Source organism: Bidens hawaiensis, unplaced genomic scaffold (assembly GCF_021521415.1).
Source record: "Bidens hawaiensis isolate Kalapana, Puna unplaced genomic scaffold, B.hawaiensis_p1.1 tig00018419_1, whole genome shotgun sequence".
In the NCBI taxonomy this organism is placed as follows: domain Eukaryota; kingdom Viridiplantae; phylum Streptophyta; class Magnoliopsida; order Asterales; family Asteraceae; genus Bidens; species Bidens hawaiensis.
In genome coordinates, this window is record NW_027492780.1 from 336,850 (window position 1) to 408,938 (window position 72,089).

The window sequence follows — 72,089 nt, forward strand, 5'->3', positions numbered from 1 at the left end:
GACCGGGATGTGATCTAGCATACTTTAGTTATTCCTTAATTTCATATTTTTAGATACTGGTTACCGATCATAAATTCAAATCCGAGAGTTTACGAGTTTACTAGTAGGATTCCTTGCCTAGGTAGTTGTTTCCCCTATTTTGAGTTCTAGTTCTATTTGTCCGTGTCTAGTTTAGAGTAAGTATTATTTATTTTATATTATTTTATATTTAATAATAAAAAAGACAAAAATCAATAAAATCAATTTATTTAAATTATTAGTCAGAGTCTAGTTTATGTGTCGCTAGTGTCCTTTGGGTTCGATATCCGGACGTCATTAGGCTTTACTATAGTTGATAGGTACACTTGCTTGTCTAGTGGTCTAGCATTAGGATAGTCTAGATTTATAAATTTAAAACTAGAGTGTCTTGGTTATGTTAAGTTTTTATAGACCGTTTTGCACATCAATGTATATGAATATGATTGATGACTATTAAATAAACTTTATAATTAATCTTATTTAAACGAATTTAAGTTAAAAGTTACAAATAATTTTTATTTATAGTTAAGAATAAGGTATTGATATGATATTGATAACATAATTAAAAGTGTAATAGTTACTAAATAAAGAATTAATTAATAACAACCAAATTTTAAGTAATTGTACTTAATATAACAATAAATTTGGTAATACAATTATTATTGATATAAAATGAACAAATGAAAGTACAATATATTTCAGGGAACGATTATTATTGATATACTCGTTATTATTGATATCTAGATTAGAGTCCGTGTTACACACGATTGAAAATATAAAAACAATATCATAAGAACTTGTAAAAAATATAATTAATTTTTTCAAACCCGGGTCATAGTTCAATATGGTTCCAAATGCTAGTATTTGAACTAACAATATATTTCAAACCCGGGTCATATTTGAAACGAAAGTACGAAATAATTTGTAGTAGTTTTAGAGATTATAATATTAAATTTAAAATTGAAATAGATTGGAAAATAATTTTAAATTTCGGTTTGTTTATAATAACAAAATTATAACTTAGAATTGACTGGTCAAGGTTACTAAACTAAGAAAACGGTAATTATGCTAATTTTAGTTTTTTTGAAAATATAGTCAAAGTCCAACTGTATAATATACTAGTTTTTATCCCCCGTATTACGGGGTTGTTTTACATTATTTGTTTTTAATATTTATTTATTTTTTGATTTTTTATATTTTTTATTGTATGCAAGTTAATAATATACTTATGGTTTGATGATAAATTGTTTTACAAATAAATGAGATGTTATAACCCGGTTTGAAAGCTATATGGGTTTGATGATACCAAAGACACGTTTATTTTTTTTACTACAAATTGATTTTTTTAATTATAAATAATATATATATATATATTTAAATAAAACGTATATTAATTTTTAGTATATCCATACTTTATAGGATTATTATATTAAATAATTGGTGAAATTAGTTTTTAATCTAATGAGATTTTATAACCCGTTTAAGAAATATATGGGTTTGTTGCGACCCATACCCGTGAATTCGGGTCAAATGTATGAGAAGCCTCCATTTAAAAATCAAGCAAATCTGGTGACTCCAAAAAATGGGGGGAGCGACCACATCGCGACACCTACGATTTTTGGGTTTTCGTTTATATATATTATAGATTATTGTAAATTTCATATAAATGTTGAGAATTTGAATTTGACAATTATTTAACTTCTTTTTTTGTAAAACTTCATATAAATAGAAATAAGAATAAATTATTATTATTAAAATTATATTAATGTCCAAATTTACCAAAATTAAAGTCAAATCATATTAATAAAAATAGTAAAATATAGTCAAATGATTAACTTATTAAAATTCTATTTTTGAAAATACGGTCAAAGTCCAATTGTATAACCTATTATTGTAAACTTCATATAAGTGGTCAGAATTCGAATTTCAAAATGGTTTATATACATATATTTTATTATTCACATCTAGGAATAAATATATTAAGGGATTTAGATAAAATTGACACTAAATTCATAATAACTTGAAATATTTTGAAATGGTTATTAAAACTAAAATCTTATTTATTTAATAATAATACGGTTGAAGAAAAACAATGGAGGTTGTAATGGTATAAGGTGATGAGAAAATGATTAACAATGTATCGATAATATAGTATAAATTATTTACTTATTTATGTAAAATATAATATAAATAGAAATGATTTGGCAAAATTTGTAAATTATAATTATAATAATGTCTAAATTAACGGTTATTATAATATAATTCTATAATATAAATAGAAATAATAACAAAACTTGTAAATTATAATTGTAATAATGTCTAAATTAAAAATAATTTGAATGAGATCGTTTTGTAATTTATGGAAATACGGTTATTAACAATATTGTGAAATTTTAAATATATATAAGTTATTTTGGTAAAGTTCATATAAAGGTTGAAAATTTTAGTCAAATCATTATTATGCACCATTAATTATAAATTAAAGGTTAAATAATATGCCAAAAATGTATACAATTAATATAGTAAACTTCTGGACCTCCATTAATCTTAAAATAAACACAATTACATTACAATGTTTAAATGTAAACGGTGGTAGATTGTACAGAAAATAGTAAAGTAGAGTTTACATTAACTTGGATGAAGAAAAACAATGGAGGGTGTAATGGTATAAGGTGATGCGAAAATGATTAACAATGTATCGATTATATAGTATAAATTAACTACTTATTTACGTAAAATATAATATAAATAGAAATGATAAAAACAATTTGTAAATTATAATTATAATAATGTCTAAATTAACAGTTATCATAATATAATTCTATAATATAAATAGAAATGATAACAAAACTTGTAAATTATAATTTTAATAATGTCTAAATTAAACATAATTTGACTGAGATCGTTTTGTAATTTATGAAAATACGGTTGTTAACAATATAGTCAAATTTTAAATGTATATATGTTATTTTGTAAAGTTCATATAAAGGTTGAAAATTTTAGTTAAATCATTATTATGGATCATTAATTATAAAATAAAGGTTCAATCATATAACAAAGATGTATACAATTACCGTAAAGTTAATTTGAATTTGAATTTGGGAAAATAAATTAAAATTATTTTATAATTCGTTAATCAAAGAACTTAATCTTTTATTAAGGAATTAATATAAAAGGAATTACCAAAATATAAAAATGATTTAGTATGAATGGTCAAATAGTAAATCCGAACGGAAATTTATTTAAGTTTTAACAAATAAGGAAAGTATAACTATATAAATTGTAATAATGGGATAATTAGACTAAGTCAAACCATATAAAATAGAATATATATATTTAATTAGCTAGATTGGAAACTTAATTAAGTTGTTCATTCGGTTATTTAAACAAATAAGAAAATTCAAACTCAATAAATTGTATTAATGGGAATATTAAATGTGTATATAATTTCAATTTTAAATAAAAATTGTATTTGGACGGAATATTTGTTACTAAATTAGACGTTGACAAAAACAATACAAAAATGATAATATTAATGTAGGTAATTTAGTGTACACTACAATCTTACAAATAAAGAATATACATGAATATTTAAAAAAAATACATCAATATAAAAAATATATAAATCTTATAAACTAATGATCAATCCATGAAAATAGGTCATATGAGTCGGGACACTAACCTGAAATGATAAATTCGAATATTAATTCGTATTATGGAAGATTTGAATTATAACATATAACCAGAAAATTTGAATGGTCTTACCGGAAAAACGAAATAGTGATAATGACTATGGTATCTCCGATTTTTTTATGAATCTAAAGTGAAATTAGGTTATATCAGTCGAGACATTAACCTGAAATGAAAATGTCGAATATTAATGTTGATATTATGGAAGATTTGAATTATAATTTATAAACGGAAAATTTGAATGTCTTACCGGAAAAACGAAATAGTGATAATTAACATGGTATCTCCGATTTTGATTTAGAAGGTAAAATGAAATTACTTTACTTAAGTAAGGAAAATAACCTGAAATAATTAATAAAGTTTTGTTATAACGTTGATATTAAGGATGATTTGAATTATAATTTATAACTGGAAAATTTAAATCGACTTACCGGAAAAACGAAATAGTGATAATGTCCATGGTATCTTCGATTTTTATTTAGAACCTAAAAGAACAACATGTGTAACAAACACACAGGAAAAATATAAAATTTCAAATAAATATAAAATAATCATTATTATAGATATAACACATCACCGGAAAAACGTAATAACGTCCACATATCAATTACATCATCGTTTTTACTTTACAACCTAAACTGATTATAATACAATCATATAACAATGAAAATCAAGATAAAAGGTTAGGAAAACATTACCGGAAACAAATATAATCTTGTCGAAAAAACATATATCAAAGATCGGAAGTTTATTATAAAATATAACCTTACCGGAAAACGATTAATACAAATCTAGATCTAGACGAAAGGAATATATGATAGGGTGGAAAAATAAGCCGGTTAATAGAGAAAGAAAGAAAAAAAATGTTTAGGGTAAAAAATTGTTAAGGTTTAAATATATGGTATGTGATGATTTGGCAAGAGTATGAAAGGAAATTTGTGACGACATTGAGGTGGCAATGATGTGGAGACCATAGAATGTTGACAAGTGAAAATTGCTCATTGCTTTAATAGTATGTATAGATATGTAAAGGTTATAAAAAGCTCCTTTAATTAAAACTAGGTTGTTACCCAGCACGTTGCGCCAGGCTGTTCTGTGTTTTTGGTAAAACATGGGCGTTGCTTCTACTAGTTGGCGCGAATTCGCTGGATATTAACTACATTTGTTATGGTACCAAAACTAATCCCAAAAAATAGTTCCGCCAAGCTAACGTATTAAAAACAAATTAAAAACGAAACAAAAAGGTGGATGTTGTGGTAGCGAGTCGACACAAAACGTATGTCTAAAATAACTTCGACGTGTGATTGATTCATTGATTTCTTTTATTATTTATTTATGATACACTTATTATTTAAAATTTACAAACTTTATATACCAACTTAAAAAGTTGATTTAGTATTATATAGCAATTAAAAAGTAATTTACTAAAATTATAAAATAATTGGACAATGCCAAAATATAAAATGAAGAAATACCAATTGTCGCAGAAAAAGAAGTATGATAAAACACTTGAAACGAAGCTATGGAAAATAGAAAATATAAAATGAAAGAAAAATCAGTTGCTCTGGAGAATTACAAATCCTAGATGTGGACTAAGTTCCTTGAAACTGAAATTACAAAAATACGTAGACCTTTAAAACAAAGGGTCCTAAAAATCGGATTACAAAAATACGTAGACCTTTAAAATAAAAGGTCCTAAAAATCGACCAACGAAAGGTTCAAACTCAAGACCTATGGATTAAAACACCATAGTTAAACCATCAGACCAACTTCCATTTTGTCTTAAGCTATAGTCTTAAATTAATAAATAAAAAAGTAATATTGGAAATATAAAAAAAAATCATTGGCTGCCATATGGCAACCACCTATTGGACCTTCACTAAAAATACTTTAGCATCAAGTTTCTCTTTATATATAATATAATGCTATTTAACAGGTTAGGATGTAAATTTGAGGGGAACAATTTAACAAATTATAACGAAAAAGAGCAACACATGAGTAAAAAAATTAGGAAAATAATGTTAATTGAAAAAAAAAATAATTGAATAACATGGTGACATCACCACAAACCCACCATCTTCTTCTTTATCTCACATAACATCATCATCACCTATAAAACTCGTTTAGCTAAAGTGGTTATGTTCGGTTGAACCCTACGGGTTCAGACGTAGAAAATAGAAACCAAAGAGGCTTACACAATATCATCACCTATAAAATTCAAAAAACCATCACAACTTTAAATAGTCAACAACTTTAGCACATTGACCTGTTAAATCCAATTGTAACCTTCAAGCTCAGACTACCGTCATAGCTATGTCAAAAATATGAACTGTAAACCAAAATGCCAAAAATTATCTTATGTTAGCAACTAAAAAGAAGAAAAGAAATTGAAGTTAAGAGAATGGCAAAAAAAAAAAAAAAAAAAAAACTAATGGATCAGAGGAACAGGTGAGCTCAGGCCTCAAATAATATATATTTTTCATGTTCCAAAATTAAGATACTAAAATTCAAGCAACAACTTCAGTCAATAATTAATATTTAATACAGACGATTTGACATAATCATAGTCTTCTATAACAAAAATTTAAAATTCAACCTTCACTCACTATCAATTGCTTAATTTTGGAGCCATAGCAAACTTTTACAGAGAGATCGGAATTCACAAATTGCATAATCAATAAGCTTAAGTACAACAATACCTAAATTCTTCATACGTTAATGAACAACACAAAAATTATGTTGTCGCTATCAAATTGGAACACGAAGAATGTGTAGTTGCATAAATCACACACATACGATATTGCCGCCTTTCTTGTCGTCCCTTGAAAAGCCAAGCATTCTTTGTATGCATGTTGGGACAAATTAATTTGAAACTAAATGAAGGTAGGAGAGGAGGTGTACAAAGGAATAAATGAGGTACATGGGATGGGATGAACAGCAAATGTGACAAGGTCAGTGGTGTGAAATGAGAAGATAAGGGTACCAAATAGAAAGCTGAAAGTACAAAAGCTATTGCATGCCGACCTTTGTAATTGTAATATTTATAATGGCCTTGTAGATAGCCATAAAATTCAACAAACCATTATATCCATTTGTTGATTATTATTTTATTATTATTCTTATAATATGTATCTTCTTCCTTGAAAAGTACGCATTTACCATGATCAATTTAATCAAGAAAACTTCAAAAGTTTGAGAAAACAATAAGCAGTAACTCAAATTCTTTTGCATACGTGAAGAGGTAGGTCCCAGCAGAGCCCAGTTAGACCCGCAAGACTAATCTCAAAAAGGGACGTCTGCGCAGTTGAAACCGCAAGACTCACCTTCAACAGGGACGTCTGCGCAAAGGCTAAACTCGCAAGACTCACCTTGAAGAGAGACGTCTGCGCAGAAACCAACTGGATCCGCAGGACCCACCATGCTCAGAGACGTGACGTCCTTACGCGCAGTACGCAAGCTGTTCCCGCAGGAAAAGCCTCTCAATGGTCGACGTACTCCGCCTGTTCCCGCAGTAACGGATACTAGCCATCAGGGAAGGCTACCCGCGCAGCAAGGCTACACGCACAAGGCACTTAACTCTTAAATAATTCAGTAATGTCACCTGAAGGAGTGAGCAAGCCGGGAACACTCCCGCCCAAAGCCGGGAATACTCCCGCCCAAATGAGCCAGTCCGTACGCTACTGGAGGACCTTTTGTACTGTACCTGACGAGGTATGGACAAAAGGTCTGACCAAAGCAGCGACAGCTCACTGTGACAAAGGAATAGTACACAGCCGGCCTGGTCACTATCAGCCGCTGCCTACTCACCAACCCCTGTCACTATTAGCCGCTGCCTACTCACCAACCTGTCGTAGCACGTGCATAGCCTGCAGTTGGTGGAAAAGAATAGTACACAGCCGGCCTGGTCACTATCAGCCGCTGCCTACCCACCAACTACCAGCATGGCATGTGCGTAGCCCACAGTTGGCAGAACAGGAATACTATTCAGCCGGCTGTACCTTCTTGGAAACCTACATTCGGCTATAAATACTCCAACACCTTGGAATGGTATGGACACATTACATTATCTTACATTATCTGATATCTCCATATATTATCTTATCTTCTCTAGCAATCTCTTAATATACACTTATATTCAAGAGCAATCTAGTCTGATTCTCACGCCGGAGGGTGGTCACAAGGAGGTACCCCCCCCTTCTCAGTGACCAGCTCACGGTGTCTGTTTTGCAGGTCATCAGAAGAACCATCTTCGCCGGACCTAACCCCTCGTGGGAAACATCTATTTAACCCCCAGATTATCCGTAATCTGCCCGGGGTCAATTAGTGTTTCTTCATTGGCGCCATCCGTGCATAAAAGCTAGAACTTGAATCTTTTTCAGTTTTTTTTTCAAAACTTCTGGAAAGATGGTTAACGTTACTCCGGTCCCAAGGCCAGGGAGTAACCAAGAAACCCCGGTAACCACAACCCCAGCTACTGGGAGGAACACCGGCGAGTACACAAATTTTACGAACACTACCCCGGTTACTCAAGCCGGGGCAAGTGTAGTAAATTTTACGAACACTACCCCGGTTACCCGAGCCGGGGCAAGTGCAGTAAACAATCCTCCCCTGGGATTCATTGATACCCAGGTGGAAAGACAACATACGAGGCCCCCCCGCCAAACACTCGAACAAGTTAAAGCGTGGGCGGAAAAACGTCAAAGGGAATTCCAAGCTGAGTTGGATGACGCTTACGTTCACTCCAACAGGCTGACGAATTCGGAAGCACTCGACAGCAGCTCAACATGAGCAATGAGTGCGAGTACTTGGACGATGATTCGGAGGAATCCGTCACCGACGTAAACCCTCGCCATAAGGCGAAAGGGAAGCGTAAGGAAACGGACTTCCAACCAAGAAGGAATTTTGGAGAAACCATCAAACCAAAAAACGCGGGTGGAAACCCACGTGACTTCTCTAAAACCTTCAGACCAACCGCTGCAAATGCGGGAACCTCCAAGTTTGCAAGGGACATTGCGGAAGCAATCGCCCCAAGAAGTGCCAAACAGATGTCCAACATCGGCACTTATGATGGTATATCCGACCTAGACGATCATTTGAACAGATTCATAGCGGGGGCAACCGTCAGCAACTGGACGGAACCCACGTGGTGTTATATGTTCCAGATGACGCTGGTTGGAGCAGCCAGAGCGTGGTTCGACCGTCTACCGGTCCTCCACATCTACGATTGGGCAGACTTCCAACAGAAGTTCAGCCAACACTTCAGTCAACAAAGAAAGTACACTGAAGAGCAATGGACAATCCTCAACTGCATCCGAGAGGAAGATGAGTCTTTACTAGACTTCATCACGCGCTTCAATTCAAAGAAGCTAAGTCTGGGCAGTATTAGCGAAGATCTTGTTCGCGCTGCTTTCATCCAGGGCGCGAAAGACCCAGAACTCATCCGCACCTTAACGGGTAAAGATGGCATGCCATCCACATGGGATGCCATCATGACAGCAGCTAAACGCTTCGCGGAAACGGAAAAGCAACTGGGTAGAGATCTTCCCCAAAGCACAAACCTCTACACCCAGAAAACAAGAGAAAATAACGTCCTTACCGCCCGACTAAGCAAAAAGAGGAAGCTAGGTATTTGGAAGTCAAGGGTAAACTTCGACACCTCATCCGGCTCGCACCCTCGGTTAGGCGGAAAGGACAACAGGCAGTCGTCGAACCGGAACCCCCGGTGGACGCCGCTCACCAAAAGCGTCACCAAGATTTTCGACACCGAGAGGCTCCCATGGCCAAAGGCTCCAATAATCCGAGAGCGTCACAACGCTGATCAGAGCAAATTCTGTGACTTCCACAGGACAAAAGGCCACACCACCGACGAATGCATAGACTTGAAGGACATCATCGAGACATTCGTCAGAGATGGAGAACTCGCACACCTCGTGGCGTAAAGGATGCTGAGCAGGCCAACGCGTGTAGAACCCCAGTTGGGAAAAACATGAAATTGCAGCTACAATGTTGGAGACTACATACTGCGTAAACAACGAGATTCCGAACCAAGTGCATATCGGCTCGAAAGGCTCGATGACACTCCCATCCCAAGAACATGGAAGGGAGCTCAATTACACAGGTTGCATGTAGATCAATTCCAAACTTGTAAAGAAAAGGCCCAGAGCCACTTCTAATGGAAATGATTCTCCTTATCACATTGACGCTGATAATCTTACATTTATACTTATGAACTTTCCACAATGATATGCCGGTCTTCACCGCATACATAAGTGGGGAAGTAAGTCGTTGCGTGTGGAAGGCGGCAAAACCCGCATAAACACAAAAAACGGCCAACCTTCACGCAGGTCAGTTATAGGTAAAGTTGGGTCATCCCACTAAATGAAAGTGCCGGTCCTACCCGCACAAATCATGATAGAGGAAACCGAACTAACCTATTGACAACCACGCGTCGAACGGTTAATTTATCCAAAACACTGATATGCCGGTATTCACCGCATAAATAAGTGTGAAAAGAAGTCGTTGCGAGTGGAAGGCGGCAAAACCCGCATAAACACAAAAAGCGGCAAGAATTTCTAAGGAAAAGATGAGGAAAACCTTCACGCAGGTCAGTCATAGGTAAAGTTTGGTCATCCTACTAAATGCAAGTGGCGGTCTTACCCGCACAATCATGATAGAGGAAACTGAACATTAACCTATTGACAACCGCGCGTCGAAAGGTTAACTTATTCAGAACACTTAGAAAATCTCTTAAGGAAAAAATGAGGAAAACCTCCACGCAGGTCAGATATAGGTAAAGTTTAGCCATCCTACTAAGTGAAAGTGACGGTCTTACCCGCACAGTCACTAAAGAGGAAGCAAAACTTTAACCTATTATCTGCCACGTTGAAAGGTTAACTTATCCAAAGTACTTAAGAAATTGCTAAGCTAAACTAAAGTATGCACAAGCGAATCATATATTGTTTATGCGGCAAAACAAGTGCCAAATTAAACTATAATATGCATGAGCAAGTCGTATAACGTTTATAAAACAAGAGTGACGGTCATACCCGCACAAAAGATTTATATTCCATAAAAATTCAACTGTTACAAGAATGGCCGGGTATCTACCCGCCTACAAGAATATAAATCTATACAAAGACATAAATCTATCCTAACAGTGGGAAAGGATTTAAAAGATCAAGCTTCAGGGCCACTCCCTCCAAACCCACTCGTACCCGCACCATCAGTTGGCTGTGGCGGTTCAAGGAAGGTCTTGAGAATGGTTAGCCCATCATTAGCAGCAGCAACTTCGTTCACCTTCTCCACCACCGGGTGCGGGAAGGCGGCATACTGGTTCACTGTTTGGTCATATACAGCTTCAGTATCCACATCATATAAAGGGAAGTTGGAAGGCGGGATGCCCTTCTCAACGAACCCTAGACCAAGCAGGAAGCCAACCTTTTCCCCATCCTCATGAGAAGCGTTGAGGGCTGCGCTCATGGCATCGTCATATGATGTGTCCGTGAAGACCCGATGCACAACCTACAAAACAAAAATACAAGTATCAAAACCTTTTCTAAGTACAAAGAAAAGCGTAAAGATATTATGAAGCTATGCATACCTGCGACAACGCTTCTCGTAGAAGCCATTCCTTGGTAACCAGAGCCTCCTGGAGGGCAGCTTGAGCTTCATTACGGGCGCGTTCGGCTTCGTTCTTTGTAAGGTTGGCAAGCAACACATCTTTGGCTGCAGCCTCTTCGACGCCCTTTAGCTTACGCTCAGTGTGGTCAAGCACCCCCCTCTGGTCCAAGATCTCTTGGAGCTTCTTGGCATCTTCCATGGCCAAGGCATCATGAGCCTGCTGGAGCCTCTCTAATTTGGCTTTAAGCTCCTCATTCTCAGTGCGTAGAGGCTCAACAACAGCTTCAGCCTTGGTGGCCCTCTCAGTTGCGTTCCGTGCAGTTTCCTTAGCCAACCGAAGCTGTTCATTAACAGCTTGGGTAACCTTGGAACGAGCCTCGAGACGGGCCTGAACTTCAACCTCGAGGGCCTTGAAGGCATTCTCCTTCTCCGCTGCAACGGCGGAGAGTCTCCTGTTCTCCTCCCGGATAGCCCGCGCTTGAGCTACTTCTTGGATACGAGCCACCTTTAACTTGTCGTTTTCACGACAAAGCAGCTCGACACGCGGCTGCATCCGGGCAAGGAGAATTCGAAGCTCGTTTGTCAGCCTACCCTCTTGGTAGCTCGACATAGCTTCTCCCAGTGCACCACTGGGGGCGGCGTGGCGCGCCCACTCGACGCAATCCACAGCCGTCCGAAGGGTGGTTCCCCGGCGGATGTTCCACCGCGGAACAAACACCTCATTCGAATCCGACACTGCAAAAACAAAAAGCAGTTAAGAAAAGATGATAAAAAACAAAAATATATATAAAAAGGCCAAAATAACCCTACGCACCTGTAGGGTCGACAGTAGGCCGGTAGCCGCCAAACCCATCACCCGAACCTAACGGATATCCATCCAAGAGGTCAAACAGATGGGAAGGAGGCAGAGATTGGCTTGAAGCCCCGAACATACCTGCTGAACCGGCCGGGGACGAGGTAGTCGCCGGCGCCGGAGGCACGGTCGAAGCCGCTGCGGTAGAGACCATCGGAGGTGAACTCACTGGAGGTGAACTCACAACCGTGGCCGCCGCTGCGGAAGAACCCGCAGAAAATATCGCCGCCGGCTCAGTGAAGGATTCCGTGAAGATCGCAATGACAGCCGGCGGGGATGATGTTACAGTTGGAACAGTTGCCTCAACCGAGTGAGCAACTGAACCAACACTTGAAGCAGGCGCAGTCGCCTGGGTCATCGCCTCGGGTAGGTTGACCAAACCTACCGTCATGGGTCCAGAGGGGCTCCTCCCCGCTCCACCCTGGAATGCAGTTGCATCCACGCCTGCATGAAGACAAGATAGTTAAATATAATGGCGAAAGGATATGCAGTTAAAGTAAATGAAAATTATACTTACGAGTTCTCTTCAGCTTGAAGGTTCTGATAGGCGGGGATGAACCCGATGGAGCCTGCCTCTTCACGCCGCTCACCGTCGTACTAGGCTGCCCGGAGGTGACAGCTGTCTCAACCTTCGGAACAGTGGTCTCGTCACCACCAGGGTTCCCCGCCACCTCTTCACTCTCGGTCTCTGACTATGACCGATTCCCCTGATCGGCAGTAGAGGCAACCTTCGCCTTACCCTTCCCGCCAGCAGCCTTCTTCTTCCGCGTGAAGAAAGGACCATCTGCGGATTCCTCATCAGAAGATGACAAAATTAGAAGAATTCCAGCAGAGGTTTGAGCATTGACAGGGCGAGGGTTAAATAACTCCTTACCTGGCCGCGTGGCGCTCAGAATCGGGTGGCCCGGCGGGTAGACCTCCACAAACCGATCCGTCGTTTGCTCCAAGATGGGCAACTCGTTCTCATCAAGAGCACGGGTACCCATCCGAGCGGGACCACCAGCCTCCCGCGGATGCAGGAGCGATTGTAGGTCGTTTCCCTCTGAAAACAAAAGAAACAGTTAGAAGAAAACTTTAAATCAGCAAAGAAGATGAAGCATACCGTAAGGGATAGAGTTCAAACCGTATTCAAGGATGATGGGAACCTGTGGCGCCTCCGCCCCAGCATCTTTCCACACCCGGCTCATCCCGAGCATCACCATCCCGGACTCCGCAAAGCGGTAAACCGGAGACTGGACCCGGGAAATCTTGGAGAACCATTCCGCCTCCTCATAGTTGAAGGCGTGAAGGTTCGGGAGAGCTCTCCCATTCTTGAACGTCATCGCTATGGGGACGACGCGAGCGGAGATATAGAAGAACTCCCGCTTCCAAGACCGAAGACTGCGCTCGGTAGCGCATATCTTCAAACCCTTGATCCGAGTGACCAAGGTATACCACCCCTGGATGCACCTCCAGGAATAGAAGGTCATCAGGCGATCGACATGGGGCTCCACGCCCAGAATGAGGCACACCCATTCAAAATGGCGAATCTTGGCGATCGCCATTGGGTGTACCTCCGTCAGATGTACACCGTGTCTCTCCAAAACATGGTACACAAACTTCGTCAATGGGAACCTGAGATTCCCATAAACGAAGAATGCGGCATACACCCCTATCTTGCCCTTGGGGGCATCGTACACCGTCTAATGAGGCTTAGGAAACTCAGGCTCGAAAGGCTCGAGCATGAACTTCCTAACAATGTACTGGTACAGGTCGACGGTAAGAGCACACTGGCACTCACCAGCAGTACTCTTATCGTCCTTATCAGAAGTAGACGACGGATTCTCGGCATACACGTCAGACTCCTCGGCGGTAGCCTCAAGATCATGAACGGAAGACATGTTTTGAATGAAAAGAACGATTTCAAGAGAATGCTCGACAGAAAAGTTAGAGTATTCGCCGGAAATCGTTTAGAAGAAGAAGAGAGGTGAAACTGTGAGTTGAGATGCAACCTCTCCTCCCTTTATATACTCATCGCAATGAATGCGATGAATTTAATGCGGAAGAGAGAGGAAAACGCAGGTGCAATGAAACTATGACACGTGGAATATGCAAGCTGGCAACAACTGTTGACAGGACGCGTGCCGTAAACTTCGCCGCCACGCGCCAGAAAACTCGCGCCCACGCGCCTGAAAAAGCGTCTGGAATGACCATATACTGTCACGTCGCCATAACTTCCTGCACGTCCTGAAACTGTCAGAAGAAACCGTCGGACGACGTTTCAACAGTCTGGACTGTTCTTATCCTTTCACCAACTCTTCAAATTTCAAAAAGATTCAAAAAGATTCAAAAAAGATTCAAAAGTAAGCGGGACTATACCCCTACCTTGGCAACCAAGTAACTATAAGACAGGTGCGAGTACAGTGTTAAGGCAAAACCCTTCACATACTTAGCACCTGTAGGGAATTGAAACCAAGAATACCTCGGCAACCAAGTAACTATAAGACGGGTGCGGGTACAGTGTCAAGGCAAAACCCTTCACATACTTAGTACCCGCAGGGAATTGAAGCCAGGAATACCTTGGAAGTAAAGTAACTATAAGACGAGTGCGGGTACAGTGTCAAGGCGAAACCCTTCACATACCTAGCACTCCGCAGGGAATTGAAACCAAGAAGGATCTTCTGGCCCATGCTTGCGGAAACGGGAATAACATCCCCGCATAGCGGGAACGTCGAGAACTAGATTGTTGGAAGCTCCAAGATGGAATTGGTTGTTTTAACATAATTGATCACTATGTTCAAAACTACCAAAACCTCATGGAGAATCTACACAAGTGGAACTCAACGCTCCTGACTTGCGAGGAGGTTACAGACCTACCCGCATCATACCCAAAGATCAAGCAGAAAAGTCGGGAATTTCTGCATGTGACATTAGGACTTCCGCGGGAAGAATCCCCATGGAAAACCTTAAAACTAAACCCTTTTCAAAACCCTTTGCTTAAGTCCAAAAGTTCACCTCACTTATTAACAATTCATGAGAAGAACATTGGACTGGGGGGACTTGAAGAGGTAGGTCCCAGCAGAGCCCAGTTGGACCCGCAAGACTCACCTCAAAGAGGGACGTCTGCGCAGTTGAAACCGCAAGACTCACCTTCAACAGGGACGTCTGCGCAAAGGCTAAACTCGCAAGACTCACCTTGAAGAGAGACGTCTGCGCAGAAACCAACTGGATCCGCAGGACCCACCATGCTCAGAGACGTGACGTCCTTACGCGCAGTACGCAAGCTGTTCCCGCAGGAAAAGCCTCCCAATGGTCGACGTACTCCGCCTGTTCCCGCAGTAACGGATACTAGCCATCAGGGAAGGCTACCCGCGCAGCAAGGCTACACGCACAAGGCACTTAACTCTTAAATAATTCAGTAATGTCACCTGAATGAGTGAGCAAGCCGGGAACACTCCCGCCCAAAGCCGGGAATACTCCCGCCCAAATGAGCCAGTCCGTACGCTACTGGATGACCTTTTGTACTGTACCTGACGAGGTATGGACAAAAGGTCTGACCAAAGCAGCGACGGCTCACTGTGACAAAGGAATAGTACACAGCCGGCCTGGTCACTATCAGCCGCTGCCTACTCACCAACCCCTGTCACTATTAGCCGCTGCCTACTCACCAACCTGTCGTAGCACGTGCATAGCCTGCAGTTGGTGGAAAAGAATAGTACACAGCCGGCCTGGTCACTATCAGCCGCTGCCTACCCACCAACTACCAGCATGGCATGTGCGTAGCCCACAGTTGGCAGAACAGGAATACTATTCAGCCGGCTGTACCTTCTTGGAAACCTACCTTCGGCTATAAATACTCCAACACCTTGGAATGGTATGGACACATTACATTATCTTACATTATCTGATATCTCCATATATTGTCTTATCTTCTCTAGCAATCTCTTAATATACACTTATATTCAAGAGCAATCTAGTCTGATTCTCACGCCGGAGGGTGGTCACAAGGAGGTACCCCCCCTTCTCAGTGACGAGCTCACGGTGTCTGTTTTGCAGGTCATCAGAAGAACCATCTTCGCCGGACCTAACCCCTCGTAGGAAACATCTATTTAACCCCCAGATTATCCGTAATCTGCCCGGGGTCAATTAGTGTTTCTTCAATACGCATACAGGCTGCCAGGGCAGATCAACAAATGCAATACTATAGAGATTATGTAATGATTTGTATACAAATAATACATTGAAAGAAATTAAATTATTATCGAGTCGTGACTTTTTGATTTAATCATACAATTTTAATTTATTTATTTTCGATTCATTTATATATGAGTTGTATTTTACTAATAAGATACAACCCTAAGAACGATTCTATTAACAATCAAAATCACATAGATAACAATTGATCAAGACAGAATACAACGGTTACATAAATCGCAATGGACAAAGAGAAATTAATTTGGTGATGTCACCACAGATCCACCCCTCCTTGTTTTTCCCGGCAGATTTAAAGATCTTCCATATGTTGTAGATTGTAGATTTAGAACCGACGGCAAATCGATTGATTGATTAATGCTTCAATTTGCAACACCGCCATCTCAATGAACAGTGAGCAACTCCAAACCAAATGATTCGGAGTGGATCACACCGAACGGGTTTGAAACATTGATGGTAACGATGACGTTGGTTAGGGTAATACGAAAGAGGGGAGAAGAGACACGGTTTCACGGTTGTGGTGTAAGGGTTGGTACATGTATATATACTAAATCAATCGTCACATTCTCTCTTGATTAAACGACGCGACATATGTTGTAACCGTCATTTTGGTGTTGTTTGTTTTTCTAAAAAAGGTCTCCGCGGCCTCTTTTGTCTGTGTCGCACATGCCACGCGCAGATATTGCCATCTGCAGACTTTTTGTTTTCTCGAAGACACTTCACTAAAAAAACGTTTGTGCAAGCTCTTCTTGGTGCATACTTGGCCCACACACTTCTGAGACCTTCTAAGGTCTGCAGAGGGTTAAAACACTACACCCTACCAACACACAATGTCCTCCACCACCACCACCCACCGTTCACCACTACCACCATCGTCCACACCACCCACCACTACCACTATCACCATCTAGCACCACCACCACTCACTAACATAGTTCGTAACCACCACCAGTTTATTTTAGCAATATACAGACGTTAAAATATAAACAGTCTTCTTCTTACAGACTGTAGAGGTTTGGTCCACCTCTTTTTCTACAGATGTCTGCAGATATGGTCCGCAAACTGCAGACATTTACCTCTTAAGAAACAAAAACGAGTTTGTAACGACAGTTAAACACGGAAAGGAAACCACCACAGTAAACATTCATTTTCTTTATTAGAAACCGTCACGCCGTTAAGTTGCATTGGTTGGCACTTGGCGGTGGTTTTCAAGACACTTAATTTTAGCAATATATAATAATAGATTTCTTTCCTTAATTTGAAACACTGATGACAACCGATAAGTTTTTTTTTCTCACACATACTTTAAATTCAATTTGTTTAATAACTGAAATTAAATTTTTAGAAAATAAATATATGTTTTGGGGAAAAGGTGGAGAAATAAATTTGCATTGAATTCTAAATGTAGTAGATAGAATGGTGCCAAATTACTCATTGGTTTCTTCCTTTTTTGCGAATGTTGAACAAAACCTGAACAATGACCAACCCAACTGACCATAATTGTTGGTTTGTCATTGACCAGCAAGTTCCTCTGCGGTTGACCAGGCCAGCCAACATGGACCAAACTATGTTTTTTTTTTGCCAATGTTAGGAGAGCTTTACTAATAACCGGTTAATCGTTAGTTATTATGGTATATGATTTTAAGGATATATTTTTATGTTTATTGTTATAACATTAAGTGCCGTTTAAAAAATTAGCTTATATATTTCGTTACTCGTGAAGGCTATGTGCCTTTTTATTTTAACTCGGTCGAGGTATTTAAATCATATGGCATTCAATCAACGGGGTGAGGTTATTTAATTTGTTATGCTTATTTTATAATAAAAAAGATGAAATAGTCAATTCTTCTATGTTTAACCTATATCTTTGAAGTCGATTAATAATGCTCATGAAAGTAGGGTTGTGAAACAGTTCAGAACCGTGAGAACCAAACCAGAACCGAAAATGAGTAAAAAACATAACCGGAACCGGAACCTATTATAGTAAACCGGTTCGGTTCCAGAACCGCTAAAGCCGGTTCTCGCTAATCGGTTTTGGCTAAAACCGGTTCAATCATTTATTTATCAAATGAGTTATGCAAACTTTGCAAATTGCAAAACAAGTTTATACAATTGTATGTCTTCTTTCACGATAAAACTATTTTTTTTTACAAAATGTACATTCGTTATATTTTTTATTAAAACCTAAGTGTCAAAGTTAAATAAATCATTAGCAACGATAGATTAATGGAAGATCATATCATTTTATATTAAATTACGTTGATAGCTTAAATCAAGATTAATCATGATTGCTAGTTTTTGAACGTAAAGAAAAAATATGTGAGTTACAAAAATGATTGAATGGATGTTGGTTAATAAGTTACTCTATAAAAAATGAGGGCTGGTAAATTTATTTAAAACGTTTTGAATATTCTGGTTCTTCGGTTCCACGTCTAGAACCGTCGGTTTTACCTGGAACCGAACCGGAAACCGTTTAATGCAAATTCTGAGAACTCTGAGAACCGAGAACCAAACCGGTTTACACATTAGCGGTTCTGAGGCACCGGTTCAGTTCCGGTTCTGACGGTTCCGAACCGTGTTTGCTCACCCCTACATGAAAGTGAGATGATTCATTGTTACATACTTATAATAGAGAGGGTAATAAGTGTCAATAGTACAAAAAGAGGGAGTGGAACTATAACTTTAACTTGAATCAGTTAGCTCAGTCACAATTATTTCATTTTGTAAGCATCAACATATGCATGAACCAATTTTCCCGCATTTTCGTACTTTCTCTTTAAAACCTATCATTTTAGCAAATAGAAATTGCAACAACAATGTCCGGCGATTGTAATATCCTCAAAAGTCGATTGTTTCATTCTGCTTAAACCCTAACAAATCCCCTCATGTACATTCTCTTGTTATTCTCCTCAAATTTCGTCTTCTATATGCATATTAGTATATTTTGTTGTTTAACTTTCATTTATCACTTAGGGTTTACATCACCAATATTGATTTGAATTGTTTCGATGTACTCGGTAATTCGTTAATCGTTTGTAGGATTATAACTAATTCCTAACTTGTGTTGTATATTGAGGATATGTTTGGCAGGAAACTTTTAAGAGCTTCTAGTTTAAGTTTTAAAAAAAAAAGATCCTACTCAATTAAAAGCTTTTTCTTAAAAGCTTTGTTTGTTTCAAGGAGCTTGAAGCTTTTAGGTCATGAGAAAAAACTTAAAGCTTAAAGCTTCTACTAGTAGCGTTTAGAAAGAGCTACAAGCTTTTAGTATTTTAATCTACTTAGATAAACTTCCAAAATAAACACATTTACTATTATTGTTTTTAGTTATGCTCATTTTAGTAATTTTATACGTTTTATTAAAATCTCCAGCTACTTTGCCAAACATCTAAATGTATCTAAAAAGCTACCATCTACAAACTTCAAGCCACCAGCTTTCAGCTACACCTAGCAGTTAGTTTTGCCAAACATACCCTCAATGTTTTGTATTTGGTTCTTTAATATGAATTTCATTTCTAAGTGAAGACCATTAGGGTTTGCATCAAGATATGAATTGTTTTTATGTATTTGTTAGTTTCTTGGATTGGATTTTGCATCACAACTTGTGTAATTAAGTTAATTTTGTTTTGTTAGCCTAATATGTAATTTTATTGAAGATCATGAACTTGAATTGTCCTGTGAGTTCATTTATAATGGCACGATTATAATCAAATTCTAACTTGTGATGTAGAGGTTATGGGAGGAAGTTGTGTTGATGATGATTGGTTGTTGACTGCAGTTAAAACACTTGTTTTAGTTGCAAAGCGGGTTTAACATGTTAGAGCTTAGTTGACCCGTTCTTGATTCGAATCTTTTCCTTGAAATGAGAAAGAAGATGGTACACTTGAATTGTATTATTTAAGTGCTTATTGCTTGCCAAAAAAACCTACTACAGAACTACCGATCAAGGTCAAAATTATGATAAGTAGATACATAATTTAGATGTATTTGTGACCATTTCTCATATGTGTGACTCTCTATCTTTGTGGGTAAATAATCAATCCTAAGAATTAGGAATTCCTCTTCCAACTCACCTCGAAATGGGCGAAGAACAGATAGTCAGATAATGGAAAAAGTTTAACAGATAATAACATATTTGGAAAGAAATAATATGTATCCAAAGTGCCTATGTTGGTGAAAATACTACTTCTAAGCTCAAAACAATTGTCTTGAATATGGTTGCTGCTTAATGTGATTGATACTCCAGGTATCTTAACTATTATTTAAAAATCTTGAATAATTACTAAAATGTTGTTTGATTTTAGATTGTTAATGGTTTGTATAATTGTAGGATTGTTTGAATTTGGTGTTGGTATCAAGTATAATGGAAAAGAGATTGCTAAAAATGTATGAATAGGGCGAGTGAGGGTATCTGTGTTGTTCTTGTTATTCTTCTTTGTTAGAAACCGGTCTTCAAAAGATGAAGACGATGCAATTAGTGATACGATGACCTAGTTTGGGAGCAAAGTTCAAGATTATATGATTGTGGTTTTTACATGTGGGGATGAACTTGAGGAGAATGATCAGACTTTTGAAGAGTTCTTATAAAACTGTCATGAATCTTTAAAGGTCTATTATTGACAATTTGTATGAGACTCTTTGAAAATTTGAATATTAGCAATAAACAACTAGTTCAAGCAACCTTTAGCATTTGTGGGCATAGATATGTTAATTTTTTATATAACATAACAAAAGATCAAACGAAGAAAATGTGACAACCACACCAACTTCTCTTTCTGATCAACGGGGTGTTGACCAAGAACAATGGGAGGCCGTACGTTGATGAGATTTAGTGAAGTGCATGCAGTTTTTTTTAAACTCCAACCAGACCAATGGTCTGAACGGTCGAAACGGTAATCAACCATAACTATAGTCCGATTTACTACCCTCAGAACGTTCTCAAACTAACCTGCCGATTATCACGATTTCCCGCTGAACCAGTTAACCGTTCGGTTCGGTTGAACCGGTAGGCAAAACAAAACTCAAACCAGCCGATTATAACGATTTCCAGCTTAACCAGTGAACCGTTCGGTTTGGTTCAGTTCGGTTGAACCGGTAGGCAAAACAAAACTCAAACCGGCCTATTAAAACGATTTTCGGCTGAACCAGTGAACCTTTCGGTTCGGTTGAACCGGTAGGCAAAACAAAATTCAAATGAAAATCATTAAGAATATAAAATGATGATATGAGTTTCGAACCTATGTGTGCTCCAAAAATTTGAACAAGATGGGACTGACCAACTCCACCAACCTAATTTTTGTGTTGTTTTGATGATCATTATATATTATAGTTCACGAGATATAATTAAAAGATTAGTAAACTTTAAAAGTTATGAATATTCCTTATCATATATTCTCTTTTACTTTTAAACTTAAAGCATTAAAACGTATAATTAAAATGGTTTTAAAAGTTATTATAGTTTTTATTTTTTAATTAATTGTGATGTCATCTAGTTCTCGAATCCGGCCTGACCGGTCCGACTAGTGAACCCGTAAGGCGGCCGGTTCGGTGAATGATCCGGTTATGAAAACATTACAAGGGAAATAAGTTGTTTTTCATTTTTAAGTTTAGGTTATAGAAAATAACTTTCGTAATAAAAACGGCTATGGCTTTTATAAAGATGTCTATCATGCAACTTTACTCTTTTATGTTTGTTTAGAAATCAAAATCTTTGGAGCTTAATTAGTTACACATGTATAAAATCGGTTTTTAATATGGTTACCACTTAAGAATCATGATTATTCAAGTGTAGCAGATATAAAAGTGAGAAAAATAAAGGTTTCATGCGCATGTATGTGGGTGTAACACCCAATTGATAACAATTCTTCTAGCCTTCTTGTACCTTGGACATGACATGAGCTAGGAAAGTGGATGGATGATGCTCACGGGTTGTTTAAAGAATAACCGAAGGTTAGTGTAATGAAAATAAGGGTTACCGGTTAGGAAAATAGGAATTGGGTTTTACCTTAGGAAATGAAATGAATTTAGTTGCAAACAAGGATTTAGATGGAAAAAGCTTGGTGTTCTTCACTTCTACTTTATCAAAACCAAAAACGATCGATGAAGAAGTGAAGGGGATTTGACTTTTTGATGAAAATAGGATGAACATATTGTTGGATTCTCATATGTTGAGGCATGTTGCATGTCTTTTGGTTGGAGGATGGCAATGACCGAATGAGGGAGGGGGAGGTTTTCTGTTAGATAAAGAATGAGATATGGAGGTGGATGTTTTCAGTTAGATGGAGAGTGAGAGAAGGAGAGCCAATGATATTAATGCAACAAATCTTTAGGTATGCGTGCTACACTTAGACATGAAATAAATAAAGGCTTGTGTGTGTGTTTGTGATGAAATCCCATTTTAGTAAAAAACTCTTCTGGAGTTTTTTTTACCAAAATAGGTTGGATGAAAAAAGTATTTACTAGAATGGGTGATTTGGAAACTATTTACCAAAATAAGTTTTTTTTCTCTTTCTTCTTATAAATTTGTCTTTGCTCACTTCTAATATTAATTGAGAAGAATAATTTCTATTATATTTTTTGATTTAAGTACGATATAGAAAAATATATATTGAAAAGTAATAAAATTTAACTTTTATTTATTTATTTTTTTGTAAAAGTAAGTTAAGGTACGTGTTTTATATGATCATAATTTGGTTTTATTTTTTTTATTATTATTATTGTGATTATTTATTATTGTTTGTCACCGTTTTATTTTTTAACTCCATGTATTTTTGTAAAAATATATAATAGGGATGCTTAAAATTTGATTTGAAGATATTATCAAAACAGAACACAATAAATTAAAAGAACGAAATGAAGAAAAAATACTATAAATTATAAAAAAAAACACTAAAAATTAGAACCACGATCTTTAAAGTTTTCTTTGCTTTTTTTTTAATCTTAGTTGCATCCTTATATTTTAATACCGCAAAGATGACTTACGTTTAACATTGAATAGGAAGTTGTGTTAATTTATTCTCGACATTCCGGTATAACTTTTATAGGAAACCAGATTGTATTTAAGCAAGAGTATTGAGTATTACTTTTGGTATCATGAGCTATATGAGTGTGGGCAGTGTACCGATACCATGGCAAACCGAGCACATTCCAACTGAACAACATTGGTACTTAATCGGTGGAACTAGTACCAAATTCGTTTTTATAGATTTCACAATCATTTTTTTTTCTTTGGCATTACAATATAAATTTTGTTGCGACGAAATTGTATTCAAAATAAGTATTTTTTACATTGCAAGCTTTACGAGTGCAATTCCAAATCGGTATCGATGGCCAAGCGAACATCTGACTTGATAAAATAGGTATCGTAATTAGTATTAAGTCCAATTTACATTTCTATCCCCTTAATATACCAAAATAGCTTGAATAAAATCATAAAAGAATGTATAGCAATAAAAAACAATAAAGATAAAAAACTAAAATATAATAATATAAAAATCTTTTCTTTAATCGTTTGGTTAATTAAATAAAATTTATACAGTTTTCATAAAAATATTTGAATAGTATTAAAAAACGAGGTGCAAAACATAATTGGGAGTTTTATTACTTTCAATATATATTTTTGTATATCTTATTATAAATCAAAAAAATTATAATAGTAATTGTACCTATCCATTAAGATAGTGTGTAAGAGAGAGAAAATAACTTATTTTGGTGAATATTAAAATCACCTATTTAGATAAATATTTTTTCCATCCAACCCATTTTGGTAAAAAACTCTTAATAGGTGTTGTGTGTGAGGTTTTGTTTTTGTTAAAAAGGTTAATATTTTGATTAGGTTTATATGTTGTTATATTTTTAAAAACCAATAATGTAATGTGTTATAAATAATTGTTGAGGTGATTTATAATAATGAAGTGTATGATTGTATTACGTTTATAATGCAATATGCGGCTGTAATATGATTGCTTGTTTAATTTATAGTAACAGGAAAGCTTGTGTCACACCATGATTAAAGTGGTGGAACGTGCCGGGGCACTAATAAGATTGTTCAAATGACACGACACTGTTAAAATGACAATATTAAAATAACTCAATCATTTCATTCAACATCAAATAACAACACAACTTATTCATACAAATGAAATAAAGTACACGGAAAATGAATAGTTAAATTAACTAATAACCTAAATGGTCCAAACTAAGATAACGTCTTCAAATCTTCAATCAATCAATTATCAAATTTGTAGCATAAAACATATTTTTTCAACACGTATGTTGGTAAGCAATTCCATAATTTTGTATATATAATATGAGACAAAAATCCACAACTCATATGTGAAACTATAAATAAAAATGACAGTTGAGGTATATTAATCATAAGTAAATGAGGCTCATTCTAATAGGTAAAACTACCAAATTACAAGAGGAGCGTAAGATCATACTTCTTGAGGATAAGGATGAGGTCAACCAACAAAAGCAATAAACATTAAGCAATTAATCATATGAGGCATATAACACACAATCGGGCAATTATTATAAGCAACACATAACCTAGAGTTTGTGGTTTGAGGATATAGGTCTTAAATTGTTTTTATTTGAATAAGTATGCAGCTACCCCCAAAGTATAGAAGAGAAAACGAAGATGAATTTGCTCACTTGGAAAAGGTGATGTTGATGAAGAAAAAAAGCTTAAAGTAAATCCTCAAGTAAGCAAGCCTGACGGTTCGGTTTAACGTGTGTGTCCTAGATTGAAAATCCTTGAGTTAATACTGAGTCTTTGAGGATGAAATATAAATGGTATAATAGTTCATAATAACAATGATTGGGTACGTTTTCGGGATTTTAAGTTATATTTTACAAAATATGGTTAAATAAAGTAAGGATAAAATGAAACGAGATTTATAGGAAACCGGGTCTTTGATGTTTAGTTTTACTCAACTTTTTATAAGTTTTACATAGGGGAGTTGGTTTAGTGCAAGTGTGCACGATCCCGCTAATGTAAGCATTAAGATCCGACTTTTTATGGTTTGTTCAGTTTAGTCGGTTCGGGACTTGATAAAATACCATATACAAATCCAACTTACTATAATATTAAAATATATGAATTAATTCAATAGAAGCAGTTACTTAAACAAGTTTAAGAATTTTTATCATAAAGTCCCAAACTCGGGTTTAAGCTAGTGTTTTGGTGTAAATTGGCCCAATCTTGGTATAAGACCAAGTTTGGTTCTAAAACACCATAATCATAAGAAATATAAATTAATAATACAAAATGAAGCATAAGCTCAGAATTTAGGATGATTTTTGGTGGTTTGAACGGTGACTAGCTCGAGAAAACGAGAAGTTCGATTTTGTACTCGGTATTTATCCAAAACTTGGTTCAAGCCAAGATTTGTTCCAACACTTCCACAATCCTAAGTAATATGAGTAATATGCAGTAAAATAGAACTAAAAAGATGGGCTGAACTTTTTGTGGTTTTGAACGCTGACTAGCTCGTTAAGACGAGTGTTCGATTTTACTCGGTTTTGATTCAAAACTTGGTTCAAGCCTTAAACGAGCTTAAACGAACAAAACCAGCAAACAGTCTGCACTTGTATGCTACGCGAGCAGCTTGGAAAGACTCACATCGCGCCGCGCTACACTAAGGTTCGAGCAGCCAGTTTCAATTTTGGCAATAATGGCCATTGTAGTTCTTTAAGGTTCGTTTTGAGTCGTTTCAAGCGAGATAAAATACGGGTTGGATATATATATATATATATATATATATATATATATATGATTAGGATCATGTGATAAATATTTTGAAATTGAGAACTTTGAGAACCATTTTAGACCATAAATAACACTATTTTTAACAAAAAATAAAAAAAAAAACTTAAAAATAAAAGAGTAAAAAAACCAAAAATTTTTATTTTTCATCCTTGTTTTGTAAAAAAAAATCTTGAAAAAAATATCGGTTTAACAAAATTATACACATATGTATAATACTTATTTTTTTATACACATATGTACAATTTAAGGTAAATGATAATGTACACATGTGTACATTACGTAATTTGATATAATGTAAAATTATACACATGTGTATAATACGAAGTTTTTTTTTATGAAACCGGAATGATATATAAGAATTTTGGTTTATTTAATTTCTAAAATATTTTGTTATTTTTTGTTTTATGATTTTTAAATATTTTTTCAAAGATTTTTTAGTGGTCCAAAATGGTTCTCAAAGTTTTCAATTTTCAAATGATTCTCTTGGAATCCTTACCCTATTTAATTATACCTAAGCGTCATTGGGGCTAAGTTAAATTAATTGGGCTTGGTGTATTGCGCAAATATAACTTGAATTTAGTGTATTGCGTCTAACCCATCGGGTTTATACGAAACAAATGAGCCAAGCTCCACATGGGTTTACGTGTTAAACCCCTTAATAATGTCTAATTTGTTCCATAAGTGATTGCGTGTCTAATGCGATTGATTATCTATATCTCTTGTGATGCGTTATTATTTTCTCAGCCCTATTTTTATAGTCGTCACACCTTTGTTACTAGTTAGGTTTGGTTGTGGGTTTATTTAATTACATCATCAATGTGCAAACTTTTTGTTTACTTGAGACAAAAAACTTGCAAACTCATTGTCTTTATTTTTCAGGTGTTATTTAATAGTGTCACGACTGGAATAAGTCGATTGATTGGATTAAAACCCTAGAAGCTGAAAACTTTGACTTGATCGAGTTAGGCTCTTAGACCTCGCATTACTACGAAGATACTTGTCAAATCTCAATTCGAATTTGTCCTAGGTGGTTTAAATTCATGTATTGTTTCAATTTATCAACTGTAATGGCATTCTACTAATCTACTCCATATAAGCCCTAATCAAATTCCACTGCTTTGTATTGATTTAGATCGTTACCTCTCACCCCTTTGTGCAAGCATGACAATTCAAGGTTTTGGTAAATTAAGTTGTCTTAGTGGCATTTAGGCTTTAACATTCATTAGGACAATCATTCAATTCAGACTTAAACTACCTCTTAACCATTAAGATGTTATGAACAAGAAAGATGTAGTCTTTTAACAACCATTAAAAAACTATCAAACAAACCCTAAGAGCATTCTCATCCAACCCCATATTTTGGGGGTGTTTGGGATTGCTTATTTTCACTAACTTATAACTTATAAACCTATTGAAAAGTAATAAGGTGTTTGGGATTACTTATATTATGAGAGAAAAAGTTCCATAAGTTACACTTTTGTAACTTATTAACTTAATGAAAAATTATAAGGAGACAAAATAAGAAATCCCAAACACCCACTTTATGTGGGGTGTATTTTTATAATTTAGATAGTGATTTAGGGTGTTGTTAGTGAATAGTTTTTTTTATTTTAAAAAATGTAGTGATTTTAATAGTATATTTGAAAAATTACTATTCACACCATATAATTTTTTAATGAGTTAAGTGTCATTTTAGTACCTGTGGTTTGGTCAACTACGCAACTTTAGTACCTATTCTTTATTTTGTGCAAATGGCTACCCAGTTTCAAAAAACTTGCATTTTTAGTACCTTTTTTTCTAACCCCGTCTATTTTTTCCGTTAAGTCATGGATAATTTGAAAACTTCGTTATTTTCTTTCCTTTTAAACACTTATATCTTGTAAACCATAAATCCCCAAATCATAACATCAAAATCCAAATCCTAAATCCCCAAATCCTTTCTCCATATCATCATAGGGTTTGAATTATTACGACATTTGGGGATTTAGGATTTGTTTTTTGATGTTATGATTTGAGGATTTAGGGTTTGCAAGATATAAACGTTTAAAACAAAATAAAAAAAACAAAGAAAATAACGAAGTTACCAAATTATCAATGACTTAACGGAAAAAATAGACGGGGTTAGAAAAAAAATACTAAAAATGCAAGTTTTTTTGAAATTGAGGTAACCATTTACACAAAATAAAGAATATATACTAAAGTTGCGTAGTTGACCAAAGCACATGTACTAAAATGACACTTAACTCTTTTTTAATATATTTTGAAAGCGGTTGTGAATGAAATAAAGAGAAATGTTAATGATAAAGATATAAAAGAAAATATTATTTAATTAAATTGAGATAAAAAATATAGTGATTTTTTGGGTAATTTTGAATTTGAAGATAAGAGTTAGATGTGAGTGCTCTAAGACTTGAACTACATTAAGAGTAGCTAAGACCTGAATTATATTAAGAATGCCAAAGACTTGAGTACAAAAATTCCAACCACTACGTTATGAACCATTTGCTACCCTGATAATAGAAACAATTACTTGATATTACCATAATTTCAAATTTTCAATTCAAAATTCCTAATGAGACAATAGTCTTACTTAAGATTTTTATCAGTCTCTTTCTTTTGATTCTTATATAACCATTAAAATCAAATTTTAGTTTGTTACCTTGAATTGTAAATGTTACAAACATAATTAATATCTGACAAACCAAGTTAATAACAAAGCACGATCTATTCCGTTGAAGTAACCTAACATATTACTGTTAAAGAAAAAGTTGATCTTTATATTTTTTTTGAATTATAAAAGTTTATAGGTAAACCAAAACCACAAGCCGACCAATCTGACCAAACTACACTTTAAATTTACATTACACAAATACGACCAATCTATCGATTTGCATTCCGACATGTTTTTAAGCCAAAGAAACCCCAAAGACTTTATATCGTTGAAACTGTCTTCAATCTTGAGTTTTCTTTTTTCCTTCAAATATCTTCTCATTTCTAGCTTTGAACGATCTCCAACAAACAACCAGCAACATACCATCGAACACCTCCTTCCGTCGGCCTACCAACCCCACAAAATGGCTTGATTCTAGCAAATCTTTGACCAAATAATTGTATATCTACGAAATCTTACACCACAGACTCACAAAGTCCACACAACTACAACAACCGAGCACCCAAATAAAAAATGACCCGTCATAAGTTGGAATCCTAATAATTTCCGCCCTTGGTACATTAATTATCCCAATGATAATAAGAAAAATAATTAATGTAATAATAAGAAAAACATCTCTTTGTTTAGAAAGACAATAAGAAAAATATCTACAAAAGTGAAGTAAATAATAATAATAATAATAATAATAATAATAATAATAATAATAATAATAAATAGGGCAGAAACAACAAAAGCAGACGGTCCTTTACCCTTTTCTTCGCCCGTTGCCCGACATAACCAACCATAAACACCTTTTGCTGCTTCTGCTTGCTTCCTGGAGTCACTCTTCTTTCTGCTACACACCTCCGACTCAACGGTTCGATCTCTCTCTCTCTATAACACAATTCGTTAGTTAGGTTTAATTAATCCTGCATTCATCGATTCAACGTATCGTCAATCTTCTTCAATTTTCAAATTCTGTTGAAATTGAATCGATGATAATCAATGGTATATGCTTCGATGTCTGAACTCTAATGTTTGGCGTCCGATCATAGGGTAGTAGCTTCAATTTTGAGTTATAATTTGGTAATTGCAGCTTTAATTATGTATGTATAGTTTTAATTTAAGAGAAAATGAGACATCTAAATGATCAGATTACTTTTCAAGGGTTTTACAAAATGGTTGATATATATTTATATTTATACAAGTTGTAAGTCTGTCTTTTATCTGTTAGTTGTGCTTAAACTTAGTGTCTGAATTAGATTTTTTTGTGATGATTGTTGTTGCTGATGCGTATCCGCTCCACACACACGTTTATAATGTTAACAAAAATGTATGTGTTTTGAATCTGGTACGGCATGCTTATACCGCTATATAATTGCCACTTTCTGTATTAGCGTTGTTTCTATGCTTCAAAACAATATTTTTTGTTTCCTTGAAGCGATTGATGTTGTTTGTTTATGTAAGACTACGGAGCTTTGTATTTTAGAAAGATTGTTTATCTTTTTAGATTTTCAAACTCTGTTGGGATTGCTCTATGATAAACAATGTTATATGCTTTGATGTCTGAACTCGAATGTTTGGTGTCCGATGAGAGGGTTTTTAGCTTGATTTTGTTTAAATTGTTAAGAATTCTTTTTTTTTTCGGTTGATTTTTGGGGAAATTGATTCTGTTAGATAAATGCTGTGGACTGCAATTGGTGTGCGCACTGTGCAGAAAGTGCTGGCTTGATTTGTAGTGTAGTGTTTGTGGTTTGGCTTGAATTTGAGTTATAATTGCTAATTGCAGGTTTAATTATGCATATGTAGTTGAAATTTAACAGGAAACGAGACATCTGAGGGTTAGGAAATGATTAGATTGCTTTTCTAGGGTTTTTGAAAGAATTTTGAGAGTTGTTTATATGGAATCTTGTAATTCAATTACATTATATTCAAAATGGTTGATTTGTTGATGTTTTCTTGCAGGATATAAATCAGTCTTTTATCTGTTAGTTATGCTTACAAATAGTGTCTAGATAAGATTTTTTGTGATGATAGTTGAAGTTTCTTTAACTTCTTTCTCAGTTGGTATGGATGGTAACTGCGTATCCGCTCCACATGTGTATTTATAATGTTGACAAAAATGTATATGTTTTGAATCTGTTACGACAGGCTTATACCGCTATATAATCGCCACTTTCCGTATTAGCGTTCTATACTACAAAACAACATCTTTTTTTTCTTCAAGCGATTGATGTTGCTTGTTTGCTTCAAACTTCTATATTTACAGCTTGCAGAATTTTCTAGAATGCGTAAAGATACACTTTTTACATAATTGTTGAAGTTAAAGCTGTTGATTCAAATATTCGCAAGTGAGTATGATCATTAAGTTATAGTTTTCATCGACGCCACAAAGTTATAATTCTGCCATTAGGGATTTTTAACTCTAATTTGATTTCCTTCGTTTACTAGTATCACATTTAATACTCTATTTCATTTTCCTACCATTAACGTGCTACTATAATGCGCTGTCAGATACTCTATTTTTTCAATGGCCAATAATTCTCAGTATCCTGGCATACAACCGCCGCCTCGACCGCATGGTGTCGCCATGGGACCACCTCTAAACAGTTATCCACCAGTGGCAATGCAAGTAAGCTTTTTTTTTCGAACTTTTTTTCTGTAATTCTAATCATTTTGAATCTGAAGCAACTGCTCTAATATTGGAAATTATTTAGTTCCGCCCCGCCGGACCGCTACGGCCGCCAACGCCATATATGCCCATTGTATCTCAACAGTTTTTTGCTGTCGGGAGGCCAAATATGGTGTCTCAGTCAATGCAACATTTACCTCCTAGACCTGGACTACCAGGTCCACCACTAACACATGGCATAGTACCGCCACCTCCACCACCGCCGCCTGCGGCCCAAGCTTTTTCAGTGCCTGATGTTCAACCGCAGGCTCAACAAGCGGTTCCAGTACCTAATAACTACGGGCCTGGTCTATCTTTAACGTACAATGTAAGATACTAAGTGGCTTTAAACTGTGTGCAATTTAATCAATTGCATTTTTTATTTATGTTAAATTTGTTTTAGCAGTTACCAACAGCAGCAGCCGCACAAGTACATGTGAATGCAGAAGCAACCAGTCAATACCAGCCAATATCGTCAATAAATTTGCCCGGTTTTCCTCAAGGTGGACCTTCTATTTTGCAGCCTACTGAACAGACATTAGTTGCATCTTCTGGTCAAGTAAGGATCAATGATTTTTTTGTTATTTGTTGTGATGCACATTTGTTGCAAGTTTTACAGTTGATTAATAATTGACCATATATGAAATGGTATATATGACATCACACGTGACATTGGATTATTAGGTAACAACTGACCTACCAAAAGCTGTGGAAAAGGCTGCATCGGATTGGATTGAACATACTTCTCACAAAGGAAAAAGGCATGTTTGTTTACCTTACTCTTGTATCTTCTATTATTGTGTTTTGATGTGTATGCTCTGTATATATTTGTCAAGGATACATGTGTGCACTTTATGTTACACATGTATTCTTACATACATATGTTATGCATATACATGTATATTTGTCTGTGTGTGCATATAGACATGTATGTATTTATTTCTTTGTTTATATAGACATATATGCATGTATGCAATGTGTTTGTTTATGTATGTGCGCATACCTCACTTTTGTTATCTGTTATTTATTTTCTCTTACCGTGTGATGTAGCATGTGAATTTCTAGTACAAATTATATTAAGATGTTATGCTTTAAAAATTTATATGCAGCATTTTTCACAATTAACATACAAAGCATGTGCGTTTTCATTCTTTGTTATTTGTTCTAAATGTCATACCAAAAAATAACAAAATATGCAAGTGGAAACTGGAATGAAGTAAGCATGTGTTAATTTGGATCTATTATAACTAGTTTGAAGTAAAGACCTGGTAATGTAATACCTAAGTTTACCATGATATAATTAAGGTAGTTGTAGCGAGGGCATTAGTACGCTATGGGCCCCACAACATGTAGAATAAGAATGTTTAAGTGATGATTATATTTGTTACAAAATTGAGGACGGAGAAGATGAATAGTATTTTGAGTCTAACTTTAACCTATCATTTTATTTAATTTTCTTTAGAGCATGCTTTACATATCAACTGGTGAATACATGCTATTGATTTTGGTGAAATTAACCGTTTGATTCACCGTATCATTTTATTTAATGCCAATCTAGAGTTCATGTCTGTAATTAGGCATCTAAAACACCAGATTTTTTAATTGATATCATAATAACATATTTCCTTCTGAAGTGCTTTGCGTTTAATAAACGGTACTCTATCATTGTTACAGGTACTATTACAACAAAAAGGCAAAAATATCCAGCTGGGAGAAGCCTCTCGAGTTGATGAGCCTAACTGAGGTGTGTATTTAAAAGTTAATTACTGTCATTAAGTTAAATGTTTTAAGTTTTTAAATCAATGTCCATTAAACAGAGGGCTGATGCATCTACAAACTGGAAGGAATGCCCTGCTCCTGATGGAAGAAAGTGTGTATTCTGAAACATCTATGCTATCTTATGTTTAAATTTCACAAATGCATAATAAGTACTAACTTCTGTATTAACAGGTATTACTATAACAAGGTTACTAAGCAATCAAAGTGGAAAATACCGGATGAACTCAAGGTCTTTTTTTAGCATCAGTTCGCTAATCCTGCATTTGCGTAGCTTTTAAACTCATTCAATTTATGAACAAATATATGCAGTTGGCTCGTGAACAATGGATAACCAAATGTAACACCAATGAACAGCAGTCAACAAAGGATTATGATAATGAAACTGTGGTTCCATCAGTGACTCCTGGTTCAGATAGCCCGTCTTCTCAGCCTCATGAACCAGGTTCGAGCCCTGCCACAGTGGCTAACCTTATTCAACTTGTGCCATCAGGATCTGTGCTGACTTCTGAGTCAAAAGCTTCCATTGAGTGTTCTAAAGTCACAACAAATGCTGCTGAAAATACACCAATGCCTGAAACATTGGAGAATGTTTCAGCAATAACTGCTGTACTTTCAGAAAATGTTAACATTGAGGTAACCCCCCATCCCACCCTCTCTTTCTTTTTTCACAGTTGTTGCATTTAGGCTGTAAGCATATTTTACTTAATCAAATTACTCGAATTATAGGAACCCAATAGAGGCACTGTAACTAATGTTAACACCAATGCTGCTGCTTTAGAAGAAAAAACAGTTGATCATGAAACCGTAGTTTATGAGACTAAACAGGTATTTATCAAATATTTATCAAATCTTATACGTCAATACTATTTTACATTTATTCATTTACATTAATCTTCTAATTATATATATTTATTTGCCATATGATTCAGGAGGCTAAAAATGCATTTAAGGCTCTTTTAGAAGGTTTAAATGTTGCTTCTGATTGGACTTGGGATCAGGTAATTTGCAGACTGTTTTTAACAAGTAGATCTGGCATTCAGATATTTTGACATCTATAGTTTTATCATGCAATGAGTGTAATTATTTGCAAACTTTTATTTTATAAATTGATTTAGCATTTGGATATCTTGACATTTGTAATTCTCTTAATCAGACAATGCAAGTAATTATTAATGACCGAAGATATGGTGCTCTCAGAACAATGGCAGAGCGGAAGCAAGCTTTCAATGAGGTAATTATTAACTGAATGTTTGCCACTTTATTATTTATGTGCGACCATTTATAAAATGCATACATATATATTAAACTGTATATTTGTATTCTTATGTCTTAGTTTCTAGTACAAAAGAAAAAACAGGAAGCCGAACAAAGGCGGGCTAAACAAAAAAAGGCACGAGAAGAGTTCAAGAAAATGCTGGAAGTAAGTTGTAATTTTTATTTTCTTCACACCTAATTTGATGCAACTGCTTCTTTTATCGTATTTGACTTTCTTCACAGGAGTCAAAGGAGCTCACAGTGTCCACTAAATGGAGGTCTGTCTATACTTTGGAAAGTTATTATTTTTTTGTATATATTTGTTTACTTAACTGTTAATAATAATTAATAAGTATATTTGTATAATATTATTGTATATAGCAAAGCTGTTGCTATATTTGAAGATGATGATCGTTTCAAAGCTGTTGAGCGGCTTAAAGACCGTGAGGATATTTATGACGATTATATAACGGAACGTGAGAAAAAGGTCAATTCCTTAAAGATTTATATATTATTGGTTATATAAATGCTCATTGTTTTCTAGAGATCTTTTGAAACTTATGTGGCATTATTATTTTTTTGGTGATTTTGTTATCAGGAGCGGTCCAAGTATTTAGAGGAGCAAAAGAAAAACAAAAAGGAGTACATTGAATTTTTAAAATCCTGCGACTTTCTTACGGTACTTATCTCTAGCACTTTTAAGGAAAAATAGTTAATTTGTTTCACTTATTTTTATTATTTTCAATGTCAGTTTATTTCCTTCTATTTGACAAATTAACATCTATATGCAGGCAAGCAGCCAGTGGCGGAAAGTGCAAGATCGCTTAGAAGCTGATGAACGCTGCCTTCGCCTTGAAAAAATTGATCGCTTAGAAATCTTCCAAGTACTTTCATTCAAGTTTTTTTAGGATTTTAATTATGTGTGTGTGTATACATATATATATATATATATATATATATATATATAGGATCATGATCGTTTTGGAACTTCCAAATATATTAAGAACTCTGAACAACCGAACTTTTTATCTATTTAATATACTTTTTGAGGGTAGTTTTGTCAAATCATTATATGTAAATGGTTATTACACATATATGTAGTCTGGTTATTACACAAATAACAAAAATACCCTCAAAACAGTATTAAATATATAAGATAAATAAATAAATGATTGGTTGTTTGGAGTTCTTGAAGTTCTTAAACATCATGGAGTTCAGAAGAGATCCAAACCCTATTATATGTTTGTGTTGTGTATTAAATTTGCATTATTTGTCAACTGAATAACGTTTTGTCTCAGGAATACATACGTGATTTAGAGAAGGATGAGGAAGAGCAGAGGAAACTGCGGACGGTACCTTAAATATATGAATTAAATTGACAGTTACAATTTGCTTTTACTCTGATAATTTTGTTTATGTTTCATTTATACAGGAAGAATTAAGAAAAACAGAGCGTAAAAATCGGGACGAATTCCGCAAATTAATGGAAGGACATATTGCCTCCGGGATGCTTACTTCAAAAAGTCACTGGCGCGACTATTGCATTAAAGTAAGCAAATATAGTTTTCATCTTGTAATTACCCAATTCTCATATTAGAACATGAAATCACATCTTACTTGTATATATATTGTTTTGCCTTATAGGTTAAAGATTTACCTGCATATTTAGCTGTCTCATCAAACAGTTCTGGCGCCACCCCAAAAGATTTGTTTGAAGATGTTATAGAGGAGCTAGAGAAACAGGTAAACCTTGCCCGATCATATATAGTTTTTTTATTATTTACAATTTTAATCTGTATTATGTTGTATATCGCAGTATACTGAAGACAGGGATCATATAAAAGAAACAGTGAAGATGAAAAAGGTTTCCGTTTTATCTACATGGACACTTGAAGACTTCAAAAATGCAGTTGCTGAAGATCTGAACTCACACCCTGTTTCAGATGTTAATTTAAAGGCAAGCTTTGACGTATATAATTATATATTATTTCAGGCTATATTCTTTCTGTAGAAAAATATAAAACATGTTTTTACTATTTTGCAGCTTGTATTTGATGAGTTACTAGAGAGAGTTCGAGAGAGGGAGGAGAAAGAAGCCAAAAAGCGTAAACGTGTTGCGGATGACTTTTATACATCTTTGACTACTTCTAAGGTTTGACTACATCTTTGACTACTTGTATAAAATATATGTTTTTTATTTAGTCAAGTATCGTCTTGTTGCAGGAGATAACTTCATCTTCCCGGTGGGAGGACGTTAAGCCTCTCTTTGAAAACAGGCTAGAAAACTGGTATTTTCTTTATTTCGTTTCTATACATTAATATTATTTTTGTTGATATATATATTCTGTAGCTTAATCATTGGTTGTTACATAGGTTTTGTGTGGATGAAAGCTTCTTTAAGGATATGTTTGACAAACACATAGCAGAACTAAAGAAAGCAAGAGATGAGCGGAAACACAGGGAAGATAAGGTACAAAATAAGTACAATATCAAATATTTGTTGTATTATTATTGTTATTATTTTCTTATTGTGAGAGTAATATACAGGCTAAAGATAGAGATAGGAGAACAGAAAAATCAAGAAGGGACAAAGATGGTAAAGGTAAAAGTGATAAGCGACGAAGGGACGAGGGTAGGGATTCTCACAGACATAGTACCGAACACAAAAGGACAAAACAGGTATTATTATTATATATAACAAAAGAACACTTTGGTGCCGCAAGTCCCCGATTGGGCCACTTGACGGCACCTTAGTGGTCGAAGACACTGGCTTTTTTTTGTTTTTGTTTTTAGTTTCGGCAGCGTAACGAACATAACGTAAATCGATCGAATGCCAATTTTGTTTTTCTTTTTTGTTTTAGTTCCGGTACCATACCAAATGTGAAGGAAACCGACTGAATTCACTTAAACACACTGCATTTTGTTTTAGTTATGGTACCTTAACGAACGTAACAAAAACCAATCGAATGCCAAATTTGTTTTTGTATTTATTTTGTTTTCGTTCGATACCGTAACAAACGTAATTGAGTCCGACCGAATTTGCGTAGACTCACCGTCTCAACACCCATGATTGACAACGTTCAGGTTTTACCGACTCCCGAGTTTTAGTTCCGATATTATAACGTATGTAACCGAAACCGACTGAATTCGTGTCGACTTACTGCCTCAATGTTCGGGGACCGACAACTCTTGGGTTTTACCACCTCCCGGGTTTTACCGACCTGTCCCGGGTGAAACACTAGTTTATTATAATTTTGTTTTAACTTTGTGGTTTTTAGTTTGTTTAACATAATGAAGTTATTTGTTGTGTTATAGGGTGAGCAACAGTCATCTGCCTCGGGTGAACATGAGAGCCGACATAAGAGACACAAACGAGACCATAGGCGTGATGATCAGAGGGTAGCTGAAGATGGTGAAGTTTGGTAGTTATGTAACTGTTTTTTGTTGTGTAGATAGATTTAGATTCTTACAGTTGTTGCCTTTTTGTACATGCTCATACACAAGTTGCTTTATGTGGCAAGTGTTTGAAAAGGTTAAGTTAGTCATACACAACTGCAGTTAGGAGTGGGCAGAAAATCACACCGGTTTGGACATGGTCGACCCCAGCCTCAGCTGGTGTGTTTGAACCGGTAGTTGAACTTGGTGTTCCGGTGATTAAACTAATACCGGTTTTTTTATAAAAGATTATGGATTTGTTTTGATGACTGGTGAAATTATGACATTTTTTTAAGTGCTTTTAAACATCATATTTTGTTTCTTTTGAGTAACTTCGTGGGTTTCTTTTTTCGACCTTTTCACTAGACTCTACATTTAGAAGTGTAAAAAAACCATTTTCAAAACCGTACAGGTTTTAATTCAATCCGTAAGGCTGTGTTGTGGAGGGGCTTTACCACCTGTCATCGTCACGTAGTAAACGGGAATTTAAAGCCGCCCTTCATAGAGCTCCATTGTGGTTTACCTCCCCCACCCACCCCCATTATATGTGTGAGGGAGAGTACAAAGCAGCTATGGTCTCCTCTATACCACCAACCAAAGCCACCCTGGCATAGTGTTGGGGGGCAGCAAAACCCTCTAGGCCACCCACAACGGTGAGTCTTAGGTCTTCTATAATGTTAGAAAATGTAATAATGGTGTTCTTGAAGCATAGAATATATTTGATATTTCAAGTTAGTTTTTAGGGTGAGTTTCAGGTAATTAAAGCCTCAATACACTGACTACGACAGTCTTTCACTAGCCAACATCGGGTACCCAAGTCGACATGAAGCATGGTCTCACAACCGGAGATGCAACCGGAATTACAGAACCTATCTCAAAAGTGACTCGGTGTCATCTTACTCATAAGTTGATACATACAGTAAGCCCAAAGAAAGATGCGCAAAACGAGAACAATATTTTTCAAATATAACAAAGTGAAGATAAAAGTTAGATGAAGCTGCTGCATGTAAGGAAATTATTACTCTTGCAATTCATATCCAGTTACAAAATTAAAAGATAGAAAATCTTGACACATTGTTTTTTTGTTTTTATCATCACACACTGATTACCATATGATTAATCTGTCGAAAGTCGGATTCTGATTGCAGCAAGTATCATCAATCCTGGTTAAAGAAAAATGGGAGCATTAGTACAACTGCAACGAGTGGTAGCACTTCTTGACGTGACCCAAAACATTAAACAACAATAATCTGGTCCTGGTTTGTCATTTCACTTTTAACCCGTTTGATAAACAGGTCATGTTTGGATTGCCTTGTTTAACCCATTTTTATTAAATTATAAGACTTAACATGAATCAAATAACCTTGGAAACATGTGTCTCTGCAGCATTAAACTTCTGAGAGCACTCCGAGTATGCAGACCCGATACCGACTCCTGCACCAAAAGCAACTGATGCCCAGCGTGTCACAGGCGAACCTGCAAAAAAGAAACGCCAAATCAATTTCTTTTATTTGCCATTTTTATTTCTAACTGGAAAGTATTTAAAGCCTTGAAACGTAAAAAAGAGTCGAACCCCAAAAATAAGATTAAAGAACATATTAAATAAAAAATCAAAGAAACAAGTATGCACACATTCTACAAGTACACGATACAAATGCAATCTCCTGTAAAATTATACTTATACATTAACCCAATTACCCAAATGTAATCCTTAGTTTTAGGGGTGTGCATGAAATCGTAAGTGCTGACAATGTTTCTTCTTGATTCTGTCTCAGTTCATTTCCGTTAAAAGATGAAAAATAAATTTTGCAAAGAAAACTTGAAGTCCTCAAATTAAATTCAAAGCAATAACCACCCTAATAATGTAGCTATAGAAATAATAACCAGCCTAGCCTAGCCTAACCTAACCTAACCTAATCTAACGTGTACTATGAGTAATTGAACAATGAATGAAATTAGGGTTAGAGAACTGACGGAAGAAGAGGAGGCCAGCAAGAACACCGGTGGCGGAGGAGTAGACGAATCGACGAACACCCAGATCAAGATACGCATCCCACTTGGCATTCACATCGTAATCAGCACCAATCTCTTTCGTCGTCGTTTCAGCCATTCTTCGATGGATTTCAATTTTCTGGTCTTTCCCCTTTGTTTTTCTTTTCTTTGTAAACCTAATTTCAGTTTCAAATTCTAATGGGCTTGGAAAATAACTCTAAACTTCACTTTTCATAAAATCGTAACCAACTTTAAAAGTTGTTCCAATCAGGTTAGTGAGACAAACTTTTGTTCCAGTCAGGTCATTGAACTTTCATTTTTGTTTCAATCATTTTTGCTGCTATTTTAGTAAGGTTCTTGTTGCTGATTGAAGATTTGAAGAAAGATGAAAAAAGCAGACAACTGTTCCATTGAAAAGTGACGTCAGCAGCTCTGTTCTTTATTTTTCTTCCAGATCTACAATCTATTGGTGTTTTCTCTTCCTTATTTCAATTAAAGCTTTAATCTTTATTTATAAATCTTGCTCTAATCATATCAGACACATCAGATCTGAACAACCTGTTTTCAGATCTTATTATTTTGAAAACATTTTTTTACAAAGAAACTGATTTTGATTCTTTCAAAAAATGTCTGGATATGAGGAACAAGAAGTGTCTACTAACAAGATTCCAAGATCGTATGGATAGGAAAACTTTACCAAGTGGAAAGTACTCTTTGAAGCAGCCGTATGCTATAATGATATGGATATGTGGAATTCAATCAAGAATGGACCACGGGACAACAATGAAGGTGCAAATGCAAATGCAACTGTTGCTGTGCGTGAAAGATTGAGAAAGATAGATGACAAGGCCTTAGCTATGATTAAGCTAGGACTGTCTTGGGATATTTTAACCAAGGTGGCACATCATACAACTGCCAAGGCAATGTATGATGCCATCCTTGAGTGTATGAGGGGAATACTATGCTGAAGAACATAAAGAAGCAAAGATTGAAGCAACAATTGGAAAGGTTCAAGTATAGGAGGGAGAAAGATTGAAATTAATTCGAACGATTTCTAGCTATTGTGAATGAGTTGAGGACAACTTATTATGTCATGACTGATTTTGACCTGAATACTAAGCTGCTCAACTCAATGCCTAAGGAGTGGTACACTGCCTGCAAATTCATCCTTCAGAAGCCAAATTTCAATGACTTGAAGGTGGATGATGTAGTATGTTTCCTTCAGGCTGCAGAGATAGAAATGATTGAAAATGAAATGATGAAAGAAGAGAAGCCATGTTTTCAAGGAACCAATGCTCTCATTGAACCTATGGGGAATTGTCAACTAAAAACCAACAACAGATTCCCATAATTGAAGAACCAAATGAGCATGGTGTTGATACACCTAATGTAGGTCCCCCCGGGGCGTCGCTGATCGATACGAGATCCGCACGAGGTCTAGGAGTGCGGAATCCTCCTAGACTCGTTTATTGGTGTAAAGATGAAGAACACAAACACGTACACGAACAAATACACGAACAAATACAAGAACGGGATAATCAAATCTGCAGATTCTTATATAATAATCAAAACACTTACATACCACACATGAAAACAAATGACACGGCCGACCCGAGGTGAGCTCTACCTCGGGCCGTCCCACACGGCTCACTCTCTCGGTTTCTCTCTAGCTAATTAAACTTATCACACAATACTCTGATTTCTGGATCCTTAACCCTAAACACGACACACATATATATATATAAACTTCACGGGCTTGGGCTTGTAGGCGAAGTTGTTACAACTTCGCCTATGGCGAAGTTGATATAACTTCGCCTATGGCAGAAGTTGTGCTAACTTCTCCTATAGCGAAGTTGTTATAACTTCGCCTATGGCGAAGTTGTTCTAACTTCGCCTGTGGCGTTCCGCTGGTCAGAATTGCATAGCGACGGTCACAAAATGCACCAACAGACTCCCCTTTGACCGTTGCTCTCAATTCTAACAAACACGAAAGATCATCTGTTACAAAAACATGCACCAACAGACTCCCTCTAAACTGATGATCTTCTGTTTGCCCTTCAACCAGCCGTGTCTGAAACTGTCATGTAGCTTCACAAATCTACCAATCACCCAGCGTCTTCCATATCAGATCTCCCCTTCAGTGTAAGCTTCACCGACTATAACGATTGAGGTCTTTGAAATGCATGCATCCTCGTGCCAATAGATCATCTCAACCAATCACGTGAGTCCATCTGACTTCACCAACACGTGAAGTTGGGCTTCCTCCACAACTTCACCAACTCGTCGGCATACGATAAGGTTTAATCTTCAACTACTCAACATCAAGTGATCAATTTCATCACAAAACCACCTTGACAGAATCTAACACATAACCATTAATTAATCCGAAGCATCTTCAATAACCAGGGATAACGATCAAGAACATATACACTTTAGTTCCTGATTAAATCCAACTTGTTCCAGAATTTTCACTCTAATAAATAAGCATCACGTTTCAGGATCCAATTCTCGAACGCCTTGAAAATAACATAAATAATATGCTCTTACCGCAATCCAGTAATGACAAAAACCTTCAGTTCAATTTGACTTTCTTCAGTTGGTCAACCTCGAACAACAACAATTTCATTGCCCACAAACACCCAAATATGTGTCAATATCCAGTTTCAAACAATATCCCATTCACAACTTCAACTCCATATCCAGAGTTGACACGTATTTGTTCACACGTAAGACCAAGAGATAACAAGATCACTCGTTGACGGAACAACATCTTTGGTCTCACAATAATCGTGTACACCTGGCCATACAGACGAAAACACCAAAATACTCTTTTTTTTTTTTTTTAACTTCGCCGAGAAGTCAACTTCGCCTAAAGTCAACTTCGCCTGTTCATAACTTCGCCTGGCTATAACTTCGCCTGTCCATAACTTCGCCAGACCTTATATCTTCGCTGAAACCCTACGAACAGTGACGGCAACTTCGCCTGATGAACAATAACTTCGCCTGCGGCGCTGTTCGGCCAGAAACGCACAGAAACGTGCCAGAAACACCAAAACGCAGATCTCGAACCATAGCATAAGAGCCAAAGGCTCTGATACCACATGTAGGTCCCCCCCGGGGCGTCACTGATCGATACGAGATCCGCACGAGGTCTAGGAGTGGGGAATCCTCCTAGACTCGTTTATTGGTGTAAAGATGAAGAACACAAACACGTACACGAACAAATACAAGAATAAATACAAGAACGGGATAATCAAATCTGCAGATTCTTATATAATAATCAAAACACTTACATACCACACATGAAAACAAATGACACGGCCGACCCGAGGTGAGCTCTACCTCGGGCCGTCCCACACGGCTCACTCTCTCGGTTTCTCTCTAGCTAATTAAACTTATCACACAATACTCTGATTTCTGGATCCTTAACCCTAAACACGACACACATATATATATATAAACTTCACGGGCTTGGGCCTGTAGGCGAAGTTGTTACAACTTCGCCTATGGCGAAGTTGATATAACTTCGCCTATGGCAGAAGTTGTGCTAACTTCTCCTATGGCGAAGTTGTTATAACTTCGCCTATGGCGAAGTTGTTCTAACTTCGCCTGTGGCGTTCCGCTGGTCAGAATTGCATAGCGACGGTCACAAAATGCACCAACACCTAAGGCTTTTGTTGGTGGTAGTTCAAGCAACTCACAAAACCAACAGAGGTTTAATGTCCAACTCTTGGAAGAACATGATTCAGCCTCAATGGCTAGTGGGCATGGACCCTATGCTGGTGGTAATGGAAGTCATGGATCAGATTATCATGGTTTGCTCTCAATGTTCACTGATTCTTATAATGCTTTTGTTGCAAAGAACATGGTTCATACAAGCATTGTGCAAGATGATCTAGAGCAGATAGATGCTGACGATTTGGAAGACATTGATTTGAAATGGCAAGCAGCCATGTTGGCTCTTAGAAGCAAAAGGCTATATATAGGGGTGAGCAAGATAAGGGTCGGACCCTTGAAACCCGGTTACCCGAATCTTAAAACCCTTAATTAGACCTGAATAAATAATATGGGTAGGGTAATGGGTATTTAAATTTCACCTTAAAGGGTAAAAGAGTTTGAAGGGTCCGACCCTTTTTCAAACCCTTGACCCGTTTACTAGATAGATATACATCAGATTTTGCGATTAATCTAAAATTTATGAGTTTGTATTTCATATATGATTCATCAGAAATTTCCCAACTACTAAAAAAAATAAAATTAAAGGGTCACGCTACTGAATGAAAACATATATATAGAAATCACTTAATTGTTCTCTACATGTAATTTGTGAATGTGAATATTGTTTGCATCAATTCAAATGGTTGATAAACTTTCGAAGTTAGACTTTACTATGTTATTAAATGAAAATATAATTGTTCTACGATTCATATATTAAAGTCATATATGAGATATGCAACTAATAAATGCAAAAAAATGAGATGTGATTAATGTATTAAAGGGTAAAGGGTTGAACCCTTAAAACCCTTATTTATACCCGACCATTTTATTGTTTAGAGGGTAGGGTCTAGGGTCCACGTTTCTTCCTAAAAGGGTAAAGGGTCCGGGTAGTGTAGTAGGAAAAAGGGTCGGGTCTTACCTTTTGAACAGTCCTAGCTATATAACAGGACTGGTAGATCTCTTCTATCAGGACCTAATGAAAGAATTGGTTTTGATAAGTCTAAAGCCATTTGCTATAACTGCCAACAACCTGGTCAATTTGCCAGAGAATGCAACATGCCAAAAAACTTTCAGATGAACCAATACCAGAATCAACCAAGAAATCAGCAGCATCAATATCAACAGTTTCAACAGACTTCAAGGAACAACAACTTCAATAACAACAACTCCAACAATTATAACCCCAAATTCAACAACTTCCAACAGCCTCTAATGAACAATAATCAACAAGGTGTGCCACAGAATCAAGGCTTTCAAAGGAACAACAATCAAAATCTTCAAACTGTTCCAAACAATTCAGTTCCAACCAACCAAAATCAACCCAGAAATCAAGGAAATGTGGCTGTAACTTCACAGCATGAGGGTAATTTTGATTGGATTAATCATGAAGAAGACATTGAAGAGGACATCAAGAGGGCAAATGTGACATTTAAGGCATTGATTGAGAAAGAAGTTGGATCATCATCTCAGGTACACTCTACTCCTACTGTTGACTTAAATGAAATTATCAATGAATTAAAAACAAAAGTAGGCAAGCTGGAAAGTGAGTGTTTTAGGAAACAAAGTATCATAAATGGATATGAGTCTAGTGAGCTGATCAATGAAGAAAAGATTAAAAGCTTGGAAGATGATTGCATGATCAGTTACAGAAATCAAACCAGATACATCACTGAGATAGATGGATTAAAGAAAATGTTAGTTGAAGAAAAAATGCAGAATACAAAACTGCAAGTTGAAAATGAATTCTTGAAGAATTTAATCTCCACTGGAAATATTTGTGGAATTCATAATCAAGTGAAAAAAGAAGACAAATACAAAGCAGTTCCACCTCCATTCAACAACAATTTTATGCCCAAAGTTGACAAAGAAAAGAGAGATACCTATCTGCAACAATTCAAAGAACTGTTTGATGATAAAAGAGAATTTGTTGATTTGTACAAAAATGTTGAGGTAAATGAAGAAGGTGAATTTGTTGTGAAAGAAGAATTGAAAGAAGAGAAATCAATTGGAGTACAAGTCTCTGAGGATGACTTTGATTCTAATGATCTCAATCAAGATGATTTGAGTGATTTGAGTGATCAGATCACAGATGAACAGATCAAAGAAGCTGAAAGAGGAAGAAGATACAAGAAACCAGAATCTATTGACAAACTTCCTTTGTATCCACCTGTCACACCTAGAATAAAGAAACAGAATGGGAAAATAAGAAGAGAGCATGTTTCTTATGACAGTTATGAAAAGAAAAAGGTAAGCTACAATGCAGTAAGGCCTCCAAGCAAGATTGTGTTGGAAAGGATAAAGCAAAACAACAAGAAGAAGGTACCTGAAACTGTTGAAATTGAGAACTTTATCCCTGTTTATCCAGTTTTTTGTAGTCATGAAGTGCTTGATATTGGAGGAGTGGAAACATTGGAAGAATATGAAAATAGGCAGTTTAGATACAAAGAAAGCAGTGATGAGGAACCTATGATTATGGAGAAAATTATCTTTGTTAAAAGCTAAGTTGAAAGTCAAGACATCAAAATTGAAGAATTTGTACCCTTCTCTATTGATTTGATAGTTTGAAGACTCAAAAGACTCTTGGAGTCAAGTCACCTAAACCAAGTGAAAGATTCAAGAAACCAAAAGAACATGAGATATTCAAAGGAAAGGTTTGGTGCAAAAAGTGTGATGAATATAGTCACCACACAGATTCATGTAATGAAAGATTCAAATTCAAACCCTTTCATGTCCCAGATGAAACAAAGTATGGCCAAGACTTTGTTCAGTACAAGCAAAAGTATGAAGCATACCTGGGAAAAGGAAAGGTATGTGAAAATGAAACCACAAAGAAAGATGAGTTGAAATCAGCTGAAGAGACAAGAAGTGAAAAGAAAACTGAAGTTAAATCAAAGAAACAAGTGACTAAATCAGTAATAAGAACTATGTCTCCTAAGAAGCATGAGAAAACTGTCAAGAAGAACTTTCAACCTTTGAGAATCAGCCCCAAACAAGATACACAATCAATCAAGTCTGATAATTCTCAAGGTTCACCTACCAGCAGAAAGACAAGAAACAAAGGTGTCTTTTCAAGAAAGAAATCAACAGAAATGACAGGTGATGAGAAGTTCTTGTTAAAACATGGACATGAACCAGAAGGATTTCTTTGGAAACCCAAGGATGAGACTAAAGTAGAAAGTATTGCTGATGTAAAAGAAGAATCAGAAAAGAAAGATTATGTAATTCAAGAACATGATAATGCATCAGAAGAATCACAAATCACAACCTCATTTGTAAAAACTCCAAGAGAGTGTAGATATGAAACAGATAACTCAGACAACCTTGAGTTGACTCATGAAGATCCTGAACCAACAACACTCACTTCTAGTGCAGCCACTGAAATTGAAACTGATGAGTTGCAAGTTGAAATGACTTGCACTTCATCACCTAACTAATCAAATCTTTTCTTTTGTGCAGGAACAGTCCACTCCACTGAATGACATATGGTACATGGATAGTGGATGTTCTAGGCACATGACTTGTGATAGGAGGTCACTGGTTAATTATGAAGAAAAGTTTGAAGGTCCTGTGGCATTTGGAAGTGATGAAAATGGAGGAAAGATAGTTGGGAAAGGAATTTTAACAAAGGGAAAAGTTTCATTTAATAATGTGTTTCATGTTGAAGGTTTACAATACAATATGCTAAGCATATCACAAATGTGTGATAAGGGATACATAGTTGGTTTTGATGACTCACACTGTTTCATCTTAAAACCTGAATTGGTAATCCCACCTGAAATGATTATGATGATGGCACCTAGAAATGGCAATCTATATGAGCTCAACATGAAGGAAGCTGTTTCAAGGGGTGGTACATGTGTAGGTCCCCTGGACGGATCACACGAGATATCCCGATATACACAGGTGCGGAATCCCTGTGTAGATCGTTACGGACGTAGAACACAAGCACACAAACACACGAATACGATACGAACAAACACACGTTATATTAATAACTCAACACGTTATACTTACAGACTCTCGACCTCACGTCACTTGACTCACTGAATTACACGTAAATTAACCACACTAAAACGATCAGCCGTACCCTATATAAATACACGACAACTTCGCCTCAGGCGAAGTTGTCCATAACTTCGCTCGTTCAACAAGTTCGCCTAGGCGAACTTGTCAACAACTTCGCTTTAAACAAACAAATACATAAACAATATTACAGACTCGATTACAGACACTAGACATATGAACTACTGACATTTATGCATCAACAGACTCCCCCTTGGCAGTAGCTTCATATCTTGATGTTTCAGCTCTTGTCTCGTAATCCTGTATCTTCACGCGTGCACTCCTTCTCTAACACACACCGACACAACTCGTTGATACTTTCTTGCTTCATCCTTCCAAGCTGGAATATAAAAGATCTTTTTCTCGTTGAGCATCTTCAGATCAGCTTGCGATAAGTTTACAAGATGCATCGGATCGTAAACTCTAAGGATCTCTTGTTCATCCTCATCTTCCATCACTGCCTCAGCTGTCTCACAATCAACGAACCACCACTTTTGGTCTTTGAGCACATCCTTGGGCATAAGTTTCATCGGTACTTCTTTAAGGCACCGGATTGGTTTATACTTCATAACCATCCAAGGCTTTCCATCAGCTCTCAAACCTCTATCCTTGTCTTCAACAAGTTTCCCTTTCTGTGGTTTCAGCAGCTCAAACTTCTTTTCCTTTATGCTCTCTTTCCATACAATTTTCCCTATGACTCTAGCCATATTATCGTCACTTCGATTGATCAACCCCAATCTGGCTAAGTCTTTAACCTCGCACTCAGGCAGTGTGTTTAACGATCTCAACATTCTTCTGAGGTACTGAACTCCATCATATCGTTTAATCACGAAGAGCCGCAACTGCTCATCATAAATCCAGCATATAATCCCTTTCTTTGCTTCAGCATAGCCCTTAATGTTGTAACTCTTTTTGAACATTGTAGGGACACCCGGTTTCTTTGTTTTGACGAACCATTGAGCGTATCCTTCCTTCCACCTCGGCTGCTCTTCCCATTCAGTATCTTCAACTTCCGTCTGATCACCCATATCGGCCTTCTCAACCTCTGGAATGTCATGTTCGACGTTTTCCTCTACTATCTCTCCTTCCTCAATCTCATTCTCAATCTCAATCTGCTCACCGATCTTCTCAATCACATCACTCGGCAGCACATCTTCATCAAACAACACATCGTCGCTGAACATATCATCGTCAAGTTCTTTCAACGCATCAATCAAGTCATCATCCACCAACACCACATCATCACCACCAGAACCACCAGCTGCGTCGGCAGACTCCCCCTCAGCTGTGGAAGTACCAAGAGCTTGAGAAGTTCTTGGCAGCTCACCACCTGCATCTTTCGATGCATTGGGATCATCGTCTCTGTCGTTTCTCTTCTTCGTCCTGAGCTCGTCGCCCTTACAGCTCATCTCCCCCTGAGATGCCAAGAACTCCTTCAAGGCATCTATAATTTTCCCATGCTCAACCAGGAGGGATAACTTCGCCTAAACCCTAACTTCGCCTGAATCTGAAACGGCGACAGTAAGGTTAATGCAAACATCGAAAATCTGATGTTTCGGCTAGTTTAGACGATTAAGGACCCTTAAACCAAGCTTTTTAAGGACATGTTGACGATCAGTATGGTTATTAACACGTAACAGCAAGTTTTGAAACTCGGTAGTTAAAGGTCGATCGACCGAGGACACGAAACAGGTCGAAACGACCTCAGATTAACATCTATGAACATCGAATATCAGATATAGGAACCCAAACAACCTTTAAATCGGTTTGAAATCGAAGAAAGATAACAAAGGTGATTGACAGATAAGATCGCCGGAAAATCAGTTAAGTTCGCCGGAAAAGATTGGATAAGTTCGCTGATAATGAACACTGTTGACCCTTAAAATCCTTTATATAAGGGCGGAGTTATACAGGCGAAGTTACGGATAACTTCGCCTAGGCGAAGTTATCCACAACTTCGCCTGTTCAACAACATCGCCTAAAATTTCAAAATTTAACCCTTAAAATTTTAACAGTTATCAATTAAGTTATAAATTTTCCTTGAAGAAATAAATGACATGATCAATTGTAAGTAACCAGTTAAAAATCATAAAACTATCTAAGTACAAAAACTTAAAAAATTTAAAGTATAAGGGATTAAATTTCAGTCTAGTTATGGGCTACCACGTTTTAGAAAAGATCCGAACAGAAATCATACTAATTACGTGACTGTCACATAGATCCGTGTTTAGCTGTATTATGACATAAGGAAACAGGTTGTAAGCAGGTAATATACTTAAGATGGTTTTCATCGTTTCTGTGATACGAGTTAGGTTCAATTATGCCTCAAAATTTAAGTGGGCAACAACTTAGAAATATTGATGCCTCCTATCTCTCCTCAAAGCGTATTTGGCTTTCCCCAAGTCACCCCGAATTGACTTCGACCCATAGTGTCTGATTAAGTTGTAAGTATTTTTGATCTGCTTCCCGTTCTTCTCTCTTACTCAATGATTATGAAGTCTTGATTTTGTCATCACTAATATGTTTCAATAACTCCAAATATAATTTTTTTTTTTTGAATAAACATAGACTTCAAAGTAGAAATTAACTGCAAGTCCCGAATCTGGATCACTGCAGTATCTTGAGACGCTATCTTCACGGGAATCAGAACACACATGGGCTCGTGTATGACTGAGTAATCGCTTTTCTGCCTATCATTCGGAAAGATATATATGAAGACATGCAAAACTCTTAAGGAGTTTCCACGTAAAATCAAGTAGATTTAGTTTGTATCACGTCTACTTTTACGCACCATAAAAAGTTACCATGACATACAATGACTGTCCTAAAGCCTTTTAAGCCTAATAACTTCACTAGTTAAGCACACAGAATTAGTATATCTATCATTTTCCAAGGTTGGATCAATTTTCTGTTAAACATAGCTAACGAACTTCTTACGAAGTAACAGACTTGAAAAATAATTTCATTTCCCTTTCTTTCAAAATTTTAACATTAATCGCCCCGACCAAAACAAGGTCTTCCGGTAAACGGCTATCCCGAAGATCCAATGGATCAGCTGGACTGACCACATACTATTATGTGTCCTTCTAACTAAGTATGGTCGACTAATTTTAAGCGAAAGAATGAAAAACTCATCATAAACCGCCCCGGTCACTATCAGTAATCTGGTTAATGGCTATCCTCAAACTCTACAAGTAGAAAATGAGGACCAAAACATATCCGAAGACAAGTCCTTCAAACTGATGTAACCGACATATTTTTTAAGCGATTAGTGACGTTTTTTTTTTTTTTAAATATCACAAGAAAAGCATGGTTACTCGGGATTGATCATCCCATTCAGTTCAATAAGGTTTTGAAATCTGGATTTGTCAAACGCTTTAGTATATAAATCAGCGAAATTATCAAGCGTATCCACCTTTTCAAGCATTATCAGTTTCTTCTCAGCACAATCCCGTATCAAATGATAACGTATGTCAATGTGTTTAGTTTTACTATGTTTCACGAGATTGTTAGTTACTGAGATAGCAGCTGTGTTATCAATGCAAATAGGAGTAAGTAGGAAATTCAGACCATAGTCGCGCAACTGTTGTTGAATCCAAAGAACCTGAGAGCAGCAGTTGGATGCTGCCATGTATTCTGCCTCACAGGTTGAAATTGCGACTGAAGTCTGCTTCTTGCATTGCCACGACACCAATCTGCCACCAAGAAACTGACATCCTCCTGTTGTTGACTTCCGACTCTGATTGCACCCTCCATAATCAGAATCTGTGTAAACGACTAGCTCCAAGTCTCCTCCTTTCGGGTACCACAACCCCAGCTTCGGCTTGCCCTTGAGATACCACAGTATCCTCTTTGCACCTTTCAAATGAGATTCTTTTGGATTTGCCTGAAAACGTGCACAAAGACAAACAACAAACATTATATCAGGCCTAGATGCAGTTAAGTACATTAAAGAACCTATTATTGCCCGATATTGAGTTGGGTCCACATCTGCATCACCGTCTACTTCAGCACCCAATTTGTGATTGACGCAGATTGGAGTATCATATGGAGAACTGTCCTCCATCTTGAATCGCTTGAGCAAATCATGAACATACTTCGTCTGATGAATGAACATCCCGTCCTTCTTCTGATCAACCTGCAATCCTAGAAAGAAAGTTAGTTCACCCATAGCACTCATTTCAAACCTTTTCTTCATGACGGCTTCAAACTCCTGACACATGGAGACTTTTGACGCAGCAAATATAATGTCATCCACGTAGACTTGTACCAGCAGGAAGTCGCTTCCATCTCTTTTGAAGAACAACGTGCTATCAATTTTCCCTCTTTCAAAACCATTCTCGAGCAAGTAATCCGATAAAGTTGAATACCAGGCACGAGGTGCCTGATGTAATCCATACAACGCCTTGCTCAACCTGTACACGTGATCTGGAAAGTCTGGGTCAGGAAAACCCGGAGGTTGCTCAACATACACAACCTCATCAACTTTCCCATTCAAAAACGTACTCTTCACATCTAGATGAAACACCTTCATCTTTTCATAAGCAGCAAACGCTAAAAACAATCTTATGGCTTCCAACCTGGCGACAGGAGCGAACACTTCGTTATAATCAATCCCCTCTTGTTGATTAAAACCTTTAACGACTAGCCTCGCCTTGTTTCTTATAATAATCCCCTTATCATCTCTCTTGCACTTAAACACCCATTTTGTGCCTATCGCATGCACATTCTTTGGTTTTTCAACCAAAGTCCAAACTTCCATCTTCTCGAATTGAGCCAACTCTTCTTGCATGGCTTCGACCCACGAGCTGTCCTTTAAAGCCATTTGATAATTCTTCGGTTCAATCTGGCTTATAAAGCAGGTGTACAGGCATTCATTGATTATTCCTGTCTCCTTAATGCTTGTATAAACATAGGTGTGTTCATTCAAGCTACTTCTCGTTTGTACACCTGAGGACACATCACCAATCACATTATCCAAAGGGTGATCTTTATGAATTCTCGTAGTCGGAACAGAACCGACATGCAAATTATCTTCCAAATTAGAAGAGATCTCGTCAATGGTTGTTTCTGGCTGAGAGTGAAAAGGATTGATAAATTCTTCTTCAGTTGAGGCAGCAGGGGTACCGATAGTGTTTGAGGAGGAAGGTTGACATTTATCAATCAGCTGTCTTTGCAATAGATTTTCTTCCTCACCGAGTATCATCTTCATCGCAACTCTTTCTTCTTCTTCAGAAATTTCCAAATCTGGTATGTTAAAAGACTTAAAAAGCTTAACATAGTCGAAAAGCTCAGCAGGTCCATTGCTTGGTTTTGGCGGTTGGTAACTTGTGATGTCGGTGTTACACACCACCTCCACCTTGCAGGTCGAAGTATTGAAGACACGTCTGTTAGGAGTACCAACAACATAACCGACTAAGATTCCTTCATCGGCTACTTCGCCAAATTTAGAATTTGTCTTCAAGATCGAACAAGGGGACCCGAATGGTTCAAGACCACTCAAGTTGGGCTTCCTTCCATGCATAAGCTCGTAACACGTTTTACCAAGTCTCTTAACGGTTAACACTCTATTCAGAACATAGCAGGCTGTAGCAACTGCTTCAGCCCAGAACATCACAGGAAGCTTCGAATCTGCCAGCACAGTTCTGGCTCCTTCAATTAAAGTTCGGTTCTTCCTTTCAGCCACTCCATTCTGTTGCGGAGTATACGGAGCACTGTATTGATGTTCAATTCCTTTCTGAAAACAGAAGATCTCCATTTCAAAATTCTTGAACTCCGTTCCATTGTCACTCTTGATGAACTTCACTGTTTTACCCATGACGTTCTCGACTTTGGTAATCAAATTCTTCACCATTTGAGCCGTCTCATCTTTCGATTTCAGAAAATATACCCACGAATATCGCGAGTAGTCATCAGTGATCACCAAGCAGTAAGAAGTACCTCCTAGACTTTTTACATTCACTGGACCGAAGAGATCCATGTGAAGCAGTTCTAGAGTACTGGCAATAGAGTTGACCTTCTTGGTGAGATGGGATTTCTTGTGTTGCTTTCCCTTCTTGCATGCAATACATTTGTCTTCAAAGTTAAAACTTTTCAAGGGAACGCCCATCACAAGCCCATTCCTGACAATGTGGTTCATCTTCCGAAGATGAATGTGCCCCGTCCTCCTGTGCCACAGTTCGGATTCCGATTCGCTTGCTTTCGTCATTAAACATGATTCTTCCGTGGGCATTTCAGTAGACCTCATATCCATCACATAAGTATTTGTATCACGTGGAGCTTTCATCACTATCCACTCGTCTGGTATCTGAAAACCAGGCTTCAACACGACCGCCTCATTCTTCGTGAAATAAACAGTGTACTCCTTATCACAAATCTGCGACACACTCAGCAGATTGTGCTTCAACTCTTCTACAAAGTTCACATTCTCAAGAGTCATTTTTCCATTGGACACCGTTCCTCTTCCAGTAATTCTTCCTCCACTTTCACCGGCAAAGCTAACTCTCGCTCCTTGAACAGGTTTTAAGTCGTGCAACAAGTATTTGTTACCCGTCATGTGCCGGGAACAGCCGCTATCTACAATCCAAAGACTGTGGGCAGCCCTGTTCAACTGTTCCTGCACAATAAAGCAAAGGATTAGAATCTAGGGACCCAAGACCAATTGGTCTTGGATCTATACATCCCGTACTTCTGCTTTCCAAAGTTAGCATCTGGATAATTCCTGTCAGTCCTATTAGGAAATCTCTTTGGAAATTGAGTGTGAGGCCTTCCAAACCTATGTGTATTGACAGTATTATATCTTGCGGTTTGGTTATTAGCATTGTTAAACTGAGGTTTGTTTCTGTGAAAACCTGAATTAGTTACATTTCGGAACTTTGAAGGGTTTTCATTTTTAGCAGTATTAAAATTACCATTAGGCTTACGCTCAGTTTTAATAGGCCTCACACCTCTGAATTTCGGCGTCAGAGGGCAATCTGCAACAAGATGTCCTAACTTATTGTTGGAATTACGTGTGCCCGAGACACATACTTATACTAATGTGGCTAACTGTGTTTGATCCAAGTCGGGTCATACCCAATAACAAGCTAGACGACACCAAATGTATTCTTTAATGATTTGATCATTTAAACGAATACCGAACACTACGTGTTTAGAAAATTGGTTTTCTAAACAAACACACTTGAGGATTTAAATAAATTATCTGGATGATTTGTTTATATAAATTAATTATTTAATTGGTTAAATAATTACATAAATGTATGTGCATTTTATAAAATGAGTTTTATAAAATAATTGGAGATGTTTTAAATGGTTAAAACAAAACAAAAAAAAAAAAAAAAAAAAAAAAAAAAAAAAAAATAATAATAATATCAAAACCGGCCACCCCATGTGGGTGGAAGGTTTGTCCTTTTATGCCTTGTCTCCATGTGATGACAACTTTATCCATCTCCAATAAGATTACATGCATTTTGGGGTCTTGAGTGTGTGCATTATTATTCAAATTTTGAATCAAGAAAACCTATCTATCTCTCTCTCAAACTCACGGCTCAAGGTGGGCAATTTTTGGGGTCTTTGGGAGCTCATATAGTGTTCAATAAATCCTAGCAATCACTTGGTGTTGTCTCAAATAGCTTGGGGTATCACACTCTTGAGGTCTTCTTCTTTGGAGGCTTGCCATTCATCCACCATCATCTTCAACAACTTGCTTGTTCTTCTAAAGGTAGAAGAAGGTACAATTTACATTTTGTGAGCATCTTGTTCTTGTGATTTTGATCCTTGTTCATTGGGTTTTAGTTTTAACATAATGGTATGTTTATAACAAGTTTTAAAATCTAAGCTTCCGTTGCGTTTTCTAGTTAAATTTGGTTAACTTGAACTTTGATAATCTTGTATAAAACCCAACAATGGCATCAAGAGCCGGTTACAAGGACTTATGCTCCTTGCATGTTCATAGATTTCGGTTTTTTTCATGGGTGAAAAAAGGGGTCCGAAATTTTTGGTGGATTTTACCCCTCATGGTTTTGTAAGATCTTGACATGCATGCAAAGATCTTAGGAAACCATTATTAACATTTGGATGTTGAAAAAAAAATAAAAATAAAAAAATAAGATTTGGCCGTAGCCTCTTGGGGGGGGGGGGGCCGATTCTTTTGGAGTTTTTGGGCATTGGTTGCTTAGGTTGCATGCTTAGAACATTTGGTATGTTTGGATGTGTCATAACCGAAACCTAGACCTTGGATGTGTTGATTGTTGTTTGTGTATGTTGATTATGTTTATTATTCAATATGGTTGTAATAATTCATAATCTTAGGCTTGTGTAATTTATTTATTCATAAGTTGGTTTGTAATAAATAGATTAGTTGCATTTTCTTTTTTTTAGAAAAATATGTATTAGGATACATTTTGTAAAAATTGAAGATGCAAGAATTGGTGGATTTGGGCCTTGGACCGAAATTTTGGGCTTGTTGGGCCTCACCGGCCCATCATGGGATTCAAGCCCATTAGGCCCATAAATTTCACTCTTGGGCCCAAGAAGACTTTTGGAAGTTTGGAGCCCATTAACAAGCCCAACAAGAACACAACAACTTGGAAAGGATACTTGAAGCATTTGGATGCAAGGTCAAGTGGGAGTCAACATTCCATCCTTGTGTCATGTTTTGTCCCTTAGGTGTGACTTATGACCTATACTTGTTTCGGCTAACAAGTATGGTCAAACTTAGCGGTTCTCGGTTATGACTATATTTTGCATGTGTTTGCTTGGTTGTTTGTTTTACTTATTGTAATGTGTGGTTGATAGATATTAGGATATCCAAACCGTCACATAGGAACGACAACAAGCATAAAACGGGTTCTAATATATATTTGGTAATATCGCGTCAATTAGTTTAATTAAATGGGTTTATTAAAACTAAGCGATTACTCACATATAATAAAATTGGTTTTATTATAACTTGAACCTTGAAAATTGGTTTTCAAAATCGCCATATTGCTAAATGCATGTTAGGATATGGCATAATGTTTTTCAAACTAGAATATTGGAAAACTTAAAATCCCTTTTTCATAATTACCAAGGAAACAAGTCTTACACCATCCTTTTGTATGACACTTAACGTATTAGGGAACTTTAAATGGGATAAAGGTCACCTAACCATTTTGAGCAAACTAATATACTTAGGGTAATATTAACATATTTGTGGGATAAAGGTCACCTAACCACTTGTATGTTAATCTTACATGTTTATACAAGTAGGACGACTTGAATTGGAAACCATGTGATAAAGGTCACCTAAGCATGGGGTCCAATGGTGTTGATGGGATAAACATGCCAACACGAAATAAGGATTTCGAATGGTCCCATACCTCTAGAAGTTGCAAAGGGTTGCAATTGTCAAGATTGACTACCTTGTTAAATCAAATAACGGGATAAAGGTCACCTAACCGAAATTTGATTTATCGTTGGATTCTAGAATTTAATTATTATTTTAAAATTTGGAATAAAAGGGTATTAATAATTAAATTGTTTATAATACTAAAATAAAACTTTGTTAAATTTTGTAGATGGCCGCTAACAATGCAAACACCTCTACCCATAACACCCGTAACCTATCCTTAAGAACCATCCTTGAAAAGGATCGTCTAAACCATAATAACTTTATGGATTGGTATCGCAACTTAAGAATAGTTCTCAAACAAGAAGAGATATCATATGTCTTAGACGATCCCATTCCCGATGAGCCTAACGTGGAAGATGAGGAGGCATATAACGATTGGGTCAAGTACACCAAAGATTCGGTGCAAGCCTCTTGCCTCATGTTAGGGACTATGATTCCCGAAATCCAAAAGGATTTCGAGCATCATGGGGCATACGACATGATAACTCAATTGAAGGAAATGTTTCTTCAACAAGCTAGAGCGGAACGTTTCGAAACGGTTCGAGCGTTTCATGCATGTCGTATGGAGGAAACCCAAAGCGTCTCATCTTATGTCCTAAAGATGAAAAGCTACATTGAAAAGCTTCGTAGGTTGAATTGTCCCGTCTCAAATGAGTTGGCTACGGATTTGATCCTCAACTCTTTGACCAAAAGGTTTGAAACCTTTGTCATGAACTATAACATGAACGGGTGGGACAAAAGCATTGGTGAGCTTCACGCAATGCTAAGAACGGCCGAAGCGGGAATGGGTAAAAGGGTTTTACCCGTTCTAACAATCAATGAAGGGAAAAGGGGACATAACTCCAACCCCAAAGCAAGTGCTGCTAAGGGCAAGGGCCACGTCCAAGGAAAGGGAAAGAGGAAAGCCATCACGCCCATCAAACCGAAGGAAAAGAAGCAAAAGGTTGCGGCGCAAGATCCATGCTTTGAGTGTGGAGAGATAGGTCATTGGAAAAGGAATTGTCCGACCTATCTCAATGCGTTAAAAGATAAGAGGGATGCGGGGCATACCTCAGGTATTATCTTTACTATACATATTGAACTAAATGTTATTTCTTCAAATACATGGGTACTTGATACCGGATGTGGAACTCACATTTGCAATTTGTTGCAGGGGTTCAAAAGTGTTGGGTTTTATACAAGTTTATCAAAGTCAAGTTAACCATATTTAACTAGAAAACGCAACGGAAGCTTAGATTTTAAATCTAGTTATGAACATACCATTATGTTAAAATCAAAACCCAATGAACAAGGATCAAGATTACAAGAACAATATGCTCACAAAATGTAAATGTACCTTCTTCTACCTTTAGAAGAATAAGTAAGATATTGAAGATGATGGTGGATGAATGGCAAGCCTCCAAAGAAGAAGACCTCAAGATAGTGATACCCCAAGCTATTTGTGACAACACCAATTTGATTGCTAGGATTTATGAACACTTAAACAAGCTCACCAAGCTCTCCCAAAATCCCCTCTTTGGCCGTGAGTTTTGGAGGAGGAAGAGAGAGAGGATTTTTGATTCAACTCTTGAATTCAAAATGGGGACAAGATCAAAAATGCATGTCTTGTGAATGGTGGAGTATAAAGAGATGGTCCACACAAAAGGACAAAACATTTGGTTGAACCAAAACCACCACCCACATGGGGTGGCCGGTTTTCCCTTTTTTTTTTTTTTTTTTTTTTTTTTTTTTTTGTTGTTTTGTTTTAACCATTTAAAACATCTCCTTTTATTTTATAAAACTCATTTTTATAAAATGCACATACATTTATGTAATTATTTAACCAATTAAATAATTAATTTATATAAACAAATTATCCAGATAATTTATTTAAATCCTCAAGTGTGTTTGTTTAGAAAACCAATTTTCTACACACGTAGTGTTCGGTATTCGTTTAAATGATCAAATCATTAAAAGAATACATTTGGTGTCGTCTAGCTTGTTATTGGGTATGACCCGACTTGGATCAAACACAGTTAGCCACATTAGTATAAGTATGTGTCTCGGGCATACGTAATTCCAACAATCTCCCACTTGCACGAGATACATAGAAAATTAATGCAAGTGGTGAATACCGCCTAACAACAGTTCACCACCCCTAATGTGTTTGACGAAGTGCCATTCAATAACATCATCCCTTCAAGTCCCTTACTTGATATGATTTAGGTGAATCTATCATTATATCCCTTTGTTACTAGATGTCATGTTGAATCTAAGAGACATAGGTGATCATTCTCTTTACAATTCAACTTTATCAGGCCTTAGACATCTAAACTCTCAACACATAAGAGGAACAAATTCCGTCTTGACTGTATACGCCTCTCACTATCACTTTATACTCCACCTGAGCTCATCCTTATGTACCATCTTTTACGAATAGCGAAGGGGAGAGTCAAAGTGTAATACTCGGTGAAAATCAAGACCCAATATACATCTCAGGTCTAAGGATAATATGAAATTCTCCTTTACTCAAAATTACTAATGATCAGGTCAATCGACTCCATGTAGTAATATTGAGAGCGGGTCAGTCCAATATTTGTATCCCACAAATATCTATGAACTTTGGCAGCAAACCTATGCTCCATATTCATTCCTTATGAATATCCACCAATCCTAGTTCATAATAGTCTTGCTTCATATTTGTTCCCACAAATGTGATCGACTACGGACTTTTAGAATAAGATAACTTATTCATGGATTAAACATGCAATATTAGAATTTAACTCAAGATTCCATAATCATATAAAAGAGTTAAATTACAAAAGTCTTTTAAACGTAATACAAAATAGATCAAATCCAATTACTAGAATATCGAAGTCCTAAGCCACTCGCATGACGCTCATGTTTCGGTCTTTCTAGGAGCTTCGTGAATGGATCCGCAAGATTTTGATCAGTTCCAACTTTGCGAATACATATCTTTCCCTTTTCAACTTCATCCCTTATGTAGTTGAATCTCCGCTCTATGTGCCTTGTCTTTTGGTGCGAACGAGGTTCCTTGATTTGTGCAATCGCACCCTCGTTGTCACAAAAGATTTCTAGGGGGTCTTGAATGGAAGAGACCACCCCTAGATCAGTAATGAATTTCTTCAACCATGCAGCTTCCTGAGCTGCCAATGAAGCGGCGATGTATTCTGATTCTGTAGTGGACAATGCTACTACTTCCTGTTTTGAGCTCTTCCAAGAGACAGCTCCTCCATTAAGAGTGAACACATACCCAGATTGTGATCGAGAATCATCTCGATCAGTTTGGAAGCTCGCATCCGTGTAACCTTTTATAGCGAGTTCCTCCTCACCAGATCCATATATCAGAAACATATCCTTAGTCCTCCTAAGGTATTTCAATATGCTCTTAACAGCCATCCAATGACTGTCTCCTGGATTCTGTTGGTATCTGCTTGTCATGCTCAAAGCGCATGACACATCCGGTCTAGTACATATCATCGCATACATGATGGATCCTATAGCAGAAGCATATGGGATTTGTTTCATCATGTCTTGCTCACCCTTTGAGCTTGGACATTGAGCTGAACTCAATATGGTCCCTCTTTGAATAGGTACAAAACCTTTCTTGGAGTTTTCCATCTTGAACCTTTTCAAGATCTTATCAATGTATGTACTTTGGTTCAAACCTATCAAGCGCCTTGACCTATCCCTATAGATCTTTATTCCCAAAATATAGGCATCTTCACCAAGATCCTTGATGGAAAATCTACTTCCAAGCCAAGCCTTAACGCTTTCCATGGTTGGAATGTCATTTCCAAATAGTAGAATGTCATCGACATACAATACTAAGAAGGTAATTATACTCCCACTAGCTTTCTTATACACACAAGCCTCATCAGCGTTCTTGATGAATCCAAAACTTTTGATTTCTTCATCAAAACGATGATTCCAAGTTCTAGATGCTTGTTTCAATCCATAGATTGATTTCTTTAACTTGCATACTTTATTAGGATGTTTTGGATCGACAAAACCTTCAGGCTGAACCATATAGACATCTTCCTCAAGATATCCATTTAGGAAAGCGGTCTTGACATCCATTTGCCAGATTTCATAATCATAATGTGCAGCTATGGCAAATAATATCCTAATAGACTTTAGCATTGCCACAGGCGAAAAAGTTTCATCATAATCAACCCCTTGAGTTTGAGTGAAACCTTTAGCTACAAGTCTTGCTTTATAAGTATCCAAGTTTCCATGCATATCAGTTTTCCTTTTGAAAACCCACTTACTTCCAACAGCTTTGGAGTTGAGTGGTGGTTCAACCAATTCCCAAACTTGGTTGTCATACATGGATTGCATCTCAACGTTCATGGCTTCAAGCCATTTGTCACAATCATTCTTGGACATTGCATCACGGTATGTGGTCGGTTCATCCGAATCTACCACGTAGCAACCTTCTACAAAAAATCCATATTTTTCAGGTGGATTGCTAATTCTACCAGATCTGCGAACGTTTTGTGTGTTTTGATCAACCACTTGATCACTTTCAACAACCTCTTGTTGAGTGCTAGTATCAACCAATTGTGTATCATCTTGTGATTCTTGATCCTCATCAAATTTCACTGTTCTACTATTAGTTCCTTCCTCAAGGAACTTAGTTTCCAAGAACTTACCCTTTCGAGCAATAATAACATTTTGCTCACTAGGATCGTAAAAGTAATATCCTAAATCATCTTTAGGATAACCTATAAAGATACACTTAGTGGATCGGACTTCTAATTTGTTTGGGGTGTATTGCTTTACATAAGCTTCACAACCCCAAACTTTTAAGAATGATAGCGATGGAGCCTTTCCATGCCATACTTCAAAAGGTGTCTTCTCCACTTTCTTGGTTGGAGCCATATTCAATATGCGAACAGCGGAAAGTAAAGCATAGCCCCAAAATGATAGAGGTAAAGTGCTTCTAGCCATCATCGATCGAACCATATCTAATAGGGTACGATTTCTCCTTTCAGACACACCATTATGTTGTGGTGTTCCAGGTGGAGTAAGTTGTGAAATAATTCCACAACTCTTAAGATGATCTTGAAAAACACCACTTAGGTATTCACCTCCTCTATCACTACGAAGTACTTTGATTGTTGTCTTAAGTTGTCTTTCTACTTCAGTTTTGAAGTCTTTGAACATTTCAAAAGCTTCATCTTTGTGTTTCATTAAGTACACATAACCATATCGACTATAATCGTCAATAAAGGTAATGAAGTATCTTTCACCATTCCTAGTTATTGGTCTAAAAGGACCACATACATCCGAATGTATGATACCCAATAATTCTTTTGACCTTTCAAAAGTCTTATTAAAGGGTTGCTTTGTCATTTTGCCTTGTAAACAAGATTCACATACATCAAATGAATCAAACTCATTGGTTTCTAGAATACCACTCTTGCGAAGAGTTTGCATGCGATTCTTGCTTATATGTCCAAGGCGACAATGCCAAAGATAGGAATCACCCAAGTCCTTCTTGAGTTTCTTGGTGTTGACATTATACATTGAACTACTATGTGACATACCACTTTGATCTATTTCATATATACCATTCATGGGTATAGCTTTAAGATAAAATATGCCATTCATCAAAACATGAATATCATAATCAATAAACTTAAGATCAAAGCCACATTGTTTTAAAAGGGACACGGAAATAATGTTTCTCCTTAACTTAGGAGCATACAAAACATTTTTCAAAATTACTTCCAAACCACTTGGAAGCTTTAACATGTAGTCTCCTTGAGCTTGGACTTCAACTCTTGCTCCATTGCCCATAAAGAGACTAATGTCCCCTTTGTTGAGTTGCTTACTTCTTTTGAACCCCTGCAACAAATTGCAAATGTGAGTTCCACATCCGGTATCAAGTACCCATGTATTTGAAGAAATAACATTTAGTTCAACATATATAGTAAAGATAATACCTGAGGTTTGCTCCGCATCCCTCTTATCTTTTAACGCTTTGAGATAGGTCGGACAATTTCTTTTCCAATGACCTATCTCTCCACACTCAAAGCATGGATCTTGCGTCGCAACCTTTTGCTTCTTTTCCTTCGGTTTGTAGGGCGTGATGGCTTTCCTCTTTCCCTTTCCTTGGACGTGGCCCTTGCCCTTAGCAACACTTGCTTTGGGGTTGGAGTTATGTCCCCTTTTGCCTTCATTGATTGTTAGAACGGGTAAAACCCTTTTACCCATTCCCGCTTCGGCCGTTCTTAGCATTGCGTGAAGCTCACCAATGCTTTTGTCCCACCCGTTCATGTTATAGTTCATGACAAAGGTTTCAAACCTTTTGGTCAAAGAGTTGAGGATCAAATCCGTAGCCAACTCATTAGAGACGGGACAATTCAACCTACGAAGCTTTTCAATGTAGCTTTTCATCTTTAGGACATAAGATGAGACGCTTTGGGTTTCCTCCATACGACATGCATGAAACGCTCGAACCGTTTCGAAACGTTCCGCTCTAGCTTGTTGAAGGAACATTTCCTTCAATTGAGTTATCATGTCGTATGCCCCATGATGCTCGAAATCCTTTTGGATTTCGGGAATCATAGTTCCCAACATGAGGCAAGAGGCTTGCACCGAATCTTTGGTGTACTTAACCCAATCGTAATAAGCCTCCTCATCTTCCACGTTAGGCTCGTCGGGAATGGGATCGTCTAAGACATATGATATCTCTTCTTGTTTGAGAACTATTCTCAAGTTGCGATACCAATCCATAAAGTTATTATGGTTTAGACGATCCTTTTCAAGGATGGTTCTTAAGGATAGGTTACGGGTGTTATGGGTAGAGGTGTTTGCATTGTTAGCGGCCATCTACAAAATTTAACAAAGTTTTATTTTAGTATTATAAACAATTTAATTATTAATACCCTTTTATTCCAAATTTTAAAATAATAATTAAATTCTAGAATCCAATGATAAATCAAATTTCGGTTAGGTGACCTTTATCCCGTTATTTGATTTAACAAGGTAGTCAACCTTGACAATTGCAACCCTTTGCAACTTCTAGAGGTATGGGACCATTCGAAATCCTTATTTCGTGTTGGCATGTTTATCCCATCAACACCATTGGACCCCATGCTTAGGTGACCTTTATCACATGGTTTCCAATTCAAGTCGTCCTACTTGTATAAACATGTAAGATTAACATACAAGTGGTTAGGTGACCTTTATCCCACAATTATGTTAATATTACCTTAAGTATATTAGTTTGCTCTAAAATGGTTAGGTGACCTTTATCCCATTTAAAGTTTCCTAATACGTTAAGTGTCTTACAAAAGGATGGTGTTAGACTTGTTTCCTTGGTAATTATGAAAAAGGGATTTTTAAGTTTTCCAATATTCTAGTTTGAAAAACATTATGCCATATCCTAACATGCATTTAGTAATATGGCGATTTTGAAAACCAATTTTCAAGGTTCTAGTTATAATAAAACCAATTTTATTATATGTGAGTAATCGCTTAGTTTTAATAAACCCATTTTATTAACTAATTGACGCGATATTACCAAATATATATTAGAACCCGTTTTATGTTAGTTGTCGTTCCTATGTGACGGTTTGGATATCCTAATATCTATCAACCACACATTACATAAAGTAAAACAAACAACCAAGCATACATGCAAAATATAGTCATAACCGAGAACCGCTAAGTTTGACCATACTTGTTAGCCGAAACAAGTATAGGTCATAAGTCTCACCTAAGGGACAAAACATGACACAAGGATGGAATGTTGACTCCCACTTGACCTTGCATCCAAATGCTTCAAGTATCCTTTCCAAGTTGTTGTGTTCTTGTTGGGCTTGTAAATGGGCTCCAAACTTCCAAAAGTCTTCTTGGGCCCAAGAGTGAAATTTATGGGCCTAATGGGCTTGAATCCCATGATGGGCCGGTGAGGCCCAACAAGCCCAAAATTTCGGTCCAAGGCCCAAATCCACCAATTCTTGCATCTTCAATTTTTTACAAAATGTATCCTAATACATATTTTTCTAAAAAAAGAAAATGCAACTAATCTATTTATTACATACCAACTTATGAATAAATAAATTACATAAGCCTAAGATTATGAATTATTACAACCATATTGAATAATAAACATAATCAACATACACAAACAACAATCAACACATCCAAGGTCTCGGTTTCGGTTATGACACAATCAAACATACCAAATGTTCTAAGCATGCAACCTAAGCAACCAATGCCCAAAATCACCAAAAGGAATCGGCCCCCCCCCCCCCCCAAGAGGCTACGGCCCATCCCCCCCCCCCAAAATTTTTGCAATTTTGATATTTCAACATCCAAATGTTAAATGGTTTCCTAAGATCTTTGCATGCATGTCAAGATCTTACAAAACCATGAGGGGTAAAATCCACCAAAATTTCGGACCCCTTTTTCACCCATGAAAAACCCGAAATCTATGAACATGCAAGGAGCATAAGTCCTTGTAACCGGCTCTTGATGCCATTGTTGGGTTTTATACAAGTTTATCAAAGTCAAGTTAACCATATTTAACTAGAAAACGCAACGGAAGCTTAGATTTTAAATCTAGTTATGAACATACCATTATGTTAAAATCAAAACCCAATGAACAAGGATCAAGATTACAAGAACAATATGCTCACAAAATGTAAATGTACCTTCTTCTACCTTTAGAAGAATAAGTAAGATATTGAAGATGATGGTGGATGAATGGCAAGCCTCCAAAGAAGAAGACCTCAAGATAGTGATACCCCAAGCTATTTGTGACAACACCAATTTGATTGCTAGGATTTATGAACACTTAAACAAGCTCACCAAGCTCTCCCAAAATCCCCTCTTTGGCCGTGAGTTTTGGAGGAGGAAGAGAGAGAGGATTTTTGATTCAACTCTTGAATTCAAAATGGGGACAAGATCAAAAATGCATGTCTTGTGAATGGTGGAGTATAAAGAGATGGTCCACACAAAAGGACAAAACATTTGGTTGAACCAAAACCACCACCCACATGGGGTGGCCGGTTTTCCCTTTTTTTTTTTTTTTTTTTTTTTTTTTTTTTTTTGTTGTTTTGTTTTAACCATTTAAAACATCTCCTTTTATTTTATAAAACTCATTTTTATAAAATGCACATACATTTATGTAATTATTTAACCAATTAAATAATTAATTTATATAAACAAATTATCCAGATAATTTATTTAAATCCTCAAGTGTGTTTGTTTAGAAAACCAATTTTCTACACACGTAGTGTTCGGTATTCGTTTAAATGATCAAATCATTAAAAGAATACATTTGGTGTCGTCTAGCTTGTTATTGGGTATGACCCGACTTGGATCAAACACAGTTAGCCACATTAGTATAAGTATGTGTCTCGGGCATACGTAATTCCAACAAAAAGAAGTAAACAACTCAACAAAGGGGACATTAGTCTCTTTATGGGCAATGGAGCAAGAGTTGAAGTCCAAGCCCAAGGAGACTACTTGTTAAAGCTTCCAAGTGGTTTGGAAGTAATTTTGAAGAATGTTTTGTATGCTCCTAAGTTAAGGAGAAACATTATTTCCGTGTCTCTTTTAAAACAATGTGGCTTTGATCTTAAATTTATAAATTGTGATATTCATGTTTTGATGAATGGCATGTTTTATTTTAAAGCTATACCCATGAATGGTATATATGAAATAGATCAAAGTGGTATGTCACATAGTAGTTCAATGTACAATGTCAACACCAAGAAACTCAAGAAGGACTTGGGTGATTCCTATCTTTGGCATTGTCGCCTTGGACATATAAGCAAGAATCGCATGCAAACTCTTCGCAAGAGTGGTATTCTAGAAACAAATGAGTATGATTCATTTGATGTATGTGAATCTTGTTTACAAGGCAAAATGACAAAGCAACCCTTTAATAAAACTTTTGAAAGGTCAAAAGAATTATTGGGTATCATACATTCGGATGTATGTGGTCCTTTTAGACCAATGACTAGGAATGGTGAAAGATACTTCATTACCTTTATTGACGATTATAGTCGATATGGTTATGTGTACTTAATGAAACACAAAGATGAAGCTTTTGAAATGTTCAAAGACTTCAAAACTGAAGTAGAAAGACAACTCAAGACCACAATCAAAGTACTTCGTAGTGATAGAGGAGGTGAATACCTAAGTGGTGTTTTTCAAGATCATCTTAAGAGTTGTGGAATTATTTCACAACTTACTCCACCTGGAACACCACAACATAATGGTGTGTCTGAAAGGAGAAATCGTACCCTATTAGATATGGTTCGATCGATGATGGCTAGAAGCACTTTACCTCTATCATTTTGGGGCTATGCTTTACTTTCCGCTGTTCGCATATTGAATATGGCTCCAACCAAGAAAGTGGAGAAGACACCTTTTGAAGTATGGCATGGAAAGGCTCCATCGCTATCATTCTTAAAAGTTTGGGGTTGTGAAGCTTATGTAAAGCAATACACCCCAAACAAATTAGAAGTCCGATCCACTAAGTGTATCTTTATAGGTTATCCTAAAGATGATTTAGGATATTACTTTTACGATCCTAGTGAGCAAAATGTTATTATTGCTCGAAAGGGTAAGTTCTTGGAAACTAAGTTCCTTGAGGAAGGAACTAATAGTAGAACAGTGAAATTTGATGAGGATCAAGAATCACAAGATGATACACAATTGGTTGATACTAGCACTCAACAAGAGGTTGTTGAAAGTGATCAAGTGGTTGATCAAAACACACAAAACGTTCGCAGATCTGGTAGAATTAGCAATCCACCTGAAAAATATGGATTTTTTGTAGAAGGTTGCTACGTGGTAGATTCGGATGAACCGACCACATACCGTGATGCAATGTCCAAGAATGATTGTGACAAATGGCTTGAAGCCATGAACGTTGAGATGCAATCCATGTATGACAACCAAGTTTGGGAATTGGTTGAACCACCACTCAACTCCAAAGCTGTTGGAAGTAAGTGGGTTTTCAAAAGGAAGACTGATATGCATGGAAACTTGGATACTTATAAAGCAAGACTTGTAGCTAAAGGTTTCACTCAAACTCAAGGGGTTGATTATGATGAAACTTTTTCGCCTGTGGCAATGCTAAAGTCTATTAGGATATTATTTGCCATAGCTGCACATTATGATTATGAAATCTGGCAAATGGATGTCAAGACCGCTTTCCTAAATGGATATCTTGAGGAAGATGTCTATATGGTTCAGCCTGAAGGTTTTGTCGATCCAAAACATCCTAATAAAGTATGCAAGTTAAAGAAATCAATCTATGGATTGAAACAAGCATCTAGAACTTGGAATCATCGTTTTGATGAAGAAATCAAAAGTTTTGGATTCATCAAGAACGCTGATGAGGCTTGTGTGTATAAGAAAGCTAGTGGGAGTATAATTACCTTCTTAGTATTGTATGTCGATGACATTCTACTATTTGGAAATGACATTCCAACCATGGAAAGCGTTAAGGCTTGGCTTGGAAGTAGATTTTCCATCAAGGATCTAGGTGAAGCTGCCTATATTTTGGGAATAAAGATCTATAGGGATAGGTCAAGGCGCTTGATAGGTTTGAACCAAAGTACATACATTGATAAGATCTTGAAAAGGTTCAAGATGGAAAACTCCAAGAAAGGTTTTGTACCTATTCAAAGAGGGACCATATTGAGTTCAGCTCAATGTCCAAACTCAAAGGGTGAGCAAGAGATGATGAAACAAATCCCATATGCTTCTGCTATAGGATCCATCATGTATGCGATGATATGTACTAGACCGGATGTGTCATGCGCTTTGAGCATGACAAGCAGATATCAACAGAATCCAGGAAACAGTCATTGGATGGCTGTTAAGAGCATATTGAAATACCTTAGGAGAACTAAGGATATGTTTCTGATATATGGATCTGGTGAGGAGGAACTCGCTATAAAAGGTTACACGGATGCGAGCTTCCAAACTGATCGAGATGATTCTCGATCACAGTCTGGGTATGTGTTCACTCTTAATGGAGGAGCTGTCTCTTGGAAGAGCTCAAAACAGGAAGTGGTAGCATTGTCCACTACAGAATCAGAATACATCGCCGCTTCATTGGCAGCTCAGGAAGCTGCATGGTTGAAGAAATTCATTACTGATCTAGGGGTGGTCTCTTCCATTCAAGACCCCCTAGAAATCTTTTGTGACAACGAGGGTGCGATTGCACAAATCAAGGAACCTCGTTCGCACCAAAAGACAAGGCACATAGAGCGGAGATTCAACTACATAAGGGATGAAGTTGAAAAAGGAAAGATATGTATTCGCAAAGTTGGAACTGATCAAAATCTTGCGGATCCATTCACGAAGCTCCTAGAAAGACCGAAACATGAGCGTCATGCGAGTGGCTTAGGACTTCGATATTCTAGTAATTGGATTTGATCTATTTTGTATTAAAGTTTAAAAGACTTTTGTAATTTAACTCTTTTATATGATTATGGAATCTTGAGTTAAATTCTGATTTTGCATGTTTAATCCATGAATAAGTTATCTTATTCTAAAAGTCCGTAGTCGATCACATTTGTGGGAACAAATATGAAGCAAGACTATTATGAACTAGGATTGGTGGATATTCATGAGGAATGAATATGGAGCATAGGTTTGCTGCCAAGGTTCATAGATATTTGTGGGATACAAATATTGGACTGACCCGCTCTCAATATTACTACATGGAGTCGATTGACTTGATCATTAGTAATTTTGAGTAAAGGAGAATTTCATATTATCCTTAGACCTGAGATGTATACTGGGTCTTGATTTTCACCAAGTATTACACTTTGACTCTCCCCTTCGCTATTCGTAAAAGATGGTACATAAGGATGAGCTCAGGTGGAGTATAAAAGTGATAGTGAGAGGCGTATACAGTCAAGAAGGAATTTGTTCCTCTTATGTGTTGAGAGTTTAGATGTCTAAGGCCTGATAAAGTTGAATTGTAAAGAGAATGATCGCCTATGTCTCTTAGATCCAACATGACATCTAGTAACAAAGGGATATAATGATAGATTCACCTAAATCATATCAAGTAAGGAACTTGAAGGGATGATGTTATTGAATGGCACTTCGTCAAACACATTAGGGGTGGTGAACTGTTGTTAGGCGGTATTCACCACTTGCATTAATTTTCTATGTATCTCGTGCAAGTGGGAGATTGTTGGAATTACGTGTGCCCGAGACACATACTTATACTAATGTGGCTAACTGTGTTTGATCCAAGTCGGGTCATACCCAATAACAAGCTAGACGACACCAAATGTATTCTTTAATGATTTGATCATTTAAACGAATACCGAACACTACGTGTTTAGAAAATTGGTTTTCTAAACAAACACACTTGAGGATTTAAATAAATTATCTGGATGATTTGTTTATATAAATTAATTATTTAATTGGTTAAATAATTACATAAATGTATGTGCATTTTATAAAATGAGTTTTATAAAATAATTGGAGATGTTTTAAATGGTTAAAACAAAACAAAAAAAAAAAAAAAAAAAAAAAAAAAATAATAATAATATCAAAACCGGCCACCCCATGTGGGTGGAAGGTTTGTCCTTTTATGCCTTGTCTCCATGTGATGACAACTTTATCCATCTCCAATAAGATTACATGCATTTTGGGGTCTTGAGTGTGTGCATTATTATTCAAATTTTGAATCAAGAAAACCTATCTATCTCTCTCTCAAACTCACGGCTCAAGGTGGGCAATTTTTGGGGTCTTTGGGAGCTCATATAGTGTTCAATAAATCCTAGCAATCACTTGGTGTTGTCTCAAATAGCTTGGGGTATCACACTCTTGAGGTCTTCTTCTTTGGAGGCTTGCCATTCATCCACCATCATCTTCAACAACTTGCTTGTTCTTCTAAAGGTAGAAGAAGGTACAATTTACATTTTGTGAGCATCTTGTTCTTGTGATTTTGATCCTTGTTCATTGGGTTTTAGTTTTAACATAATGGTATGTTTATAACAAGTTTTAAAATCTAAGCTTCCGTTGCGTTTTCTAGTTAAATTTGGTTAACTTGAACTTTGATAATCTTGTATAAAACCCAACACTTATTACACCTAAAACAACACCTATGCTCCATTTTCTTTTCAAAGGTTGTTTTGGATGTAGATGCTGTGTTACCGGCCGTTCGTCTCACATAAGGTGGGACGTACGGGTTGAGTGGAGTACTCTTTTTATAAGTTTTATCTTTTTCTCCACCAGTGGGTAACACTACATTCTCTTTTGTCTTACCCGATTCGGACAACTTATCCGAATCTGATGAGACTAGACTCGTAACAGAAATTTTCACACTTGAAACAGGCGAACTCGTTTCGCCACTACTAACACTTGGTTCTTTACTCGTAACCTTGATTGGAACTGTCTGAGGAACTTCAAAATCAACAGATTTCTGAACACTAGGGTTAAAAGTGTAATTGTGGTTATAAGGTTTTGGAACCTCGTGATAACCAATTCCTCCTCTCTTCGTAGAGGTACCTTGATCACTAACAAGGTGATCAAGAATAGCTGAGGAATTTCTGAACTGCTCAAGTTTTCGGTTCAGTTCCACCACTTTCACCTTGTGGTCAGCAATCTGCTTTTCTCGTTCAGCAATCAGTTTAGTCTTTTCTTCTAAAACCTCATAACTTAGATCAATTACTTCAATTTTTTCAGCAAGTTTTGTTTTTAAGCTTTTAACATCTTTTTCACATGCTTTTATTTTAACTTTGTAACTGTTTTCTTTTGCTTTCATAAAGTGATGATCTTCTTTAAGAGTTTTAAATTCAGCATCTAAACGAACATACTGATCAGTTATGGTAGCAAGTTGCTCAGACAAATTCTCACATTTAGTACAAATAGGTTTAGAACTTACTTCGGAGAGTTGATCCTTGTTATCTGCCATGAAAGCTTTTTCCTTACCATTAGCTTTCTCTTCTCCGGTAATCTTCTCACATTCTTCATTCTCAACCTTAGCCATATTTG

The 72,089-nt window shown here is 36.6% G+C and overlaps 1 protein-coding gene and 1 pseudogene across 3 annotated transcripts; one reads left to right on the forward strand and one right to left on the reverse strand.

Annotated features, from left to right (window-relative positions):
* Positions 1 to 31,315: 31,315 nt before the first annotated feature.
* Positions 31,316 to 38,346, forward strand: LOC143555954 (pre-mRNA-processing protein 40A-like). Of its 2 annotated transcripts, none has more exons than XM_077045409.1 (25): positions 31,316 to 31,423; positions 31,509 to 31,790; positions 31,866 to 32,021; positions 32,147 to 32,223; positions 33,137 to 33,206; positions 33,280 to 33,332; positions 33,413 to 33,470; positions 33,551 to 33,874; positions 33,968 to 34,066; positions 34,171 to 34,239; positions 34,395 to 34,472; positions 34,575 to 34,661; positions 34,739 to 34,773; positions 34,877 to 34,982; positions 35,094 to 35,174; positions 35,287 to 35,379; positions 35,794 to 35,847; positions 35,928 to 36,044; positions 36,140 to 36,238; positions 36,312 to 36,452; positions 36,540 to 36,647; positions 36,719 to 36,783; positions 36,869 to 36,965; positions 37,043 to 37,174; positions 37,811 to 38,346. In XM_077045409.1, the coding sequence occupies exons 1-25, from the start codon at positions 31,322 to 31,324 to the stop codon at positions 37,919 to 37,921; spliced, it is 2,694 nt and encodes an 897-aa protein (XP_076901524.1). In that variant the 5' UTR covers positions 31,316 to 31,321; the 3' UTR covers positions 37,922 to 38,346. The 2 variants fall into 2 exon arrangements, with proteins under 2 accessions (XP_076901524.1, XP_076901525.1); XM_077045410.1 differs by having other exon boundaries at positions 31,869 to 32,021.
* A 562-nt stretch (positions 38,347 to 38,908) lies between these two features.
* On the reverse strand, positions 38,909 to 40,040 carry LOC143555950 (MICOS complex subunit MIC10 pseudogene; annotated as a pseudogene). The gene is made up of 3 exons (XR_013139286.1): positions 39,905 to 40,040; positions 39,294 to 39,406; positions 38,909 to 39,093 (listed from the first exon to the last, which is right to left on the reverse strand). The product of XR_013139286.1 is annotated as an MICOS complex subunit MIC10 pseudogene (transcript).
* Between the last annotated feature and the right edge of the window lie 32,049 nt (positions 40,041 to 72,089).

What these genes read in the sequence shown, in the direction of transcription:
- LOC143555954 (XM_077045409.1), top strand. Translation starts at nt 31,322, where the DNA reads ATGGCCAATAATTCTCAGTATCCTGGCATACAACCGCCGCCTCGACCG. An exon ending in ATCCACCAGTGGCAATGCAA is followed by an intron (nt 31,424 to 31,508) that starts GTAAGCTTTTTT and finishes GAAATTATTTAG; the next exon opens with TTCCGCCCCGCCGGACCGCT. An exon ending in TAGAGGAGCTAGAGAAACAG is followed by an intron (nt 36,239 to 36,311) that starts GTAAACCTTGCC and finishes TGTATATCGCAG; the next exon opens with TATACTGAAGACAGGGATCA.